The sequence below is a fragment of the Coregonus lavaretus genome (genome assembly GCF_964263955.1).
Source record: "Coregonus lavaretus genome assembly, chromosome: 10".
Classification (NCBI taxonomy): Eukaryota; Metazoa; Chordata; class Actinopteri; order Salmoniformes; family Salmonidae; genus Coregonus; species Coregonus lavaretus.
The window spans coordinates 35,744,260-35,816,348 of record NC_139997.1 but is presented as its reverse complement, the minus strand read 5'-3'; the positions used below and the strand labels follow the sequence as shown (position 1 = coordinate 35,816,348).

The following is a 72,089-nucleotide window of genomic DNA, read 5'->3' as shown; positions in this document are numbered from 1 at the left end:
AAAATATAAAGTATTTGAGACTATCTAATGACGTTCTACTCAATATACTCTTGTCTGCTGGACATGAAAAAGTGGACTGTTAGGTAAAATTTAAAAAAGTGATGACTATGCAAAACACAGGGCCCTAATTTTATGCAGGTAAAGTCATACCATATAAAAAATAATCACGACAGCTGCGATGGAAACAGGACGTTTCGGTACAATTTTATAAATGCCGACAGATAATTTGTTCGTTCGACATGGTGGGATCTTTTGGGGTCAGTAAAATTAATTATGCGAGAAATGGCGGTGGAAACGCCTTTATGCGCATATATTGATATAATAACCAAGTAAACTTGGGGACACATGATATGGTGTGTGGTCCTCCCACTATGACTCATCTGGAAAGCATGCAGCTTATTAGGCTACAGATGAACAGTGGCGTAAAGTACACTACATGACCAAAAGTATGTGGACTCCTGCTCGTCAAACATCTCATTCCAAAATCATGGGAGTTGGTCCCCCCTTTGCTGCTATAACAGCCTCCACTCTTCTGGGAAGGCTTTCCACTTGATGTTGGAACATTGCTGCAGGGACTTGCTTCCATTCAGCCACAAGAGCATTAGTGAGGTTGGGCACTGATGTTAGGTGATTAGGCCTGGCTCACAGTCAGCATTTCAATTCATCCCAAAGGTGTTCGATGGGGTTGAGGTCAGGGCTCTGTGCAGGCCAGTCAAAGTTCTTCCACACCGATCTCGAAAAACCATTTATTTATGGACCTCGCTTTGTGCACTGGGGCATTGTCATACTGAAACAGGAAAGGGCCTTCCCCAAACTGTTGCCACAAAGTTGAAAGCACAGAATCGTCTAGAATGTAATTGTATGCTGTAGCCGTTAAGATTTCATTTCACTGGAGCCTAAGGAGCCTGAACCATGAAAAACAGCCCCAACCATTATTCCTCCTCCACCACCAAACTTTACAGTTGGTACTATGCATTCGGGCAGGTAGCGTTCTCCTGGCATCACCAAACCCAGATTTGCCGTCAGACTACCAGATGGTGAAGCGTGATTCATCACTCAAGAGAACGCGTTTCCACTGCTCCAGAGTCCAATGGCGGCGAGCTTTACACCGCTGCAGCCAACGCTTGGCAGAGGCAGTTTGGAACTCGGTAGTGATTGTTGCTACTGAGAACATATGACTTTTACACGTTTCAGCATTCGGTGGTCCCGTTCTGTGCGCTTGTGATGCCTACCACTTCGCGGCTGAGCTGTTGTTGCTCCTAGACATTCACAATAGCAGCACTTGTCATTGACCGGGACAGCTCTAGCAGGACAGACATTTTACGAAATGACTTGTTGGAAAGGTGGCATCCTATGACGGTGCTACGTTGAAAGTCACTGAGCTCTTCAGTAAGGCCATTCTACTGTTTGTCTTTGGAGATTTTATACACCTGTCATGTGGCTGAAATAGCCGAATCCACTAATTTGAAGGGGTGTCCACATACTTTGTATTTGGTATGCGTCTGACTGTCTGTCAGATGCACCCCTAACCCATCCTCTCCTCTCAACCAACCTGCTCTATTCACCTCTGGTCTTTCACTCCAACAGGTAGGTGGAGGACTGGACAACACTATCTGTGGAAAATAACTACTTAAGTAGTTTTTTTGGGTATCTGTACCTTACTATTTATGTTTTTGACAACTTTTACTTTTACTTCACTGCATTCCTAAAGAAAATGTTGTACTTTTTACTCCATACATTTTCCCTGACACACAAAAGTAGGCCTACTCAATACATTTGGAACGCTTAGCAGGACAGGAAAGTGGTCCAATTCACGCACTTATCAAGAGAACAGCCCTGGTATTTTTCACCCACTGCAGATGAAATAAATTATGATGAACTTTTGGTGATATGATAAAACCGCAAACGGTATTTTTATGTGCACCACGTCATCACGCACAGCCTGTTATCTGCAACAAGTCAATTTGATAGAAACACATCTCTGGTTGGAAAATGCGTTTATTGTTTTTATGCGCATTTTAGAATATTCGCATGAAAATCTGTCGCCAATTGGATGGAAACCTAGCTACAGACAGATTTTCACCCTCCCCTTTTTGGCAGTCACATGAGCAGTTTCTACTGTCCCGTGACCTGCACAGAAAAAATAGCAAGTAACTAGATGAGGCTGCAAGTAGACAGCATCATACCTGCAAGCAGGTCAATTTTCATTGTCATAGGGAGAATACACATGTAGATTTGAATGAAAGCTGTTCAGATTGCGGCATTATATTTTCTACCTTTTATGAGCAGTTGGATAATTTATCTGTAGCCTATGCTACCTATAGCCAGTAGTTTTCTAATCTAGTTAGATCAACTAACAAAGCACGGCTGTGTATGCCTTTACATTACGCGTTGATAACTTGCAGAAATCATTCAGCTATAAACTGAAATAAGGGAGCAGTCAGCTAGTCAGCCAGAGGCAGAGGGTGAGTTTTTAACAACCGGAAGTGCGCGCGCTTATTCCCACTGACGAAGAATAGGTGAGTGGCTGTTTTCATCTGGCTATAGCTACAATAGCCATGATTGCAAAGTAAACAAAAATGTTATTATTAGTCAAACTACAAGTGTACGGAATTGCGAAATTGAATTGTTGAATGACCTCACCAAGAACCGCTCTATGTCCCAGCCCCACTTCCCCTTTTTGGATAAATGAAACAAACGTAAACTCGATACTATCGCGCAACTCTTGTTAAATTGTAATAAATTCAATATGATGTATGTTGATGTTGCATGATGTGTCGTGTAGTCAGTGTTGTAGCTCGCACGTCTTTGAAGTATGCTATTTATTTACAATGTCTGATGTTTTTCTGGTGGCTCGTAGTCTGAAGGTGTTGTTTTTTTAATTTAAAACCCTCCCCTCTCCCCTTATATTTTTTTGTTTGCATAACCTACTATTTTTCGTAAATATAAAGCTATACTGTGTTTTCAGGAATCTGTCCAATTGTCAGCTTTCTTACCAACTTGTTTTTTATAATCTAATTTATACAAAGAATGTCAACATTTAACAGGGTTACAAAAGAGGACGTCTAGACCATCTAAATATACAATAGGCTTCTCCTGAAGGCCATGTCTAATGAACACACACCCCTCCTCGCCCATGGGGTGTGTGGTCTGTCTGTAGACACAGCAGTATGTGGCATGGGGGGGTCCGATGGCACTGGGGAGGCCAGCACTCCTAATGCTGTACCCCGAAAACTCAACACCTTCTTCGGGGTGATAGTGCCCACCGTCCTCTCCATGTTCAGCATTGTCCTCTTCCTCAGAACTGGTGAGTGCAGCATCTAGATGTCAGACAATTAAAAATGTAGGCTGTGAATGTGGAATTATTCACCATGCAACATACAGTGATGCTTGTTGATGGTCAAGCTGCTTTTGGCTTCAAGCTCTGCTAGTTCATTTTAAAAAGGTGTAACTGTGTGCATGCATGTGAATGCATTAGGCTACTGTATTGTGGTCCTGTAACAATACTAATACTGTGTAATGATGTTTCCCCATAGGGTTTGTGGTTGGTCATGCGGGGCTCTTGCAGGGTCTTGTGATGCTGCTTGTAGCCTACACCATTATCTCCCTCACCATCTTGTCCATCTGTGCTATTTCCACCAATGGTGCTGTGCAGGGAGGTGGGGCCTATTGTATCCTTAACACTGGTTCTTTCTCACACCACAAATCTTGCCATAGATTTTCAAGCTGATTTAAGTCAAAACTCCCATGTAGATTTGGCCTTGTGTTTTAGGTTATTGTCCTGCTAAATGGTGAATTCATCTCCCAGTGTCTGGTAGAAAGCAGACAATCAGGTTTTCCTCTAGGATGTTGCCTGTGCTTAGCTCCATTCTGTTAATTTTTTTATCCTGAAAAACTCCCCAGTCCTTAATGATTACAAGCACACCCAAAACATGATGCAGCCACCACTATGCTTGAAAATATGGAGAGTGGTACTCAGTAATGTGTTGTATTGGATTTGCCCTAAACATAACACTTTGTATTCAGGACAAAAACTTAATTTCTTTGCCACATTTTCTGCAGTGTTACTTTAGTGCCTTGTTGCAAACAGGATGCATGTTTTGGAATATTTTTTATTCTGTACAGGCTTCCTTCTTTTCACTGTCAGTTAGGTTAGTATTGTGGCGTAACTACAATGTGGTTGATCCATCCTCAGTTTTCTCCTATCACAGCCATTAAACTCTGTAACTGTTTTAAAGTCACCATTGGCCTCATGGTGAAATCCCTGAGCGGTTTCCTTCCTTTCCGGCAACTGAGTTAGGAAGGACGCCTGTATCTTTGTAGTGACTGGGTGTATTGATACACCATCCAAAGTGTAATTAATATCCTCCCCATTCTCAAAGGGATATTCAATGTCTGCTTTTTATTTTTTGCCATCTACCAAATTTGTGAGGCATTGTAAAACCTCCCTGGTCTTTGTGGTTGAATCTGTGTTTGAAATTCACTGCTCGACTGAGGGACCTTATAGATAATTGTATGTGTGGGGTACAGAGATGAGGCAGTCATTCAAAAATCATGTTAAACACTATTATTGCACACAGAGTGAGTCCATGCAACTTATTTTGTTAAGCTAATTTTTACTCCTGAACTGCCATAACAAAGGGGTTGAATACTTGAATACAGCTTTTTATTTGTTATTCATTTGTAAACATTTCTAAAAACATAATTTCACTTTGACATTATGGCGTATTGTGTGTAGCCAGTGACAAAAAAATCTCAATGTAATCCATTTTAAATTCAGGCTGTAACACAACAATGTGGAAAAAGTCAAGAGGTGTGAATACTTTCTGAAGGTACTGTATTTTGCAAGTGTGTTTCTATTGGTCTATAGTATGAGTGCAGTGTAAAACTTAAGTTCTTACTAGTCAAACTTGATGACACATATCTACAGTCATTTCTAGCCCTTATATCTTTAATGGGAAATTTCACTACTTTTCAACCTCATATTCATAATCTCCAGAACCACCCTAACATCAACATAGTGCCAGCGGGTTGCTATGTTTTGTAGTAAAATAATTGAAGAAGATAAGTGTTTTTGATTACATCATCTGAATACACTGATGACCACATCTGGTGTGCATCATGTGATTCAACCAACTGAGCAGAGTGACTTTACTAACCTTTACTAATGATGCACACCAGATCAGTAATATTTAACCCCTTGACCTAATGTCTGCCAGTCATGATCAGTCGATCGTTGGGCCCAGAGTTTGGAGGAAGCATTGGTCTCATGTTCTTCCTTGCCAAGGTGTGCGCGTGTGGAGTGTATGTGCTTGGTCTGGTAGAGGCCATACTTGACATATTTGGTCAGGACCCAGGTTAGTCTTGACATTCTATAATTACTAGTTTAAGGCCTAATACTTATAATTCCAAGCATGCATGCCATGCTTGTGTGCTTCTGCTTTTAAAAAATGATTCATAATATTTCTTAGAATGTTGGTGCCACATGCATTCAAATGAGTCGTTCCACCCAGTGTTTTATCCTCCATCTTGTCTTCTTTGTCCACCTCCCACCTCAGCATCCTCCTCTGCGTTGCGGGTGCTTCCCCAGGGATACTGGTACACAGTGCTGTACTCTTCCATAGTTCTCCTGCTGGTTCTGGTGGTGTGCCTAGTGGGTGCCCACATCTTCGCCCGCACCTCCTTCCTCATCCTGCTGGTGGTGACCATCTCCCTGCTGTCCATCTACATCAGCCCCCTGGCGCTGACCACGCCCCTAACCTTTCTCATCACCCACCAGGGCCCTGGCAACCAGACCCTCACCTACAACGCCAGCTACACAGGCTTCAATGGCACCACACTGAGGGACAACCTGGGTTGTGAGTACTGTCTGGCAGGGGTCATACTTCAGATGCATTATAGGTATAATAATCCTTGATTGGGAAGTGAAACTGTACATGTATAGAGTTGTTAGTTTTATGGTTTGAGAGAGAGAGAGCAGTTATAGCAACAGTGTTCTTCCTCTTTTTCCTCTTCAGCGGGCTACACTGTGGACTACAGCACCGGTAAAGTCATGTCATTCGCCACTGTGTTCGCTGTCATGTTCACCAGCTGTACCGGAATCATGGCCGGAGCAAACATGTCAGGTACTCTCCACACGCATCATAATATACTGAGTATACCCACCCTTTTGCCCTCAGAACAGCCTCAATTCGTCAGGGCATAGACTCTACAAGGTGTTGAAAGTGTTCCACAGGGATGCTGGCCCATGTTGATTCCAATGCTTCCCACAGTTGTATAAAGTTGGCTGGATGTCCTTTGGGTGGTGGACCATTCTTGATACACACGGGAAACTGTTGAGCATGAAACCCAGCAGCGTTGCAGTTCTTGACACAAACCGGTGCGCTTGGCACCTACTACCATTCCCTGTTCAAAGGCGCTTAAATATTTTGTCTTTCCCATTCACCCTCTGAATGGCACACATACACAATCCATCTTGAAAGTCCTTCTTTAACCTGACCCCTCCCCTTCATCTACACTGATTTGAAGTGGATTTAACAAGTGACATCAATAATTGATCATAGCTTTCACCTGCTCAGTCTATGTCATGGAAAGAGCAGGTGTTCTTAATGTTTTGTATACTCAGTGTAGTTGTTACTTTACCGGTGCCATATGCATTCTGACTAAAGGTAATGGAATATTTTAGTTCCATTACTTCACATCTCACTAAGCTTCACATACAGACTCAAACTTGACATGTTCCACTATCTTTCCTTTAATCTGTTGTCTGTAGGAGAGCTGAAGAACCCCAGTGCTGCCATTCCCAAAGGCACCATTATTGCAGTCCTCTACACCTGCATAGTCTATGTCCTGCTCTTTGTCCTGGCCAGCTCCACCTGTGAAAGGTCTGAGTGGATGAGGCTGGGAGTGGTGGGAACTCATACTGTTGCTATATACTTTAATACAGTCAACTAATTAATGTATTTTGTTTAGGACCCTGTTGGTTCAGGATTACGGATTCTTCCAGCGTATAAACATCTGGCCGCCATTTGTAACCATTGGGATCTACTGTTCCGCCCTGTCAGCAGCCATGTGCTCTCTGATTGGGGCGTCCCGGATCCTCCATGCCCTCGCACTGGACCAACTGTTTGGTAAGGATGTTGTTGAACAAGTTTCACAATAAAAGAGTAACAGAGTAAAGGACATGTTTTTGGCTAATACAAAATAAGGAGAATAATGTTGTGATGTTGTGTTACCCATAGGTTTTCCATTGGCTCCTGCTGCTACCACTTCCAGCTCAGGTAACCCATGGGTGGCAGTGCTGTACACCTGGGGCTTGGCACAGGTGAGGAGAGGACATAGTTGTATCGTATTGAGCAGTGCAGTGCTACTTTTGACATTTAAACAGGCTCTGAGATAGTGTTTTTGGTGTGACTGTTGCAGTGTGTGGTGTTTGCAGGCCAGCTTAATGCCATAGCTGGCCTTGTGACAGTGTTCTACCTGCTGGCCTATGCTGCTGTCGACCTGGCCTGTCTGGCTCTAGAGTGGGCATCGGCCCCCAACTTCAGGTAATCAGATCCTAGCATCATGCTGTACAATCGGATTTTAAAAAAGCAGACAATGACCTTGCGCTGATGCTCTTCTTTTTGTGTTTTGATGTCGTTGTCCTTAGTGAAGTAGGGTTTATCTAGGATACTTTTGACCATCAGTGTCCAGTCTAGTCTAGATTTTACCTGTCTTTCACCTTTCCCCGGTTTCACTTGCCATTCTATCTCTCCAGGCCCACCTTCCAGGTGTTCTCCTGGCACACATGTCTGCTGGGCATTCTGAGCTGTCTGGTGATGATGTTTGTCATTAATCCCGTCTACTCTTCAGCCAGCATCGTCCTCCTCTTGCTGCTGTTGCTCTTCCTGCACTACAGATCACCCACCAGCAGCTGGGGATACATCAGCCAGGCTCTCATCTTCCATCAGGTACCCACACCTGGAGACGCACACACATCACACACATAGACACACTCGTGTGCCTGTTCCTGGATCGTGTTCAGTAGGGAGGAAACATTTTGAAATGGTGAAGAACTACCTGAAGGTGTTCAGTTTAGAAAACAGATGTAGGTTTTCTGATGCAAAATATTTTGCTACGGTTTTCCCCACTAAACAGGACCCAGGGGTATGTCACCGCTGTTGTTCTTGGTGCCTTGAATCTACGTTCCCCCCCATTCCCCCTCTCCTGTAGGTGCGCAAGTATCTACTGATGCTGGATGTGAGGAAGGACCATGTGAAGTTCTGGAGGCCCCAGGTGTTGTTGATGGTGGCCAACCCTCGCTCCTCCTGCCAGCTCATCAACTTTGTCAATCAGCTGAAGAAGGGTGGCTTGTTTGTGCTGGGGCACGTGAAGCTGGGCGATCTGGGTAACATTATAGGGGTGGTGACTGGGGTTCTGGTGCCAGTGGCATCATGTGATTATGACTCTTACAATAAATGCTTGTCATTTTTACGATGGCATGAAACTTAAAGCTTCCACTATTTGATTGCAAAAGGTGTAATCTGAGTGTGATATTTCTGGGGTCTGAAATGATTGACACCCTTGATAAAGATGAGCAAAATTGACTATGTAAAATAAATAATTCAAATACTGAGCTATATTGTATGCTCTAAAAATTGGTAAATTATATTATTTTATACTAAGAGCTGCTCTATTATCATGTCATCCATTAAAGGTAAACACCTGGAGTTTGCTAAATTGCATTGGCACTTGGATTGGAACCAGTCAGATGACATTAATCTAGCATTTAGGCCATGCACACTAGTGGTGGGTTTGGTGTGGAAAAGCAGAAAATAATCCCATACCTAATGTAAAATATGGTGGTGGATCTTTGATGTTGTGGGGCTATATTGCTTCCTCTGGTCCTGGGGCCCTTGTTAAGGTCAATGGCATCATTAACTTTACACAGTACCAGGACAGAGGCTGAACCTTGACCGCTAGTGGATCTTCCAGCATGACAATAACCCTGAGCACACATCAATATCCACAAAGAAATTGTTAATTGACCACAGAATCAACATTTTGCAATGGCCTTTTCAGTCGCTGGACTTGAAACCCATTGGAAACCTGTGGTTTGAATTGAAGAGGGCAGTCCATAAGCACAGATGAAGGATAACATAGATCCGGAAGGATTCTATATGGAGGAATGGTCTAAGATCCCTTCCAATGTGTTCTCCAGCTCATAAAACATTTGAGAAAAAGGCTCAGTGCTGTTATCCTTGGAAGGCGAGGCACTGAAAACAGTGGTGACAATTTTGACCCCTACCATTTTGAGAGAAAAAAAGTATTACTTGTTGAACAAAATGTATTTCTCTGAGCAATTGCATTCGTTTCAAATAATATAATTTCAGAATCTTTTGGAGTATACCAAATATTAGGAACTCCTTCCTAATAATGAGTTGGAAAAGCCTCAATTCGTCAGGGCATGGACTCTACAAGGTGTCGAAAGCATTCCACAGGGATGCTGGCCCATGTTGACTCCAATGCTTTCCACAGTTGTGTCAAATTGGCTGGATGTCCTTTGGGTGGTGGACAATTCTTGATACACACAGGAAACAGTTGAGTGTGAAAAATCCAGCAGTGTTACAGTTCTTGACACAAACCGTTACGCCTGGCACCTACTGCCATAACCCGTTCAAAGGCACTTAAATCTTTCGTCGTGCCCTTTCACCCTCTGAATGGCGCACATACACAATCCATATCTCAATTGTCTCGAGGCTTAAAAATCTTCCTTGAACCTGTCTCCTCCCCTTCGTCTACACTGATTTGAAGTGGATTTAACAAGTGACATCAATAAGGGATCATAGCTTTCACCTGGTTTTACCTGGTCAGTCTATGTCATGGAAAGAGAAGGTGTTCTTAATGTTTTGTATACCTAGTGTAGGATTATGAATTATTTATTTTATACAGTCATGTTTGCTCATCTTTATCAAGTATGTCAATAATTTTGTACCCCATAGAACATTTAAGGGAAACTAGTTTGGCTCTTCTCTTGTTTGGGAATCCAGGCAATGCAGTCACTCAGCCAGCCTCTCTTCTGTTTCAGACACCCTGCCCTCAGACCCTGTCCAGCAGCAGTATAACTTCTGGCTGAGTCTGGTGGATAAGCTGGGGGTGAAGGCCTTTGTGGACCTGACTCTGTCCACCTCTGTGAGACAGGGCACACAGCATCTGCTGCGCATCACCGGCCTGGGTGAGTCACACAACCTTCTACTTACCATTCTGGATCATTGTTTGTTGTTTTCCTCCTCTTCACACCAACTGTGTCGTAAAGAGCATTGACATAATGTATTAATAATAATATTACTACTTTGGAAAATGGAACATAAAACTCTTCTTTATCTCTTCAAGGCGGCATGAAGCCCAACACTCTGGTCTTGGGGTTCTACGACAGTTGCACCCCTGAGGACTACTTCCTCCAAGACCCTGCCTTCTATGAGTCAGAAGAGGCCGGAGGGGATGATTTTGGGGTAGATCTGCCCTCTCTGCAAGCCCACTTCCCCCCAGTTCGCCATGTGGAGAGCCCACGCTGGCTCACGCCAGAGGAGTATGTGGGAATCATCTCAGATGCCATCAAAATGAGTAAGAACGTGTGTCTGGGCCGCTACTTCTCCCAGCTGCAGGGGGAGAGCATGGGGACCAAGACGGACGGGGCTGAGAGGATCATCGACGTCTGGCCCCTCAACCTGCTGCGGCCGGGCAGCACCTCAGCAGCCTCTGTCGACGTGTGCAGCCTTTTCCTGCTGCAGATGGCGTGTGTTCTCAACATGGCCAGCAGATGGCGCCATGCCAGAATGAGAATATTTCTGTGTGTGGAGGCAGAGTCAAGCGACCAGGGCTGGGTGGTTAAAGAGGAGACCTTCCGGGAGCTGTTGAGGAAGCTGAGGATCAGGGCCTCCATCAAGATAGTGCCCTGGGACTCAGTGGTGCAGCTCTACGGACAGAAACAGACACCAGACCCAGAGCTGGGGGAGCTAGGCCTGACGAGGCCGGCCCCAGCCCTCTCAGAGGACTTCCTGTCTGCAGTCAACTGCCTGCTGATGGAGCACAGTGCTCAGGCTGCTGTCCGCTTCCTGTATTTACCACGCCCCCCTACTCACTCTAGCCAATCACAACAATACCTCAGTCAGTTGGAAGCTGTGACTCACGGTTTAGGCCCAACCCTCTTGATTCATGGTCTCACCCCAGTCACGTGCACTGAGCTTTGAGTGTGTCACTCTGTGTGTTTATGGGATCAATATGTCATGTAACTAACTTAATCCTGAACATAATAGAAAGGGCAGTCTGTTAAATGCTTAACATATATGAGGTACATAACGTATGTGTTAGTTAGACAATAAACACACAGGCACGCTACACAACAGGACTTAATAGTATAGCTCTGTTTCATAGGCACATAGTTTCACACCTTGTAATGTAACTCATTTACACATCTACTAATTTCACAAATGAACACATTCGACACCTAGTCAGTCACAGTGGTACCTACTTACCGTCTGTAATACACTGAGTGTATAAAACATTAGGAACACCTTCCTAATATTGAGTTGCACCCCCTTTTGCCCTCAGAACAGCCTACCATACCTTGCACTTAAATATTTTGTCTTGCCCATTCACCCTCTGAATCGCACACATACACAATCCATGTCTCAAGGCTTAAACATTCGTATTTAACCTGTCTCCTCCCTACACTGATTAAGTGGATTTAACAAGTGACCTCAATAAGGGATCATAGCTTTTACCTGGATTCACCTGGGTTAGTCTGTCATGTTTTGTACACTCAGTGTATATTTATTTGTTCATACTGTAATTTAATGGAGTAGAAGAAGAGTTGAGTTCCAACTATGGATTCTGAAATGGAGAAAAGGCTACATATGTTTACTAGCTATGGAAACTAGAAATGTGTGTTATTTTATTTGTTATTTGATGCTGGTACATTCTCTTTCCATTGACCCCTTTTCCCAGCATATTATTCTTCAGATTGTGACCCAGTTTGGCTAAGCTTATGACTGTCTGGACCACATGATCTCTTAGGATTTTGGGTCACTCACCAATCGGTCATGCTTGAAATGCTGCTTTTCCGGACTACTATGTGGTCCACGATGGAACATGAATTCAAACTTCCTGACCCCGCTCTAAACTAGATGAGTCCCTAATGCTTGACAATAGTGTGTCATGTTACAAAATCACAAAGGCACTAACTGGCAAATTAAATATGAATTGCTAATTTATTTTGTCAATTTTTTTATGTAGCAACCTTATGCCAAATGCTAAGGAGCATTTCATTAATTGTTACTTGGAAAAACTATTTGAATTCTTTGCTGTGCTTTTCTTATGTACAAATGTTGGAAACAGAATGTTACTGCAAGGAGGTTTGTATTCATGAAAGCTATTTTTAAATACTAATTGAGGCATGTATTAGTCGCTATGGGAAAGCTTATACATTTAACAGGACTATAAAGAGAACTATGAAGTTACTATATGTTTCTGACTGCTCAGAATCCATGTACAGTTCTCAGGTTGTCACACAAAGACTTCTCCAGCGTCTGTGGATTTATCATTGAGTGCCAGATAAGCCACGAGCTAGTTCTGCAGGTCATACTTTATTCAAGAGTAAGAATAGACAACGTATAACATACTGTTTCCTCTACACATACAGTGCCTTGCAAAAGTATTCATCCCCCTTGGCATTTTTCCTATTATGTTGCATTACAACCTGTAATTAAATAGATTTTTATTTGGATTTCATGTAATGGACATACACAAAATAGTCCAAATTGGTGAAGTGAAATGAAAAAAATAACTTGTTTCAAAAAATTCTAAAAAATAAATAACGGAAAAGTGGTGCGTGCTTATGTATTCACCCCCTTTGCTATGACGCCCCTAAATAAGATCTGGTGCAACCAATTACCTTCAGAAGTCACATAATTAGTTATAGAGTCCACCTGTGTGCAATCTAAGTGTCACATGATCTGTCACAATCTCAGTATATATACACCTGTTCTGAAAGGCCCCAGAGTCTGCAACACCACTAAGCAAGCGGAACCATGAAGACCAAGGAGCTCTCCTAACCGGTCAGGGACATAGTTGTGGAGTACAGATCAGGGTTGGGCTATAAATAAATATCAGAAACTTTGAACATCCCACGGAGGACCATTCAATCCATTATAAAAAAATTGAAAGAATATGGCACCACAACAAACCTGCCAAGAGAGGGCCGCCCACCAAAACTCACGTACCAGGGAAGGAGGGCGTTAATCAGAGAGGCAACAAAGAGACCAAAGATAACCCTGAAGGAGCTGCAAAGCTCCACAGCGGAGATTGAAGTATCTGTCCATAGGACCACTTAAAGCCGTACACTCTACAGAGCTGGGCTTTACTGAAGAGTGGCCAGAAAAAAGACATTGCTTAAAGAAAAAAATAAGCAAATGTAATGGTGTTTGGTGTTTGCCAGAAGCTATGTGGGAGACTCCCCAAACATATGGAAGAAGGTACTCTGGTCAGATGAGACTAAAATTGAGCTTTTTGGCCATCAAGGAAAACGCTGTCTGGCGCAAACCCAACACCTCTCATCACCCCGAGAACACCATCCCCACAGTGAAGCATGGTGGTGGCAGCATCATGCTGTGGGGATGTTTTTCATCGGCAGGGACTGGGAAACTGGTCAGAATTGAAGGAATGATGGATGGCGCTAAATACAGGGAAATTCTTGGGGGAAACCTGTTTCAGTCTTCCAGAGATTTGAGATTGTGATGGAGGTTCACCTTCCAGCAGGACAATGACCCTAAGCATACTGCTAAAGCAACACTTGAGTGATTTAAGGGGAAACATTTAAATGTCTTGGAATGGCCTAGTCAAAGCCCAGACTTCAATCCAATTGAGAATCTGTTGTATGACTTAAAGATTGCTGTACACCAGCAGAACCCATCCAACTTGAAGGAGCTGGAGCAGTTTTGCCTTGAAGAATGGGCAAAAATCTCAGTGGCTAGATGTGCCAAGCTTATAGAGACATACCCCAAGAGACTTGCAGCTGTAATTGCTGCAAAAGGTGGCTCTACAAAGTATTGACTTTGGGGGGGTAAATAGTTATGCACGCTCAAGTTTTCAGTTTTTTTGTCTTATTTCTTGTTTGTTTCACAAAATAAAATATTTTGCATCTTCAAAGTGGTAGGCATGTTGTGTAAATCAAATGAGACAAACCCCCAAAAATCCATTTTAATTCCAGATTGTAAGGCAACAAAATAGGAAAAATGCCAAGGAGGGTGAATACTTTCGCAAGCCACTGTATGTTACTCAGTAACAAGTATTTGACATTAATTTGTGAATGGGTTGGTAAAATGCAATAAAATAAACAATAGTAATTGTCTTTGTATTAATTTTTTTGAAAATCAAGATCACAAAAATGACTTGTGACTGTTGATAGCAAAAATAGTACTACAGTGAGGGAAAAAAGTATTTGATCCCCTGCTGATTTTGTACGTTTGCCCACTGACAAAGAAATGATCCGTCTATAATTTTAATGGTAGGTTTATTTGAACAGTGAGAGACAGAATAACAACAAAATAATCAAGAAAAACGCAGGTCAAAAATGTTATAAATTGATTTGCATTTTAATGAGGGAAATAAGTATTTCTAAAAACCTGTTTTCGCTTTGTCATTATGGGGTATTGTGTGTAGATTGATGAGGATTTTTTTTTATTGAATCCATTTTAGAATAAGGCTGTAATGTAACAGAACCTCTGTACTGGCAGTAAGCCCACTCCTCTTGTGCAAACTGCTCCAGTTGTCCCAGATTTGAAGCGTGCGTACTCCCAACTGCTGTTTTCAGATCTCTCCACAAGTGTTCAATGGGATTTTGGATCTGGACTCATTGCTGGCCACTTCAGAACAGTCAAGTTTTGTCTTGAACCATTCCAGGGTGCTTTTTGAAGTGTGTTTGGGGTCATTGTCCTGCTGGAAGACCCATGACCTTCGACAGAGACCCAGCTTTCTGACACTGGGTCCGACATTGTGCTCCAAAATGGTATTCTCCTGATTTCATGATGCCATGCACACGTTCAAGGCACCCAGTGCCAGAGGCAGCAAAGCAACCCCAAAACATCACTGAACCTCCTCCATGTTTGACTGTAGGGAAGGAAGGGGTTATTTTCTTTAAAGGCTTAATTTTGTTTTCTGTAAACAGAGATGGTGTGCTTTACCAAAAAGCTTTAATTGGGTCTCATCTGTCCACAGGACATTCGCCCAGAAGGATTTTTGCATGTTCAGGTGTGTTTTGGCAAATTGCAGTTAGGCTTTCTTATATCTCTCTCTCAGCAGTGGGGTCCTCCTGGGTCTCCTACCATATAACCCTCTTTCATTGAGTTGGCGACGGATGGTGCAAGTTGAAACTGTCGTACCTTGTGTCTGAAGGTCAGCTTGAATCTGTGTGGCAGTTGATCGAGGTGCTTTCTCCACCATTCGAACAATCCTTCGATGCAATCTTCCATCAAGCTTGCTCTTGCGGCCATGTCCAGTGAGGTTGGCTACAGTGGCATGGGCCTTAAACTTCTTGATAACATTACGTTCGGTGGAAACAGGAACATCAAGGTCACTGGAGATGGACTTGTAGCCTTGAGATTGTCCATGCTTTGCTACAATCTTGTGTCTGACCTCCTCAGATAATTATCTGGTTTTCTTTCTTTTCTCCATGCTTATTGTGGCACACACAGTGACACAAAACAGAAGAATGAGTTATTTTCTCTATTCAAACTGGTTGTATGAGTGATTTTTATATTGCAGGCACCTGCAACACACAACAGGTAAGTTCAATTCCAAAGTAAATGAGAATCACTTGCTTGAAGGTGCCAATAATATTGGCCAGGCCATTTTAGAATTTCTTTGTTGAATAAGCTAACATTTAATAGATTATTCAGATGTTTTTGTTTTGTTCAACTTCAACCCCAGGACATACATATGTGGATACCAAAATATTTGTTAATTTCAACAGTTCTCTGGAAGAGATTGTGCATTATTTGAAAAAGGTGGTGCCAATATTTTTGCCCAACGCCATAGATGATTTATGTGAGATTGTCAGCAGGGGTTTGGGAATCCTACCTGCTCAGGGTTGGGCATGTCCAGGAAATGCACCAACTAATTCCAATTAATTCCAAAGGCGTTCGATGGGGTTGAGGTCAGGGCTCTGTGCAGGCCAGTCAAGTTCTTCCACACCGATCTCGACAAACCATTTCTGCATGGACCTCGCTTTGTGCAGGGGGGCATTGTCATGCTAAAACAGGAAAGGGCCTTCCCCAAACTGTTGCCACGAAGTTGGAAGCACAGAATCATCTAGAATGTAATTGTATGCTGTAGCGTTAAGATTTCCCTTCACTGGAATAAAGGGGCCTAGCCCGAACCATGAAAAACAGCCCCAGATCATTATTCCTCCTCCACCAAACTTTACAGTTGGCACTATGCATTCGGGCAGGTAGCGTTCTCCTGGCATCCGCCAAACCCAGATTCGTCCGTCGGACTGCCAGATGGTGAAGCGTGACTCATCACTCCAGAGAACGCATTTCCACTGCTCCAGAGTCCAATGGCGGCGAGGTTTACACCACTCCAGCCGACGCTTGGTATTGCGCATGGTGATCTTAGGCTTGTGTGCGGCTGCTCGGCCGTGGAATCCTATTTCATGAAGCTCCCAACAAACAGTTATTGTGCTGACGTTGCTTCTAGAGGCAGTTTGAATTTTTACGCATTACGCGCTTCAGCACTCGGTGGTACCGTTCTGTGAGCTTGTGTGACCTACCACTTCACGGTGAGCCGTTGTTGCTCCTAGACGTTTCTACTTCACAATAACAGCACTTACAGTTGACCGGGGAAGCTTTAGCAGGGCAGAAATTAGACAAAATGATTTGTTGGAAAGGTGGCATCCTATGACAGTGCCACGTTGAAAGTCAGTCACTGAGCTCTTCAGTAAGGCCATTCTACTGCCAATGTTTGTCTATGGAGATTGCATGGCTGTGTGCTTGATTTTATACACCTGTCAGCAACAGGTGTGGCTGAAATAGCCAAATCCACTAATGTGAAGGGGTGTCCACATACTTTTGTATATATAGTGTAGTTAGTCAGCAGACATCCATAATTACATCTTTACTACTAATGTCTTCTCATCCTTTGCAGTGGAGGTCTCTGACAGAGGTCTGGTCAGACACTGGATGTGACTGCAGGATGGAGGTTGTCTGCAGGTTGTCTCTCTCCCTCTATTTCACAATGCTGGGAGAAATGTTGCTTTCCTGGTGTGCTCAGTGGAAGCATACTACTGTTTGTCATCAGATACTTGTAAATTGTTTTATAGTGGACATTGTTCAGCACTATTAACATCGGCAACAACTTTTCTCCAACTGCTGTCAAAGCCATAAAATAGCATAAACAGACGTGCTGCAATAACCAACAGGGAAGTTTTGTTCCACATGAGACTGAAGTGGACCAGTACCCACACAAATCCTGTTACACCTAACAGCAGATATCATCTTGGGTTTAGGGCAAAATAGTGAGCTGTAAAGTGGAATGTGACTTGTCTCTCTCAGTCTTCCATTGAACAGGGCTAGGGTTAGGTGCACAGGGGAAGCATTATCAATTCAGTCTACTGTATTGTTTCTCTTGTAGAGAAAGTCTGAAGTATCATGTAACTTAGCCATCATTATGACTAAGAGAAGGCCTTCCCATGCACTCTCTTTTTAGTCATAGTGATGGCTAAGTGCAACTGTTACATACTGAGCCCTGTGTAGCTCAGTTGGTAGAGCATGTTGCTTGCAACGCCAGGCTTATGGGTTCGATTCCCACGGGGGGCCAGTATGAAAAAATAAATTATTATTATGTACTCACTAACTGTAAGTCGCTCTGGATAAGAGCGTCTGCTAAATGACTAAAATGTAAATGTATAACTCAAAGTAGAGTTGACAATGAGCTATGCAATATATTCACCTATTTTGTAAAACACCTCACTTTAGCTGAACCAAAATCATCCTATCGTTAATATCCTGCATCAGGCCCCGCTAAATCAGCAAAATAACATTTGCTTCCCTATCATCTACTGCTAAAGATGGGAAAACAATGATGGTAATAGACACACCTCTTAAAATATAATAATCTGTTCAGAAATCTGTCAGTTCTTTCATTCAACAGTCATTGACAAAATGCATGTTTTTCTAAATGAAATTACAGATATTTTCATAAACAAATATACTGTAATGCATGATTACTCAGATAAATAAAACATGCTTTACATAGCATGTACCTTACCTGCCCATTGTCCAACCATTTGCCTTTAAATCAGCTTGCCAAACTTCTGACAGCACATACACTCTGAATTCACATCAGCATTCACAGGACCATTCGACATGTAATACATAACAGTGAAGCCACTCATGAACAGCAGTCCCCTCGCAAGCATCAAGTCTGATACAGTATCCATGTCTGGGGAATTTCATTCACACTTCAGCTGACATTGACATTACTTCAAAAACAGAAACTTTGGCAGATTTTATAGTAGAAATGAACATGCTTACATAAACATGCAATGATATGAAATGCTCCACCCAAGAATCTTGCTCTAATCTGCGCATTGGTCAGAATTAGAAATATTGCCTGGTGTGTCATCTCAGCAAATCAATAAGCAAAAGCAGTGTGACGCTATCCCGCCCCTTATTAATCAGTCTTCCTTCACATGAGCTATATCAGAGAGGAAGAGGCGAAGCAAGAGGATTTACTCTGCCCCATAACTGTCAGAATGAGATCAGCCCTTTTTGTATGGAGGTCTATGAGAGAGTGTCGAATTACAAGGCTTATTTGATCAAATAGAATCTTCATAATGTTTAGGCTAATACAAATGTACTAGTGCTGAGCAATTAGTGCTTTTTGAGGTTGTCATCTCATCTCTATAGAGCTGCTGCCTACGCTGTCTGACAAAATCACTATTTTAGTAGTTCAGATTCAGAGATTCAGTTCAGTGTTTAATAGTCACATGTACAGGGTTGCAAGTATGATTGCAGTGTACAGTGAACATCTTAGGCTGGATTATGGTAGTTAATTACCACGTTTTCTGCATTAAACTATGTAGAATATTGATTGGCCTGTTGGAAACTACAACTCCCTACTACATCGCACAGTTTGGGCTTGATCTGATATATCTCTAGAGAAACTGTGTATTGAGCTCACAGAAAAAAACAGAACAAAATGGAATTCAAATAATTTAACCAATTTTGTTGGTCAGTTAGTTGTTAATTTTTTTTTTTTAATAACAAACATTTCAGTTAATCGCAAAGCACTAAAATGTACTGATATAAGTGGATGCACATGGCATTCCGGCAACTTTGAGAGAAACAATTTATTGTTCACACTCGTATCTGCCCTCTCATTGGATATAATGGTCCCACCTGCATTCAATCATTGAGGACATGTATTTCCATTGTTGTATCTTGTCAATATCATCTTTGGCTATACGAAATAGGCTACTACAGTTTAGTGCCCATCCGTTTATCTGCATATATGTAGAAACTGCTTCTTCAATAGAAATCCCAAATCACACTTGTAGGCAATGTAGAGATCACTTTATTGGTCAATTGCACATAAGGTCTCCAACCGAAATGTGACTTCCGTTTTTAACCCAACCCCACCGAAAAACATACACACAGGTTTTGGAGCAGCGCGGGGGCCTGCTACACTGGGCACCCTGGGAGCTGTTGTTGTGGGGGGTTAAGTGCCTTACTCGAGGGCATAACAGCAGACAAATCTGGGATTTGATACCAGCTAACATCTCCGGTTTCCAGCTCACTTCCCGCCATATTTTTTCCCGTCGGACCCGGAATTCGAACCGGCAACCCTCCGGTTCCTGGCTCGCCTCTCTAACCGCTAGGCTACCTGCCGCCCTACTTTAGCTCGTGCAGAAACACGTCCTCGGGTCTTTGGAACGTCCAACTCTGACGGTTAAGGTGAGAGTTAGAGTTAGGTAAGGGTTATGGTTAAGGTTAGGGTTAGGGTAAGGGTAGGGGTTAAGGCGTCTGCATACTATGTTCGGTTTGCTCCTAGCAGAACTCGGCTAGGTGAAGTGAACGGTCTTGTTCAACAGTGCAGGCGACTGCCGACTGACTGATCTACAAATCACCTTGCATCATAAATAACGACTCATTATTATTTGTTGATCAGTCAGTCATGATACATCACGATTTTGATGCTCTCGAACACAGCCAACTTCTGTGCCTCACATACTCCCTTAAAGCTGCAATATGTAACTTTTTGGGCGACCCGACCAAATTCACATAGAAATGTGAGTTATAGATATGGAATTGAAAGCAAGTCTAAGAAGCGGTAGATATGTTCTATGTGCGCTATTTCTATGCTTTCCATTCTTAATTTTTGTTTTTGGGTCTTTTACTTTCGGTATTGTACACCAGCTTTAAACAGCTGAAAATACAATATTTTTGGTTATTGAAAGATATTTCACAGCGATTTAGACAGTACATTGATTCTCTACACTATACATTGCTTGTTTTGCCACATTAATTGAAATTAGGCGACTATTAGAATTTTAGCAACCAGGAAATGGCAGAGCCAACAGCAAGGCTCAGTGCAACATGGCAGTGTTGCCATTGTTTATAACAGTTGTTCATTATAATGTCAAAATAAACATGTCTTCAACCCCCATATCACACTCACAAACTGAAAATATGTGTGTATATTGTACAATCAATTGGAGAGAGAGGGACTTAAATATCACATTCATTTGTACATAATGGCCGTGTTCCAGCGCATCACTTTTGTCAAATCAGTGACCATTGTTGGTCACCGCCTTTCAAAGTGTGTTGCATTATGGGGATCAAAATTGTCAGACTATATGTCGACTGCATGAACTTTACAAAAATCAAGTGATCATGATTGAGGGTACTTTCGTCCATATCGGCTGATCCGTTTAGAAATTACAGCACTTTTTGTACATAGTCACCCCATTTTAGGGGACCACAAATATTGGGAAAAATTCACTTAATGATTATATCAAGCTTGTGACTGCATTTGCTGTTTGTTTAGGTTGTGTTTCAGATTATTTTGTGCCTAATAGAAATTAATGGTAAATAATGTATTGTGTCATTTTGGATTCACTTTTATTGTAAATAAGAATAGAATATGTTTCTAAAAACGTTTACATTAATGTGAATGCTATCATGATTAGGGATCATCCTGAATGAATCGTGAATAATGATGAGTGAGAACCCTTGCCAATGATGCAGAATTTAAACATAATAATACAAAATAGTAACACAAGACATACAAATATCATACCCCCAAGACATGCTAACCTCTCACCATTACAATAACATTGTCGCTGAGAGTGTTACTGCGCCTCAGGAAATTAAAATGAGCCTCGTGATTTACATAAATTCACTGAAAACCCGCAGTTCTCTTTCTCTCTCGTGCGCAACAACACTTTTAAAAGTTCATGGAAATAGCAAATGACACTTGAACAATTCATGTTCACAGCAACAATAAATACATGTATACTGTATGTACTGTAATTACCAGAGTTTATAAATATGCAGGGTGTCATGTATGTATTGTAGGGTTCAGAAAGTATGGTGGTGTAGTAGTGAACAAAAATACAAGATCACTCTGCATTAGACCCAGTTAGTTCTAAGTGAAAGTGAAAATTGAATGGCCATCTCAAGTAACTTTCAGTTCAAGTCTTGGAATTCCCCCTGTTCTGTGAGATGAAAAACAAAAGCACATACTGTCCTCTCACAGTGGATTTGAGAATAGAAAGGAAGAGGAGCTGATGTTTTTTCTGTTGGAACTGACTTATGATTAAAAGGTAATAAAAAATGATTGTATGTCATTGGTATGCTTGCAGATTGATAGATCAATGTTTTATAGGGAGTGTACATCCAAGTAAATCAAGTAGTACATAATTAATCTTTGAACTGTGTTCTTTGATTCATAAGATAGTGTTTTGAAATAAAATTATGTACGGTATTTTCACAAGGAATCACTTTAAATGTGGTTAATATAGCAATCAATAAAAAGGTATGTTCCTGGAAGTTTCATAGAATAGAAGAGCCCTTTACTTAGAATACGTCTACCTGATTTCACTTGACTCTCTTTACTGTAATTTTCTATTTCCCTAGCCTCTCAGAGGACAGTTGATAATGAGTGGCTCACTCCTGCTCGCACAGGTAAGCTGTGTAACACCTCCACAGAGACAAAGTATGGCGTCAGCGCATTGTACTCACTATTTCTGGTGCCAAGCAAGACGGGCTGTCCAGAGCCACTATAGGACAGCATTAAGTTATTAAGATTGATTATTGTCCACAGTGTAAGGTTGAGCATTTCTATGACTATGTGTTATGTTTATTGACCCACACTGTTTACAGACAATTTAATCATTAGGTTGTTAATCTTAATCTCACAAATAATGGTTTATGACATTATATGTCTCTCTCTTTCCTCTCCCCACCCCTCACCAGTCTGTTCCTCCAACCACACTGAAGTGCCCTGGCTGCCACCAGGCTGGGGCCAGAAAGGTCAAAGGTCAGTGTGCTGTCTGTCAGCACTGCTCCATGGCCCTGCGCCGTGTCTACCAGTTCTGCTGGGCCTGTGGGAGGGAGTGGCCCCAGTCAGGAGGAGCCCCGGGGGGCCAAGGGGGCCATTTCTCCTGCCCTCTGCCAGGCTGTGCCCTCAGGGCTGCCCTCCTCTCCCCAGAGGTCATAGTTGATCCCTGCAGTTCAGCCCAGGGATGCCCCTTCTTCAGGGCCTGTCCTGGCTGTAAGGCCATCCTCACTCACACTGGAGAGGGATGCCCCAATATCATCTGTCCACACTGCGATAAGGAGTTCTGCTTCCGCTGCTTGAAGGAGAGCTATGATTGTGAAGAGGAAGATGATGATTTTGAGGATCCTGTACCATGCATTGTGGTGGATAACAGTCAGTCTCTCAGAGAGTTGGAACTGTAGGGGCTATGCAACGGTTTGTAGAACATTAATTACGGCCTCATTCATTACCACTTGCAAAAAGAAATCATCTTGATTGTAATTACTATTGGAACTTTTACATTCATTCTATTGGACAAAGACGTCATATTGCTATGCTGCATTGCTGCTGTATTGTTATATGCATGCTGTCTATTACCCAAGTAAAAGATAAATAAAGCCAGATGTTATCATTTGTGTTTTGACACCAGTGGCGTGTATTCATGGTTGCCAAGGGAAGCCAGGCATCCTGAAAAAATTTACAAAGACATTTTTGTTTCTCTGTGTTTTCATAATTTTCCTTCAATTCGCAAAAGGCTGAAGGCACAGTAAATCACCTGAGAAAGCATCCAAGCGAGAGAAACAGCGCCCCTCTGTCTTTGTATTTGTAGGCCATCTATCTGATTCTGTCTGGTCATGAAGAGTATTACATTGTTGCTGCCTGTAGCATTGAATGCAAGGGAAACCAGCGAGCATGTGGTCTCCCTTGATTAAAAAAAGTATAAAAGAATAGCCAATCAGCGTAAAGCTAAACTGAGTGAGCTCAACCGTGAATGGTCCTTGTGCACCAAAAAAAAGTGTCAAGGGAAGCCAGTTTGGATTTGGCTTCACTCCAATGACATCACATCGAGAGCAGAATGTAATTGACAGAACATTTTTTGAATTGTTGCATCTCCTTGTGTTGTTGTCATCTGGTGGCTAGCTAGGTAGCAAAAATTGGCCCTTTCTTAAATTATCCATGGATGGAGATAGGGATTTGGACTTGTGGTTTTACTTATTTCTCCGTACTGGGCAATGATTATATTCTGATCCAACCATAAATTCATACATTGTGCCAGGTAGCCTAGGACAACAAAAAATAGTGTCAAGGGAAGCCAGTTTGGATTTGGCTTCACTCCAATCACATCACATCACATCGAGAGCAAAATGTAATTTACAGAAAAAAACTTGAATTGTTGCATCTCCTTGTGTTGTTGTCATCTGGTGGCTAGCTAGCTAGCAAAAATGGGCCCTTTCCTAAAATAGCCATGGATGGAGATAGGGATTTGGACTTGTGGTTTTACTTATTTCTCTGTACTGGCCAATGATTATACTCTGATCCAACCATAAACTCATACATTGTGCCCCTGGACTGAAAGGATGGAAGTTCTTTATGTTGCTAGATGTAGAAGGCTAATGTTAACTAGCCCATGAAAGGAAGTTAAGCTAGCGAGCAAACATTTTAGTCAGGTAGCCTAGGACAACAACAAATAAAAGCGTGTACTGTATGACAGAGTCATAGACCGTTGCGTCAACATAAAAGAGAGGAAGATGGCATTGGCGTTTCTCTACAAGGAGGGTGAGTCAACATGTTTTTTCTACTTACACGAACGCACGCACGCACACACACACACACACACACAAGTCGAACCATGGACAGCCACATCATATTTAGCTTACGTTGATTGGACTACATTTTTCTTTGTATCTTTTAGTTGTCACTCTATTAGACTAAGCATAAGTGATTTGATGATGTTGAAATGGTCCTGGGATAGTGGAGGCAGCTCCTGTTTTCTTAACTCCCCGTGGTTCTAAATCAATAGTTGTTTAGTAGTCCGAAACATGAACTTGCTTGACCATGCTGTAGGTCATGTAACTGTTTTTTACATGCAATATGCTTTGTGGACTTCACCGGACAGCGGTTGCGCTCCGGTTTTGTGATGGAACAAAGGCATGGTTAAATTTATAGGCCTTAGGCCTATATATCACAGTCGCAAGGCATATGAACTAATAGGTTATAGAGCACCAGTCTAGGTTGTTTGACACCAGTCATGGGTTTCTGAATATCAGGGAGGAACCTGAGAGGAGATGGAGATGTTTTTGTGGCCTATGATGGGTTCAGCAGCAAATTTTTAGTCATTTAGCAGACGCTCTTATCCAGAGCGACTTACAGTTAGTGAGTGCAAACATTATTTATTTTTCATACTGGCCCCACAACCCTGGCGTTGCAAACACCATGCTCTACATCCCTGCCGGCCATTCCCTCCCCTACCCTGGACGACGCTGGGCTAATTGTGCGCCGCCCCATGGGTCTCCCGGTCGCAGCCGGCTACGACAGAGCCTGGATTCGAACCAGGATCTCTAGTGGCATAGCTAGCACTGTGATGCAGTGCCTTAGACCACTGCGCCACTCGGGAGACTGTCACAGACAGTTTATAATCAGGTGGCCATTTCTCCCATCCACAAATGGTGGAACCTCCATTCCAGTCTGTTTACACCTGACTAGTGTTCTAACAATAATAATTTTGGCCTCTGACACTATATACTGTCATGTTATAACATAATCATACATAACTGGCACCTGGCGGTGGTACTTTAAATAGCCTATACATCTGAACTATAGGGACTTCACCACTATTTTTAGCACAGGATTATTTGCTTCTTAGGGACTTAAAGCCATCTACATTTAATCTGGAGTAAATTCAATGCTTTATAGAACACAGAGCAGGGTTACTACTGCTGGAAAATAGTGTTAGGCCTACTTCTTAGGGTGAAAAAACTATATGCAGTACTAGATAACTGGATAATGCCTTTGGATTTTTGTGAAAGGTGTTCAAACCACTTTATAAACTGGGTGGTTCGAGCCCTGAATGCTGATTGGGTGACAGCCATGGTATATCAGACCGTATACCACTGGTATGACAAAACAGTTATTTTTGCTGCTCTAATTACGTTGGTAACCAGTTTATAATAGCAATAAGGCACCTCGGGGGGTTGTGATATATGGCCAATATACCACAGCTAAGTGCTGTGTCCAGGCACTCTGCGTTGCGCTTAAGAACAACCCTTAGCCATGGTATATTGGCCATATACCACACCCCCTCAGGCCTTATTGCTTAAGTATACTACTTACCCCATCACCTGTTATTTCAGGTAAGTGCACTACTAGAAGTCTTTGTTCTTGTGTGCATGAGAGAGATATTCCCCGTGGCGAGGTGTGATAATAGTGTGAATGAAGGGGTTAGGTGTCTGTGTGTTTACAGTAGTGTCTGGTGGCAGGACGTAATCTGCAGGTGTAAAGAGGTCACTGACATTAATAATCAGGGGTTTTCCACTGAGATCTAAGTTTGTTTCACAAAGCCTCTATTTATGGAGAGAGACAGCTGGTCGCCCCACTTGGTTTCAGCAGCCTACTCTTAAACATTTGAGTCATTTAGCAGACACTCTTATCCAGAGTGACTTACAGGAGCGATTAGGGTTAAGTGCCTTACTCAAGGGCACATCAACATATTTTCCACCTAGTCAGCTCAGGGATTCAAACCAGCAACCTTTCGGTTACTGACCCAACGCTCTAAACTGCTAGGCTACCTGCGTCTTTAGATGCCAAATGTGTCACAATGATGCCTTATACATGAATGTAAGTCCTCAGAACCTCATAGTGACCCTTTAACAGTTAAACAGTTAAACAATTGCCCTGTAGTTCTACTCCAACATTGCATGTCAGTATATCATTCGCACACGTACATGTATTTTTAGCCTGCTTATTCATAGTTGAGTCACTCCTCATAACCTACAGATTAATGCTGGAGCCAGAATAGCTCCTATTACTTCACTAAGATCTTTGATGGAGTCACCCGATCAATAGGGGTGGGGGTGGACCTAAGCTGCTTTCATGTTCCCTCCTCCTACAGGTCTGCCGGTGGCCACTTTGACTTAAAGCTTAGGGAGAAGGAGAGAAGAAGCGAGAATGCAGTCCAAGACAGATGCTCCAATAGTATAGTGCAACTTTCAAGGATTTTTGTACTACCTACTACCAGTCATCAGCCTTCTACTCTACTCTGATTTTAGAGAGTTGCTTCCAGAATTGCATATTTAACAGTGTTTCCATTGTAACAATGTGAGACATTGAAACAATGGGAATTAGATACCTCAGACAACTGTCCATGACAATAAACCAAAAGGCATTGTTATATGCCATATATTCCAAGGGCCATATCTTTGGCAGGTAGATGTTTCAACGTCACTTTGCAATATTTGTTAACATTTTACTTTGTACATGTGATGTGGATGTGTGTTTGGCCTGGATGATCTGACTTTACAGTGCTATTACTGGACTGTATTAAGACCAAATTACACTTTGACCATGGGGTCAAAAGAGCATGTTCTCTCGTTGCACCTCTTTCCTGGGTGCTCTCTCTGTGGTTGCTACAGTTAAAGGGCCAGTGCTTTGCTAGCTGTTTGAGGCTTTATCCCTAAGTGTGACCTTGCAGTGTCAGTGCTGTCAGCCTGTCTCACATGGTGCTAAGAGGCTTGCAGGTAGCGGCTCAGTTTAGCAGGACCCCATCTGACTAATCTGATTACTTCAACTGGACTCTATCAATCGTGAGATAGAAGAACACACTCATACACAGCATGTGGTCAGCGAGAAAGCCTTGACCCTTGTGATCGTATGATCAGAAAGCTGTATGACAGCAGTCTCCCGATATGTGTGTGTAGGTGTATGTGTGCGTGTGTTTTCATGTGTGAGAGATTTATATTTTCCTAAGAAGCAGTCAGTCACAGCCCAATAAACTGTGCCATTCACCCCTCCCCCTCTGGGTTTGCCAGGAACTCCAGCTGTATAGCAAGCCATTTCCAGGCATCCATGTACCTACCATGCACATTGCTGCATCAGAATCTATGGGCTGGCTTGGGTCAAAAGGCTGATGACAGACTTGTAACTTACACCAATATATTTTCATCCCTGGTATCTTTATCACTGTCACCACTTTGCACTTTGCCCTCTAAATATGGTCCTGAGCAAAGCCATCTGTGTGGTTAGATTTGCATTTCTCTGGTTAGCTGGTGGTTAGGTGCACAGAGAGTGTCGTGGTGTGCCACTGTAGGTAATGAAATGATACTAAGCATTGTCCAAGCATTGTGAACTGTCTAAGGAAGGAATAGTTCACAGTTCATTTCATATTTTTAAAAGATTGTCGATCATCTGTTCTCAGATTAAACATTTTCAGCTCTCTAAAATCAACCATTTCAGACCACCATTGATGTCTGTAAATCGAAGGTGAGAGGGTTCTCACAAAACATCCTCTCATACTAATTACCACTTAAACACCACTAAAGCCCCGTACCTGTACATAGCCAGGACAGTCTTTGTCCACTATAAATACAAGCTGTTCTCTTTCCTTAAGCCCCCCCTTTTCATCCTCAGTTGACTCCTCTCTCTGCCATTACGTAAGGAGCACCTGCAACCACCTGTAGATAGCACTCAGACATCATATGAACAGTAGAGTAAATAAACAATGAATAAAACAAATGGCGAACTCCATGACCTGTGTGAAATTGTGAGAATGAACTCATGGTGGCATGCAATCAAGATCTCAAAGTAATTGGTTTGATGTGATGACAAAGGAAGCTAGACTTATCGATTCCAGGAAGTGGAATCCCCTTCACCATGGCTCACAGCCGGTACAATGCCAATCCAATGGAACCGTTGTTAGGCAATCAGACGGAGCTGAAGAACAGGGGAGGGAACAAGGAGGGACATCTAAACCAATCAGATTGTTTCATGCTACTTTTGTAACCAAGTGGAAGGTGACAATTTACCAGTTGTGAAGTCGTAAATATCAGTTGCATTCACATGCTTTGAACTCGTAAAAAAACGCTGATTGCTAATAGCCAACAAACTGCGTAAACCATAAACTAAAAGTACAGCTATCATGCTTGTAAACAAATTATAGTGTTCAAAAACAAATATTAATAGATTGCTTTTTATAAATAATGTTTTGTGGTTGCATTTAACTGCCAAAAATGCTGTTATCGAGGTAATTTCCTTAGTAGGTGACATCAGAGGTCAGCATGTGGGAGACATGGGAGCTCAGGGTGACAGACGAGTTTCCCAATAGTGATTACCAGTTGGAGGGCCGTTCAAGTGGATTTTTCCCAGTCCTATGTGGTAAATTCACACTTCCCACTAGGTTAGGAACGCAGCATTGGCATGCAATGTCAGTGTCACGCATACTGTAGTCCATGACTCCAATCTCACCATCTGATCAGTCTAACCACTAATGGGGATTTCCAGATTCAGGTTGAGTTATGGCAGTAGTCTGCACTGTTGGTGCACATAGCATGATCCAAAAGACATAGCATAATCCAAAACACATGTAAGCATACAAGTTTACATGGCTTCTGCCAGAACCAGCACTTTGTAGAAGACGAACAGGGCCTCTACCATATTTTTTCTCTGGCACATGTATTAATTATTATTTTTTTGCGGTTTGACACTGCTAATCAAGGGGGAATTCTGACCCCAGTTAAGCATGCGTAAATGGAACATAATTCCCTTTTTGTGTAATTTTCTCTACATGTGTATTCTGACCTTGAACTTAAGCATGAGATTGGGGTGCTATTCAACCGCTATTTGTTTGGGGTGGAGATCGAATAAATGAAGGTGTGGTGGAGGTGTGTCTACAGATATACCGTATTCTGACCTTGACTTAATTCCCTAATAATTCCACCACCTTTACGCGCGAGAAAACCATGAATAAGGTCTAACGAACATACCGGTTCCAAGTGGGAAAAGCATGTACTTTTTTTTCCCAATGGAAAAAACACCATTCTCCATGCACTGTAATTTACAACTTGACAAGAGCTATTGATAAGTGCTAGGTAACTGAGTAATCCATTTGGATAAGGGAATTGTAAATATAAATGACACTTGTTTTAGATCTATTTTACCTTATAATCGCTGGAGACAAATGTGAAACCAAACTGAAGGATATCAACATATCAACTTTCCCACAGTAAAGTTTATGAAATGCTGTGCCATTATGCAGAATATAAATTGTACAGCCTTTTAACTTGCAGGGATGGGCACTCTTGAATGTCTTAATTATAGGCTACCCCGACTTTCTCTGTTGACTATTTCTATCATGTTAAATATTAGCCACTATCAGTATCTACCGTCTGTAGATACACATATTCAATTCCCAAGCAATAGACGAGGGTATAGCCTACTATTGTACACTATTCTCCATATTATAATTATATTTACAATAATCTCCCAACATTATCATGTGTTGAAGAATGTGGCAATTTTCAGAATCAAGCTACCGTTTTCTTTCTTTTTTTAATGATTCATAAACACTTTCCTGAACCTAATAATTATATTTTTAATGTACCAATTGGTGCTGAAACGGAGACGAATATGCATAGATTTAGATGGATTTCTTTCATTTATCCCTAATATTCTGAACCCGATCTCTCGATATACAGTGTATTCGGAAAGTATTCAGACCCCTTGAGTTTTTCCACATTTTGTTACATTACAGCCTTGTTCTAAAATTGATTAAATATTTTTTCCCCTCTTCAATCTACACACAATACCCCATAATGACAAAGCAAAAACAGGTTTTAAGAAATGTTTGCAAATGTATTAAAAATAAAAAACGGAAATATCACATTTACATAAGTATTCAGACCCTTTACTCAGTACTTTGTTGAAGCACCTTTGGCAGCGATTACAGCCTCGAGTCTTCTTGGGTATGACGCTACAAGCGTGGCACGCCTGTATTTGGGGAGTTTGTCCCATTCTTCTCTGCAGATCTTCTCAAGCTCTGTCAGGTTGGATGGGGAGCGTCGCTGCACAACTATTTTCAGGTCTCTGCAGAGATGTTCGATAGGGTTCAAGTTCTGGCTCTGGCTGGGCCACTCAAGGACATTCAGACACTTATCCCGAAGCCACTCCTGCGTTGTCTTGGCCTATTGGAAGGTGAACCTTCGCCCCAGTCTGAGGTCCTGAGCGGTCTGGAGCAGGTTTTCATCAAGGATCTCTCTGTACTTTGCTCCGTTCATCTTTCCCTCGATCCTGACTTGTCTTCCAGTCCCTGCTGCTGAAAAACATCCCCATAGCATGATGCTGCCACCACCATGCTTCACCGTAGGGATGGTTCCAGGTTTCCTCCAGACGTGACACTTGGCATTCAGGCCAAAGAGTTCAATATTGGTTTCATCAGACCATATAATCTTGTTTCTCAAGGTCTGAGAGTCCTTTAGGTGCCTTTTGGCAAACTCCAAGCGGGCTGTCATGTGCCTTTTACTGAGGAGTGGCTACCGTCTGGCCACTCTACCATAAAGGCCTGATTGGTGGAGTGCTGCAGAGATGGGTGTCCATCTGGAAGGTTCTCCCATCTCCACAGAGGAACTCTGGAGCTCTGTCAGAGTGACCATCGGGTTCTTGGTCACCGCCCTGACCAAGGCTCTTCTCCCCCGATTGCTCAGTTTGTCTGGGCGGCCAGCTCTAGGAAGAGTCTTGATGGTTACAAACTTCTTCCATTTAAGAATGATGGAGGCCACTGTGTTCTTGGGGTCCTTCAATGTTGCAGAAATGTTTTGGTACCCTTCCCCAGATCTGTGCCTCGACACAATCCTGTCTCTGAGCTCTACAGACAATGTCTTCGACCTCATGGCTTGATTTTTGCTCTAGCGTGCACTGTCAACTGGGAGACCTTATATAGACAGGTGTGTGCCTTTCCAAATCATGTCCAATCAATTTAATTTACCACAGGTGGACTCCAATCAAGTTGTAGAAACATCTCAAGGATGATAGATGGCAACAGGATGCACCTGACCTCAATTTCGAGTCTCATAGCAAAGGGTCTGAATACTTATGTAAATATGGGATTTTTGTTTTGTTTTGCTTTGTCATTATGGGGTATTGTGTGTAGATTAATAAAGAAAATGTTGCTAAAAGGGAAGGGGTCTGAATAATTTTAGAACACACTGTATTCTAGTGAGTCTGTAGACAAAATTCAAACTAAAAGGTACACCGTATTTAAAGGGATGGCTTAAGATAAATGTACTGAAAAACCTATTGAATGAAAACTCCAAGAGAAAATCTGTTGGCCAGCAAATGGGAGGGTTTTCAGCGGTTAAATTAAATTTATTCAGAGCGTACAAGGTAGCCACACCTGCAGAGCATGTTAAGCGACTGCATAAGGTAAGTCTGGATACCAAATACTGGTAAGTGCGTAGGAAAGGCGTGAATAGGAAAGGCGCACATTTTCTAAGTCTGAATCGGCCCCCAAGTCATTAACAGCCTCCTCAAATGAAACTTCCATTGTTACTTTGGCCTTGGTGGAAGCCACATCACCTTTGAATTTTACATTCTTGATGAAATAACATTTATTGTGTGCATCTTAAAGATATAGTTAACCCAAATTACAAAATTACACATTGGTTTCCTTAACTTGTAAGCAGTCTATGGACAAGGTATGACAGCAATCCATGCTTTGGTTTAATTTCTCTGGCACTGTTTTCGAATCCTAACATTTTAGCATTTGTGGCACAAATCCCATTCAAGTCATGGCACCGATATTTGCCTTTTTTGTGCATCATGTTCAAATGCAGTGATTTCAACCTGTGGTCCACGGTGGTACTGTGGTACTGCAGGTGGTCTGCAATTTTTTCAAAGACTTTGTATTTTTCTTCAAAAATTGTAACAGTTGGGAGTATTAATGGCATTCTAAGGAATTTCACATGACTTTTTACAATGCAAATTGTTTATAATAATAATAGGCATTTAATCTGTTACATTCACTGAGAAAATCAACTCTAAATTTGTCCGGCAAGCTATTTTACGTAAAACAAATCTGCGACTCTGGGATGGTGGTCCTCAAGAGCTTTTGACAGTGATTTGTTGGTCCCCGGAACTACTGCACTACTGTATGAACCTGGGAATGGGTAGAACACATTCCCCTACTTTCACCCTCTTTTTCTATCTGATCTCTTATTTCTTTCCCTCCCCCACTGAGACTTAACTGCACACTCACACTCCCACACGGTAAATAATGGATTAAAAGCTCAAGCGGGTTGAGAAGTCAAAGCTTGCCTGTCCTGCTCAGCCCTTCCCTACCCTTCACCTGTTTTCTCTTACCAACTATCAGTCTATATATCTGTTATCAGACTGGGTGAATCTCACCCTTCTTCTCACATGCCTCTTAGTCCCTTGCTCCTAGGTTTGGGGCAGGTCCCAGTCCAAAACAGGGGCAGCAACTACTAGGACTAAATTACAGGAAGCCTGTGGATTTGTTTGGATTTGTACAAAAAAATTCTAACAAGAGGATTCTTAAAACAAGAGGAACAAATGTAAAACTGTTCTGATTTCCCCCCTCCCCCCTTCTTGGAATACTTTTTATTTTATATTTTCATGCGAAGATACTGCACCTGCTCTATTGCTGAATTTCAGTCTGCTTGTCATCTGGATCCCTGCCATTCAAAGACAGAGAGCATCGATATGGTACTGTTATAGACAAACTATTCCAGGTCAGCAACACTTCCAATCTATATGATTTTGTTTTATTATGTTTTAGTACTTAGTGATTTCATTTCAATACATTCTAACCTAACGTTTATGATGTTGTGCTGTCTTATAATGTCATTTATAATATATATATATATATATATATATATATATATATATATATATATATATATAATGGAAATGTTCTTTAATTCAGGGCTCATCTGTAAAAGAGACCTTGGTCTCAGTATGACTCCCTGATAAAATAAAAGGTTAAATAAATAAAAATAAATTATGTAGTCAGTGGTTGAAATACTTAAAAATAACGTTGAGCTTTTCAGGTTCAATTTAGTGAAGTTTTTGTGCCCAACTGCATAGGTGTGTGTTCAGTAGGTGCTAATGTTTTCACTCCACAACATCATCTATGACAGCTGCAGTGATTTCAGGATACCTGGATTACATGGTTATATTACAATTTCAGATTCATAGAGGAATTTATGATGGATTCAATAATCCTAGAGTCGCAGTATCACATTTTTGTTGTAAGATCAGTAAAGGTTTTATCACCAAGAGACTTGGTGCTGGATTTTTCATTCTATATTTATCCAGTTCTCCTTTTTTATAACGTGTTTCATATCTTAAATCCTGACAGCTAATGTAATTCACTTGAATGTAATGGATGTCAAGTCATAATTTGATTTAAATACAACTAACATTGGATATGTTTCTGACATCACTTACTGTAAATGGGACCAGGAGGCCTGCATCACTTTACAGCTCATGTCATCACTACAGCTACTCTCACCAAAATGGCTGATGTTAAGCTGCCTGGAAAAGTCATGGTGATTCAACAGTGGTAACTGAAACAGGAAATAGAGAAACCTGTGTCAAGATGCCACAAAGGAAACTTTTATTGATATGCAAACTCAAACACTAAAGAAATGCATGTATAATCGGGATTTATTGGTTAAGTGGTTTTGATGGCTTATACTTGTACTCAGGCTATAGCAATCTTTTATAGTAACGCATCAGAGCAAGTGAAAAGCCTACTGTAGGCCTCAGTACTTAGCCTATTAGCAGCTTCTTAGCCATTACCATTATTAGCTTTTGATGATAGGCATGTAGCTTAGCTACTGCTTGTACATTGTGTGCTAGCTGTATGTGCTAGCTGCAACGCATGATAAAAAATAACTTCATCATGTTGTACACTCTCCCAATTCAGCAACATTTGACTTAAATAGACAAGACACATTTTGACACCACTCAGACCTGCTCAGACTTTACTGAGAACCGGTCATGTTTTGGGTTGAATAGAGAAAACAATACCTTTAAAAAATCCATTAATGTATAATTATTGTACAATTTGTATAGGCTACATTGAAGTTTTTCTTTCATTATTTTAGGATATCTGGTATTAGTGCATAAGCCTAAACTTTAGGGCTTAACTGTACATGAGGCAAATTGCCTACACAGCCATCGCCAAATAATGCTTTTGGGAACTGCCAGAAAAAGTTAACATCAGTATACAGAGGCAAAAAGAACATTGTCAAAGTTTAATTAATTAAGGCAGAAGCTGCGAAAGGAGTTGAAAATAAAGAGAATGGAGGGCCAGAAAAGCAACGTTTGGAAAATATTTGGTGAAGTGGTAAAAGAGGATGATAGCAGTGCCGGTTATTTTATGTGTGATGATTGTGAGGCGCTAAACAAATTCGAAAGTCACAAGACTGGACTTCAAATAGCCTTATGGCACGTCAAGGAAACGGTAGCCTACAGTTTAGATGGGTTAAATGGAAACTGAAATCTGGACATTGACTAACCAGAATAACCTACAAATCGACATCCCTGTGTTTTGAGAGAAATGTCTTGAGTTTTACAGGTGTTGCTCGCAGTTTAAACAAGAAAACAATAACTGATTGAAGTTCTGCGCATGGCCTATATATGAAGGGCCTACATGTATCAACTTTCACAGTGAATGCTTTTGTTTATACGTTTTGTGCGAATGAATTGAACATCGCCAAATGCATCATAAAAAAATATTGCGTCTATTTAATGCAACCCATGCTGTTAATAGATCGCAAAGCACCATACAACTGAGCTAAACGTTTGGAACAAGTTCACTTTCTCATCCATAGCCTAAAAACGCATATCAAGTGCAAGTTAGCTGTTTAGCTCACATCTGAAGGCTGGGGGGCATTTAGGACGTCTTCTACTGCGGATAGCTGAAATATCCTATTGATTATGATCACACTTCCTCAATTCAAATATTATGGCGACACTATACCATCGAGTTATCAGTGTAGCCTGTTATCGCCTGGATTTTTTTGAAATATCACATCTAGAATAAACCCTGCAGGCTTCCGTCATAACTGTCAATAAAAAATTAAAGAGAAAGAATTACAGGGCGCAGTTTGGTTAAAACGCATCCCGTCTGAATCGTCCTTTAGAATAACGGATATTCTGGGGTAATAAATACATAACCAACGTTCTCTAGTAATACTAGTCCCGTGCAAATAGGGCTATAGGCTAAATAATAACTCCTGCAGAATTAAGCATTTCTTGCAGTAAAATTATACACCAAATGTAGGCAAAATTTGGACTTGGGAACAGGAGTGGAGAAATATTATTTATTTATTTCTGTATCTTGCGAGAATGCCATGCTCAGTTAGATACGATCTGTAGAAGCGCTGTCTTCATCATAAAAACATAAAACTGATAGCATTTCAACCACATAAAATATGCATCGAAGCTGAACTGAAATCTTATCAGAAACACTTTGGGTCGTTTTCACAGCTTTCTTTTTCCTTACAACCGGTCAAACTGATCAAATCAAATCAAATTTTATTGGTCACATGCGCCGAATACAACAGGTGCAGACATTACAGTGAAATGCTTACTTACAGCCCTTAACCAACAGTGCATTTATTTTAAACAAAAAAAGTAAGAATAAAACAACAACAAAAAAGTGTTGAGAAAAAAAAGAGCAGAAGTAAAAAATAAAGTGACAGTAGGGAGGCTATATATACAATAGAATAAAGTGACAGTAGGGAGGCTATATATACAGGGGGGTACCGTTGCATAGTCAATGTGCGGGGGCACCGGCTAGTTGAGGTAATATGTACATGTGGGTAGAGTTAAAGTGACTATGCATAAATACTTAACAGAGTAGCAGCAGCGTAAAAAGGATGGGGTGGGGGGGCAGTGCAAATAGTCCGGGTAGCCATGATTAGCTGTTCAGGAGTCTTATGGCTTGGGGGTAGAAGCTGTTGAGAAGTCTTTTGGACCTAGACTTGGCACTCCGGTACCGCTTGCCGTGCGGTAGCAGAGAGAACAGTCTATGACTAGGGTGACTGGAGTCTTTGACAATTTTGAGGGCCTTCCTCTGACACCGCCTGGTATAGAGGTCCTGGATGGCAGGGAGCTTTGCCCCAGTGATGTACTGGGCCGTACGCACTACCCTCTGTAGTGCCTTGCGGTCAGAGGCCAAGCAGTTGCCATACCAGGCGGTGATGCAACCAGTCAGGATGCTCTCGATGGTGCAGCTGTAGAATTTTTTGAGGATCTGAGGACCCATGCCAAATCTTTTTAGTCTCCTGAGGGGGAATAGGCTTTGTCGTGCCCTCTTCACGACTGTCTTGGTGTGTTTGGACCATGATAGTTCGTTGGTGATGTGGACACCAAGGAACTTGAAGCTCTCAACCTGTTCCACTACAGCCCCGTCGATGAGAATGGGGGCGTGCTCAGTCCTCTTTTTTTTCCTGTAGTCCACAATCATCTCCTTTGTCTTGGTCACGTTGAGGGAGAGGTTGTTGTCCTGGCACCACACGGCCAGATCTCTGACCTCCTCCCTATAGGCTGTCTCATCGTTGTCGGTGATCAGGCCTACCACTGTTGTGTCGTCGGCAAACTTAATGATGGTGTTGGAGTCGTGCCTGGCCATGCAGTCATGGGTGAACAGAGAGTACAGGAGGGGACTGAGCACGCACCCCTGAGGGGCCCCCGTGTTGAGGATCAGTGTGGCAGATGTGTTGTTACCTACCCTTACCACCTGGGGGCGGCCCGTCAGGAAGTCCAGGATCCAGTTGCAGAGGGAGGTGTTTAGTCCCAGGATCCTTAGCTTAGTGATGAGCTTTGAGGGCACTATGGTGTTGAATGCTGAGCTGTAGTCAATGAATAGCATTCTCACGTAGGTGTTCCTCTTGTCCAGGTGGGAAAGGGCAGTGTGGAGTGCGATAGAGATTGCATCATCTGTGGATCTGTTGGGGCGGTATGCAAATTGGAGTGGGTCTAGGGTTTCTGGGATTATGCTGTTGATGTGAGATGTCATCGTTCTTCAGCCTTCGACGATAGCCTATAGTACATTTTCTTTATTTCCGGGTTAGGGTTGGGTGCGGGCCTCAGATTTTCACTTTATCACCTTGCGGATGGGTTATTAGCAATTGCAAGCGGGTGCGGGTGAACAAACAGCTGAGCCGCGCACCACTACTATACATTTTTTTTTTTTATTTTTTTTTTTTGTCATTTAGCAGACGCTCTTATCCAGAGCGACTTACAGGAGCACTTAGGGTTAAGTGCCTTGCTCAAGGTCACATCGACAGATTTTTCACCTAGTCGGCTCGGGGATTAGAACCAGCGACCTTTCGGTTACTGGCACAACGCTCTTACCCACTAAGCTACCTGCTGCCCTATACATGTCAGCTACTACATTGACTGAAATGACTGCAACACTTAACAAAGAGCTGCAGTTAGTTTCAGAATGGGTGACAAGGAATAAGTTAGTCCTAAATATTTCAAAAACTAAAAGCATTGTATTTGGGACAAATCATTCACTAAACCCTAAACCTCAACTAAATATTATAATGAATAATGTGGCGTCTGCTAAATGACTAAAATGTAATGTAAATGTGACTAAACTGCTTGGAGTAACCCTGGATTGTAAACTGTCATGGTCAAAACATGTTGAGACAACAGTAGCTAAGATGTCTATAATAAAGCGCTGCTCTGCCTTCTTAACAACACTATCAACAAGGCAGGTCCTACAGGCCCTAGTTTTGTCGCACCTGGACTACTGTTCAGTCGTGTGGTCAGGTGCCACAAAGAGGGACTTAGGAACATTATAATTGGCTCAGAACAGGGCAGCACGGCTGGCCCTTAAATGTACATGGAGAGCTAACATTAATAATATGCATATCAATCTCTCATGGATCAAAGTGGAGGAGAGATTGACTTCATCACTACTTGTTTTTGTAAGAAGTGTTGACAAGCTGAATGCAGGAGCTGTCTGTTTAAACTACAGCTCGGACACCCATGCATACCCCACAAGACATGCCACCAGAGGTCTCTTCACAATCCCTAAGTCCAGAACAGACTATGGGAGGCGCACAGTACTACATAGAGCCATGACTACATGGAACTCTATTCCACATCAGGTAACTAATGCAAGCAGTAGAATCACATAAAAAAAGATAAATATACACCTTATGGAACAGCGAGAAGTGTGAAGAGACACACACAGGTACAGACGCACGCATACACACTTGCACACGCACTCTACACACACGTACATTGTAATATTGTTGTATGGTGGTATTATACATTTTGTATTGTAGATATATAGTGGTGTAATAATGTTATATGATGTACTGTTTTATCTTTTGTTTTATGTGTGATGTAAGTGCCTTAATGTGTTTGGACCCCAGGAAGAGTAGCTGCTGCCTTGGCAGCAGCTAATGGGGATCCCTAATAAATACAAATACAAATGCTACACACATAACACACTTTTAGCAAATAGCACTTTTAGTTTGAAATTAGCACTTTTCATTTGAAAACTTTTAGTTTAAAATGAGCACTTTTAAGCTCCGTTTATACCTGGTTCTAACATGTATCATTTGTCCTGATCTTGTCCACATTCTGATTGTGCCCACATTTTCAGACAGGTGTAGACGATTAAAATACTTATTGTGATCTGACTGTGATCAGATCTTCCTGACCACCTCCAGAGGTACTGTAGTCAGGCACACATTCTGTCTGGATATCTTAATAGTGTAGATGGATCTGGACAGTGACACCATTTAAATCATCATAATGTTACAAAAATATTGATAAAGAATAGCTGTCAAATAATTTGCATACAGTGAGGGACCAGGAAATCTGGTCACAATGCGGACACGTGTAGACATATTTCTGAAAATGTGGGCACAATCAGAATGTGGACAAGATCAGGACAAAGGACATATGTTATCACTAGGTATAAATGAGGCTTCTGTTTGAAAGTGAGAGGGCATGGGTCAAGGTGGTGACAATGGACTTCCCTCTCAAAATCCAGTTAACTCCATCAGGGTTAGGGGTAAATTCCATTTAAATTCAGGAAGTGTTTAATTGAGGAAGGAAACTGAAAATCCAATTTTCCTCAAAGGAATTTCAGTTTACTTCCTGAATGGTCTGGATTGAAATGGAATTGACCCCAACCCTAAACTCCACAGTTCCATTGATAGGACATGTTCTCATAAAATGTCAGTGATTATCAGATCAAAGCTTATTGAAGGTCTTCCTAATCCAGTTATTTCTGGAGTTATTACAGAGTGAGATAGAGGCCACCAGGGAAGGAGAGGCTGACCAAGAGGTCACAGGGGGCGAGTGACTTCAGAGAAAGAGAAAGCAAAAGGGGCATGGAAGCCAGCTTACGAGCCACGTTATTTGGCACCGCTCACACCATGGCTAATGGCCCCCACCTGTGTCAGCAGCTAATCTGATTGCCACTTGCATGTCATGGAAGCTGCCTGGGCACAGAGTTGAGCATTGATTCAGCCATGGTTTCAGGGCACCCTGGTTTGAAGAGACAGATGTACTGAGCTCCTCCAACATCACATCACATTCTTATAATGGGGATTCTCTTTGTCAGTCTTGTTTACCAGTGATCATTACTCCATATGTTCATACCGTATTTCTGTTGTCCAAAAGCAGTTTAGGGCTCTATTACATTTACATTTACTATTCAATCAGATCTGCTTTAGCCGACATCTGCATAGTAGTTGTTTTGGCGGTGTCAGAGTTGGAACTGAGTTGAGTTGGATTATATAGCCTACCTAAAGCGGACATTGCCATTGGCTGCACGGAGTCACATTAACAGAAATCCCATGCAGCCTTGTTTACAAGTCGAACAATGGAATGTGAGTAGTAGAAATCCTCATAGAAATCCTAATTGAGCATAATTATTTCTATATAGCATACACTTTCTCGTTCTGCACTTCTAACGCGAGTGGGGAGGGTGTGGCTTCGTGACAATGAGAGCAAGAGCAGCTGCTCACCGATTTCGGTTCCAACCCAGTTCCACCTCTAACACTGCCAAAACATTTGCTATGCAGGTGTCTGCTATCGCCAGTTAACGCTTGATCTGATTGAATCTAGACCTTGAATATAGATGTTATGTAATAAACCTATATTAATGATAATAAAATTACTATAGAAACAGTGCATTTCCGAGCCTCTGATGACACTGTAGCTCACCAGCAAAGACATAGTTTTGTCCTAGAAAACAGTAAATAAATATGCTTCAATATGTCTAATTTTGTTCTCTCTCGCTCATTCTTTCTCATATGTTCCATGGAAGCAGTGATGGCTGGGAATCCAGAGGTGAACTTCCCAGCTCTGGGCTAGTGCCCTACAGAGTGCTAGGGGGCAAAATCCCTTACACACACACACACACACACACTCTTCCGTCACTTCCAACCCTCCATTCCTCATCTGTGGTGTCTGACTCTAGATAGAAACCCTGTGGGACAATGGCATCTCACAGAAACTCTAGTTTCCTCCTCAACCTCTCCCACCACCCACGATGGACACAAGATCCCCCAATGAGGGAGAGAAGGAGACAAAGAAGGACAGATGGTATAGACACAACGAACAGTGCGACCCCCGCATCATCATCTGCGGTGCTACGCTCCAGAAGCTCGTGGGGCAACTGGCTGATGTTGCCCCTGCTGATGGCCACCTATCTACCATGTGAGGCCTGGGGCGCCACTTTCAGTGTGGCCATAATTGGGCCCTGGACATGTGACCCTATGTATTCCAAAGCCCTCCCTGACCTGGCTGCACGCCTGGCCACTGCCCGCCTCAACATGGACCCCTACACTAAGAAAGGCTACTGGTACGACTATACTCTCGTCAATGAGGACTGTAAAACATCCAATGCCCTGGCCCGCTTCACCTCTCTCGAAAGCTATGGCTCGGCTTTCCTCGGCCCTACTAATCCAGGCTACTGCTCATCGGCTGCCCTGTTTGCGAAAAACTGGAATAAGCCCCTTATGTCCTGGGGCTGCCTGAAACCAAACATGGAGGATGGACAGTATCCCACCTTTCACAGGCCCTTGCCTCTGTCCTCCCGGGTTCTATTTTCTGTGCTGCGGTACTTCCGCTGGGCCCATGTGGTCATCGTGACGTCAGAGGATGACCTGTGGGAGGCTACGGGACATGAGCTGGCGGCCTCTCTGATGGCCCTGGGCCTGCCGGTTACAAATGTGGTCACCATGGAGCCGGACAAGGATGGGCCCACGAAGGCCTTGAAGAGGATACGGGAGTTAGACCGTGTCAGAGGTGTGTATGCGCATTTGTGTTTGGTTGTTTATGTGTGTGTTTGTTTGTTTATGTGTGAGCATGCATGAGTTTGTACGTGCGTGCATGCGTTTGTGTGTGTGTGAATGTGTGACTTACTGTCATCTATTCCATTATAACACACTGCCACACTGCAATGACTAATAATTGTCTATTCTATTCCCTTCTTCTGTCCCCTACTTCCAACTTTCCTCCTCCTCATCCTCCACTCCCCCTTCTCTGTCTCTGCAGTGGTCATCATGTGTATGCACTCAGCTTTGATTGGTGGTGAGGCCCAGTACCAGCTTCTAACCTCTGCCTCGAACATGCGTATGATAGACCGTGGCTATGTTTTCATCCCCTACGACACCCTCACATACTCGCTGCCCAAGGGCACAAACCTTCATGCTCTGACCAATGACAGCTTGTTGAGAAAAGCCTACGACGGAGTTCTCACCATCACCATGGATTCTGGTGAGAACACTTTCTATCAGAGCTTCAAAGATGCTCAGGAGAAATTTGAGATTCGCACCAGCATTCCACCAGATCAGGTGAGACATCCCAGAGCACAGCTCCTGGGGCATTCATCTAGTCATCATTCATCATTAGTCACACATGCCATGGACATGCAGTACTGTAGCAAGCACCTTTGGTTGCACAACAGTCCTCTTGAGTTGTAGTTCTTCAGAAACAGTTAACATATAGGTATTTGGACCTCTCAAACCTTAAAACCAATGTTGTTGGAATGTTTCAGTATTGATGATAATGACCAGTGGTTTGTCAGTGCCGTACCACTGTCTTGGCAATGGTATGTTTCTCTATTCCTGTACTCCCTGCCTACCATCATCAAAACTCTTACTGTCAGTCTAAAGAGTCTACAGACAGAGTCTTCAATAGCAGTCAGTCAGATCAATGATTGATACATCGTCACCACTCTTCTCCCCTGACGTAGGTGTCTCCATTCTTCGGCACCATCTACAACATGATATATTACATGGCCTATGCAGTGGAAAAGAGTCGCATGGTCGCTGGGCGCTGGGTGGATGGGGAGACCATGCTCCAGAGCGATGGAGGGGTTGACTTTGAGGGCTTCAACCAGCACATCTCATCCGACGAAGATGGGTTGGGGATGCTGGCTCGCTACGTGGTCCTGGACTCTGACGGGGGAGACAAACTCTACATGACACACACTCTGGAGGCCCCCCATACCCTTGGCAAATTTGGGGCGGTCAAGTACAATGGGCGCTCCATCCACTTTGCTGGCAGTAGCCCCAGCACAGACTCCCGTTGCTGGTTCAGTCCTTACATCACCTGCAGTTGGGGTAGGTGGTCTAGCTTTGGGGTCAGTGATGTACCAGTAGCCTATGGTAAAATGAGGTCTGTGTTCCCTCTAACTCTTTCTCTTTATCACTCCCTCTATCCCCCTCTCTGCCTTTAGGATTGGATGCAGGTACTATCCTCTTTCTGTTCATCCTGTTCTGTGGGTTGGTTGGAGGTGGAGCTGCCTTTTATATGAAGTAAGTTAAGCTCAAACACAGTGAGGAGTGTGTCAATCAACTGCCTATTCTGTCTTCTGCATTGAACACATGCTTTTGTTTGTAATGAGGTTACTGATGTTTTGGGGTCTTAACATTTGTGTCTGTCCAGGAGAGGTGGCCGGATTGGAACCATCTTTGGAGGATCAGAGGGAGGAGGAAGGTCCTTAAAAGTAGTCTTGAATCTGGATGACCTGATTTTCATCAATACCCAGACCAGCAAAAGGGTCAGTTTGAGGCCTACTGTATGATACCATAAAGGCCAATTTGTGTGTGTGTGAATTTGTGTCTGATTAAAGTCCCTTATCTTTGATGGACTGTCTATTCTGAAGCTCTTGTAACTTCTCTCTCTCTCTCTCTCTCTCTCTCTCTCTCTCTCTCTCTCTCTCTCTCTCTCTCTCTCTCTCTCTCTCTCTCTCTCTCTCTCTCTCTCTCTCTCTCTCTCTCTCTGTAAGTAGAAGCTGAATGAGGACAGTATGATGAACAGTCAGCTGGACGTGAAGACACCTCGCCACTCAGTGTCGGGACGAAGCTACTTTGGCTCCACCCCTGACAGCTCCAATGTCGCTGTCTTTGAGGTGGGTCACATGTCAATGTGGGGAATCTACTGTAAAACTACTGTAGAACAGTGACAGCAATCCAATATTCCAATGTTTGATGCCCTGCATGTAAGAAATAGTACTAATATGTAACTGTGATGATGCACACATCCAATGTTGATACTTTTGTCTTGGTTTGTCTTGGTGACAAACAGTTCTGAACAAATGCATCTCTGTTTAGTGTCCCTGTCCCTAGCATTTTGGGTTTACCAGATAAATATTTGCTAATACCTGTATATTCTGTCTTCACTAGGGTGACTGGGTTTGGTTGAAGAGATGTCCCAATGGAAACACTGTGTCAAGTGTCAGTGATAGCACTCAAAGTATTTTCACCAAGGTGAGTGAGTGACTGTCTGAGTGAGCCAGTCAAAACAGCAAGACATTGAAACTCTGTCTGCCCACTGCACTGTTCCTCTGTCATAACCTACCTCTCTCTCTGTCCTCACCCTCTCTCAGCTCAGGGACATGCGGAATGAGAATCTCAACCTGTTCCTTGGCCTGTTCCACGACTCAGGGATCTTTGGTATCGTGACAGAGCACTGTACCAGGGGCAGCTTGGAGGACCTTCTCAACAACGAGGACATGCGCCTCGACTGGATGTTCAAGTCCTCCCTGTTGATGGATCTGATCAGGGTAAGGAGGGAAACAACTCTCTCACGTTCATAGACATGTCTGACTATATCTCTCTCCTCGTTGTTTAGACTGTCTCAATATTTCCTATCCCTCCCTCCCAGGGAATGAAGTACCTTCACAACCGTGATGTCATCCATGGGCGCCTGAAGTCCCGAAACTGTGTGGTGGACGGACGCTTCGTGCTGAAGGTGACTGAGTACGGTTTCAATGAGATCATATCGACCCAGGGGGTCGACTTTGACGAGGGCAAGCCTGAGGGTAAGTCCATAGGGACACATACAATACACTCAACATATCAGAACCAGCAAATCCTCCTCCTTATCATTTACCAAGTCATTACACAAACAAAAGTGTGTCTATTTTCCCCCCGGTCAGGTTATGTGATCACGAAAAACTCATGGCCTTAGTAATGTTCACTCTTATCACCATGATCCAAATGTGTGAAGGAAGGTGAAAAAAAATAACCCCCTCTTGTCCCCTCCCTCCCTGGTCCACCTTACAGATCACCTGTGGACGGCGCCAGAGCTACTGAGGGACTCCAGTTTGATGAAGAGAGGAACGTTCCGAGGGGACGTTTACAGTTTTGCCATCATCATGCAGGAGGTCATCGCCCGCTGTGCTCCCTTCTGCATGCTGGACATGCCTCCCAAGGGTGAGACCTCATATCAAACAGTACCACCATACATGGGGCTAGTTGTGTCAGATGTAAAACAAATACAGCAGGGCGGCCACCATGCCAATATGAACACTACAATTATTGGAGATCATAGGAACCACCAAAGGTTTGAAATCACTCAAAAAATGCATCAGAAGTTGACGGTGTGTGTGTGTGTGTGTGTTTGACAGAGATCATCAGTAAGTTGAAATCCCCCCCACCACTGTGTCGGCCCACTGTGTCAGTGGATGAGGCTCCACTAGAGGTGATCCAAGTCATGAAACAGGCCTGGAGCGAGGAGCCAGACAAGAGGCCCACCTTCGAGGAGATCTTCAAACAGGTACTTTACTGTACACAAACATACACAAAGCTACACGTATACAGTCAGGTACAAAATGATTGGCACCCTTGATAAAGAGCAAAAATACTGTATAAAATAAATAATACAAATACTGAACTATATTGTATGCTCAAAAACATAGGAAAATGTTATTATTTTATACTAATACAATTAGTCAGAGAAAGATTTTGTTTAACAAGTAATACTTTGTTTCTCAAAAAGATAGGGGTCAAAATTATTGCCACCTCTGTTTTCAATACCTTTCCATACCTCACCTTGGAGTATAACGGCACTGAGCTTTTATCCCAAAAAGAATATGAGATTGGGAGGGATCTTGGACCATTCAGAATCTTTCCAGATCCTTGATATTCTTTGTCTGCACTTATGGACCGCCCTATTCAATTCAAACCACAGGTTTTCAGTGGGGTTCAATTCCAGAGACAGATGGCCATTGTAAAATGTAGATTTTTGTGGTCAATTAACTATTTATTTGTGGATTTTTATTTGTGGTTTGGGTTATTGGGAGTCCCATAGGATGGCGCACAATTGGCCCAGCGTCGTCCGGGTTTGGCCGGTGTAGGCCGTCATTGTAAATAAGAATTTGTTCTCAACCTCACTTACCTAGTTAAATAAAGGTTAAATAAAATAAAATAATAATTCAGCCTCCTGGCAGAGGCAACCAGGTTTTGGGCTAAAATGTCCTAGTAATGGGTAAAGTTCATGATGCCATTGACCCCAGGACCAGTGGAAGCAAAATAGCCCCATAACATCAAAGATCCACCACCATATTTGACATTAGGTATGGGGTTCTTTTCTGCTTATGCTTCCTTATTTCAATGCCAAACCCACTATGCACATGCACAAACCTGAACACCACAAACCTGAACACCACAAACCTGAACACCATGGTCTCAAGCTAACAAGAACTCAAAACGACATACTTTTTGTGACCAACTTTTTATTTAGTTTTGTCATTAGAAAAAAATGAGAGGGGTTACAGGTACAAAACAACTATCGAAGAAATGCATACAAAGATAACCCAAACCCACCCCCCCCCTCAGTCCCCATCCACCTGCCCACATCCTCCCTCACCATCCGGAAACCATGCCTCCTAACAAGAACTCAAAATGACATGCTTTTGTGAACCATATTACAGTAATATGTAACACACTACACCTCCTCCTCACTGCATGCTGTATGTTTCCCCTTCATCCTTTAGTTCAAGACTATAACCAAGGGAAAGAAGACCAACATCATAGACTCTATGCTGCGTATGTTGGAGCAGTACTCCACTAACCTTGAGGACCTGATCAGGGAGAGGACAGAGGAGCTGGAGGTGGAGAGGAAGAAGACTGATAACCTGCTGGCCCAGATGTTGCCCAGGTCAGTCCCCCTCCTCTCCTGTCACTTCACATTAAAAGCTGCCTATTTGCAACATCAAAAAGAAGAAAATGTCACTGTTTGAGATAATATATTTACTTGTATTACTATGCAAAGCCAAAAAAGAAAAAAGAAAAGTGTTTTATTCCATTGGCCGCTTGTCATTTATTCTCTACCTAAACTCCTGTAGCTCAGTTGGTAGAGCATGGCGCTTGCAACGCCAGGGTTGTGGGTTCGTTTCACACGGGGGGCCAGTATGAAAATGTATGCACTCACTAACTGTAAGTCGCTCTGGATAAGAGTGTCTGCTAAATGACTAAAATGTAAATGTAACCTCCATCCTTCTATCCACATCTGCATCCCTTTATCCACTCCTTTGTATTGTCTAACCCAATAGGTCTGTGTGCCTGGCCCTGAAGACGGGCAAGCCTGTGAGACCAGAGCACTTCTCTGAGGTCACTCTGTACTTCAGTGACATTGTGGGCTTCACCACCATCTCTGCACTCAGCGAGCCCATTGAGGTGGTAGATTTACTCAATGATCTCTACACACTCTTTGATGCCATCATCGGGCAGCATGATGTCTACAAGGTGAAAATCCTGTCCTGCGGCAAGAGAGTTGTGTCCTATATAAGTGATGCAATGGAAGCTTGTTATAGGTTCAATACAAATCCTGGAAGTAAATGGGTGCATTTCTTAGTGCGCATGTGTTTGTGTCACTGACTCCTTCCTTTGTGATTTTGACAAATTTCCCAATTGGGACAATAAAGATATTTTATTTATTTTATTTAACCTTTATTTTATCAGGGAGTCATACTGAGACCAAGGTCTCTTTTACAGATGAGCCCTGATTTACATAAATTACAGAAAATACACACATCAAAATATGAGTACAAAATGCAAGCAGAAAGAAAAACAAGGTAAAAAACAACAACAACATTAATCAGTAATAAGGTCCTCAATCAGTTTTCTGAATTGGCCTAGAGGGACCAGAACATCAAATGTAAGAACATTTTAAAGATTGTTCCACAAATAAGGTGAAAGAAAACAACTAAAAGCTGATTTACCCAACTCAGTAGAGACCAAAGGACTTTTAGTAAAAGGGCTTTAGAAATGAAAAGCTAACAATGCATCAACCTACGTGACATCAAAGAGGGACAACTAACTTTCAGGTAGCGAATGCAGTGATGAGTACTAAAATTGTCGCCCGTAATAAAGCCCAGTGCGCTATGATAAACTGCATCTAATGGCTTTAATGAAGTGGCAGCTGCGTTCATATAGATGATGTCGCCACAGTCTAGGACCGATAGGAACGTCGACTGAATAATCTGCTTTCTACTATTTAGCGAGAGTCAGGACCTATTTCGATTATTATTATTATTATTATTATATTATTATTATTATTATTATTATTATTATTATTATTATATTGATATATAATATTGATTGATTGTGTGTACTTCAGGTTGAGACCATCGGAGATGCCTACATGGTAGCCTCTGGAGTTCCAAACCGGAACGGTAGACGCCACGCAGCTGAGATGTCCAATATGTCCCTGGACATCCTCCACTGTATTGGAACATTCAAGATGAGGCACATGCCTGACGTCAAGGTTAAGATTCGTATCGGCCTGCACTCTGGTGGGTGACCCATCATATTGTTATCCTCTGCCTCAGTGTTCATAATGTAGACAGATTGACAGTCCTTTTCGCTTTAAAGCCACAATTCCTCATTTGTTTTTCAGCCAAACGGTAACCCCACCACTTAGTTTGCTAAAAGGCTGGGGGATAATATAATAATAATAATACATGCCATTTCGTGCATACCTGGGGCTGAAGAAATGTTACTCTCAAATTCATAGATGGAGCTATGGATGAAATGACTGGCAGTCCATGAGGTCAACTGCTATAGATTGCAGTTCATGCATGTGCAACAAAGTCAACAGATTAATTGTAAAATTCAATACATAAGAAAACTACACTTTTGCTACATTACATTGAAAAAAATGGAGAATTAGTACATTAATTAATTACTAGTATTGGAATTCTCTGGAACATGGCGTTAACGTCAGAGCATTGGTCAAAAGTGTATTTTTACCTGATCCCATCATCCACTTAGCCCTGTAATCCTATAGTCTCTAACTGCCTTTTTGTTACTCTACCCTACCAATTAATATGGAAGGTTTTACTCATTTCTAGTAACACAGAGGTGACTACTGTTAGGTATGAAAAAGGACAGCTCAGAAATAACACAATTGACATAAAATAAAAATATATCTTCTAAAGATTGAAAGGATATTCTGCAATGAAACTGATCAAATTAACTTAATTTGCTATTTCTTTGCTCCAGAGACTTTTGTGAGACATATTGTAGGTTATTTGATTAAGTCATGAATCATAAGTCATAAATCAGGAATTATGTTGCTTCTGATCTTATCAGCATATGTATCATTTGCGTGTGTGTCTTTGTCCATCAGGCCCTGTGGTGGCAGGTGTGGTGGGTCTGACGATGCCTCGGTACTGTCTGTTCGGAGACACTGTCAACACGGCCTCTCGAATGGAGTCCACAGGGTTGTGTGAGTACATCACATTCGTTCTTTTGACCAGAAACCACTGAAATCACGCTGTGTGAGGCCACTAAGGATAGGGACAGGTGTATGGCAGTTTGTGTGCATGCAACACTAAGGAGGTTTATTATAAGCAGTCCTGACTAATCCTTTAAGACTATCAGTGGAATTAGTGGGCAAGTTCAGGGTTTAAAGGCCCAGTGCAGTGAAAAACTAGATTTTTCCTGTGTTTTATATATACTTCCTCACCATGAAGTTGGAATAATACTGTGAAATTGTGAAAATTATGATAATTCCCTTTTAGTGTTTGAAAAGACTGCCTGAAATTTCAGCCTGTTTTGGTGGGATGGAGTTTTGGCCTGCTTGGTGACATCACAAGGCGGTAAATTGGTTAATAGACCAATGAGATTGAGCGTTCCAAACCTCTCTGCCAATAACATATAGTTTTCAGTTTTTCCCTCCCCACATGGACCACTCCCACAGTCCTAGCAAAATTCTTGCTTGAGAAAGTACTCTTTGCTAAGAAGCTATTTTTGTTTCTTTTGGACAATTTTAATTGAAAACAATCACAGTAAGGTATTTAATTGTTACCCAGAAATATTTTATAATGAGATAAAGGCGGCTGCATTGGACCTTTAATGGATATGTCCTCCAAGAACAGGCTTGCCTCAGATGCCCTATCACCACAATTCTGCTGGTACAGCAATGTAAACTTCATAATGTGTTATTTGTATGTGTTATAAATTAGTGTAACTATTATAAAAACCCTTGAGGTGATGATATGGGTAGTTAAACAACCTCCTAATCTTCTCATTTTTCAAAACAATATATGCTTATTTAACTGCTGATGCTAGCAACATATATCTAGGGTATTTCTAGAGGTGAAGGGCAACCAGTATAGTAGCTATAGTAAGTAATTACTATAGTCAGTGACAAAAGAGAACAGTAAATCTCACATCTACTCCCACCAAGTGGCCATACATATGAATTGCTGCACAAAGAGTATATGGACTCTATCAAAAATTATCTTGTGAGGATATGGGCTCACACACAATAAATTACCTTGTGTTGCTTTACACTAAATCAGTATATGATCAACCATATAAATAAAATATATGTAGGATATGTAAGTGCTGCATGAGTTCACAAATGTTGATACTCTTTAGACATAAATAACTCATGGTAATTGTTTACATTGAATTCATTCTGTGTTTGAATATTTGAAGACTAATGTTGCCTTTGTGGTTGCTGTTGTTGTTTATTATCCCAGCTTACAGAATCCATGTCAACCAAAGCACAGTCGATATCCTGCATGAACTGAAAATGGGCTACAAAGTAGACACCAGGGGCATGACAGAGCTGAAGGTAAATACAAACGCACACACACATGCACATGCATACATACACACGCACGCACACACACACACACACACACACACACACACACACACACACACACACACACACACACACACACACACACACACACACACACACACACACACACACACAGAAAGAGACAGAAGACCCAAATAGTTAATTAATCTAACTCACCACTCATTCTGTTATTCCCTATTTCTCTTTCAGGGGAAGGGAGTTGAAAACACATACTGGTTGGCTGGGAGAGCTGGGTTTGACAAGGTTCTGCCCATACCGCCTGACCTTACTCCAGGGTAAGATTTAACATGCCTTCCTGCTCTATTTACATTGTACTTTATGTTTGCCCTAACTATACTGTCATTGACTCTCAGTCCTGCTGGGTCCTTCTGCCAGCCCCCTTGTCAGTAGTACTGATGCAACCCGGTTTGCGTCAAAACAGTTGATCTTCATCTAGCTAGGTCACTGTGGATATAGAGGATAAGATGTCAGAAAATAATTTAGGAAAAACTGATAATGTGCTGACCCATTTGTCAGATTGCGTGGCTGGAACTAACAGTTTTCTAAATCATAATTGCTCATTCTATTTCTATGTGCTGCTGACATGACCCTTGTGTCGTGGTTCAGTTCACATGCTGACCCAAATGTACAATTCCTCATCAACCATCTGCCTATTTAACTCATGTTTAATGAATCCATACCTCCCACTGCACTACATGATGTGTGATGAACGCTCTGCCTGGCAGGCAGCAAACATGGCTGTAATGTTTTAACACATTACCCTGGTGGTTGCCTCATTTAGCCCTGTCCACATTATATAACTGTGTTAAGAGTTCAAATTGAGACACGGTTGTCAACAGTGGTTGCTGAAAACAGTTGTCAGTGTGCACAGGGCTTTTGTTGCTTCATATGCTGGGATACTCTGAGGGCTCAGTGTGCACTGCCGATCGGATAAGACACTAAGCCTTCTTTCTTTGCCTTTCCTCAGGGCAAGTAACCATGGCATCAGTTTGGAAGAGATTCCTCCAGATAGAAAACAGAAATTCCTTGACCGGCAGGCGAGGAATAGGTAGCCTGTAAGGTACGCCTGGTTTACCTATCAAATTCTAGATTTACAATTACTTTATTTCCCCAAATGGTTTGTAATGTGAGTGATATCAATTCAGGTACATACAAATCCATTGTGCTGCATTTACGATATCCTTTGAGCGATAATATATTACTTTTTTTTCCACAGATAGTGTTGCCTAGTCCTCCACCTACCTGTTGGAGTGAAAGACCAGAGAGGTGAATAGAGCAGGTTGGTTGAGAGGAGAGGATGGGTTAGGGGTGCATCTGACAGACAATCTGTCGCATCCCCCCATGTGTCCTGTCAAGAGTGCTGATCCACATTGCACAAATAAGCCAAAGTCGGAGAGACACTGTCTGTCTTCAACACATTACATTTGTTGCACAGAGCAAAGATACGTTTAAATAAGAGTTTATTAAATGTACTGTAGAGCATATGTGGGAAACAGGAGGGATAAAGGGGTATTAAAATCATGTACAAAAATACACTACAAAAGTATGTGGACACCCCTTCAAATTAGTGGATTCGGCTATTTCAGCCACACCCGTTGCTGACAGGTGTATAAAATCGAGCACACAGCCATGCAATCTCCATAGACAAACATTGGCAGTAGAATGGCCTTACTGAAGAGCTCAGTGACTTTCAACGTGGCACCGTCATAAGATGCCACTTTTCCAACAAGTCAGTTCGTCAAATTTCTGCCCTGCTAGAGCTGCCCCGGTCAACTGTAAGTGCTGTTATTGTGAAGTGGAAACATCTAGGAGCAACAATGGCTCAGCCGCGAAGTGGTAGGCCACACAAGCTCACAGAACAGGACCGCCAAGTGCTAAAGCGCGTAGCGTGTAAAAATCGTCTGTCCTCAGTTGCAACACTCACTACCGAGTTCCAAACTGCCTCTAGAAGCAACGTAAGCACAAGAACTGTTCATCTGGAGCTTCATGAAATTGGTTTCCATGGCCGAGCAGCCGCACACAAGCCTAAGATCACCATGCGCAATGCCAAGCTTCGGCTGGAGTGGTGTAAAGCTCGCACACCATTGGACTCTGGAGCAGTGGAAACGCCTTCTCTGGAGTGATGAATCACGCTTCACCATCTGGCAGTCCGACGGACAAATCTGGGTTTGGCGGATGCCAGGAGAACGCTACCTACCCGAATGCATAGTGCCAACTGTAAAGTTTGGTGGAGGAGGAATAATGGTCTGGGGCTGTTTTTCATCGTTCGGTCTAGGCCCCTTAGTTCCAGTGAAGGGAAATCTTAACGCTACAGCATACAATTACATTGTAGACGATTCTGTGCTTCCAACTTTGTGGCAACAGTTTGGGGAAGGCCCTTTCCTGTTTCAGCATGACAATGCCCCCGTGCACAAAGCGAGGTCCATACAGAAATGGTTTGTTGAGGTCGGTGTGGAAGAACTTGACTGGCATGTACAGAGCCCTGACCTCAACCCCATCGAACACCTTTGGGATGAATTGGAACGCTGACTGTGAGTCAGGCCTAATCGCCCAACATCAGTGCCCGACCTCACTAATGCTCTTGTGGCTGAATGGAAGCAAGTCGCCGCAGCAATATTCCAACATCAAGTGGAAAGCCTTCCCAGAAGTGTGGAGGCTGTTATAGCAGTAAAGGGGGGGCCAACTCCATATTAATGCCCATGATTTTGGAATGAGATGTTCGACGAGCAGGTGTCCACGTACTTTTAGCCATGTAGTGTATATTGATGTAGGAGTCACTGTAGAATAAAAACATCACAGGACAAACATGGGAAGAAATGGACTGCTTGAAAAAAACTTTACATGTCCATTATATCGTGTATAATATAATGTATGTATCTCTACTGTCTATTTTGCTTTGTAGAAATATTGGACAGATTTTATTTTAAACACCCCAAGGGTGAATGAAAAGTATTCATACTCAACTATATGACATGCGTATATTAAAATGTAGCATGCACTGTAGTGTATCTAACCTGCTCTATTTAAGTTTGGTACTGTCGTCTCTCACAATAATACAGTACATCGATCTTAGACGTTTTTTTCTTACAGGTTTAAGGTAGACTGTTGAAGAATATGGTCCAAGGTGTTCTCTGTTTTTTATTTTCTTATTGTCCTGCTTCAGTAATTAACGCCTTCTAATTGTTTGAATGATAATTTAGAAAATTCAACCCATTAGCAAATATTCATGATTATGTTTTTCACAAATTTGCCAGTTGGGACATTAATTGAATCATTTTCAAATAAATAAAAAATATTGCAAAATCACTGTTCCCAGAAATGAAGCTTCACTTCAACAGATTACTAGTAAACGTTGACTCATAGATATAAGAAGAGCTCAACTTTTCTCCATTGAGAACCATCTCTATGCTCTTCTCTATCTCTCTGAAATCATTCTTTATTAATGTTTACTGTATTTTCTTATTCAACCAAATTCAGGTATGTATGTATAGACAAATGTTGTTTTATGGTATTTATATATCAGTATTGTTTTATGGTATTTATGTATCAGTATATCACAATTTTCTTTTTTAATGAACTGTACATTTGTTTTAACATGAAGTGATATGCATTTTCTTACAACAATGACATGGAATGAGCAATGGGATTAATAAAAATGTCCAATGGGAAACATTTTGATCAAAAATATATAAACCCAAATTGTAAAATGATCAGGTCACAAACTCAATTCTTACAGGGTCATATCCTTCAAGCTATTTTCTGCTCCATATACTGGTTCAAATATTACAAAATGCAAGGGAATAATGATGTCTGCAGTCCTTTTTATTTTATTTCTACATATGCTACAGTACACCTTGGAGTCATAGGGGACTGCTTACAAATCCAGAGCAGAGACTGGAATAAACATTAGCTTGCACTGTACACGGCTCCTAATGGGAAGTGATGTATTCAAAGGATGAGCTACAGGTGTTTGGTCTGAAAGATATAGACTTTGTCTATCAAACCCAAATAACTATGTTTTGTTTGGTATTATGATGACTGAATTGTAAATATTGCGGTGTGGTCTCATCGTGTGTGCTTGTGTAAATAAAGAATGGTTTTAGTGATGTCTAAATGTTTTTTTTGTGTTTTTTTTTTTACATAAACACTTCTACATACAACAACACGTAACACGATCTCTTTACCAACTGCACATATAAACATGGCCGGAAATCCTTGACCTTTGGCTGGTGGTTTTAGGATTTAGAGAAAATGTTGAATTGATGGTTCACAGTATTGTGAATGACTCCACACAGTAAAGGTATAATACTGTAAGTTGTCATGACATGATCAGTGATTATCTTTTTCTATATTCTCTGTATGAAACATACAGAATTTTTGCTGAATGTCACAATCCTGGCTGGTTTAAGAAAATGCATTCCTTGTTAAAGTAACAATATGAAAACACAAAACCTTACAACTCCAAGGAGTACATATAGTTTTATCAAAAGGTACAGATAAGGTTTTAATGATGGTGCTGGTTGGGAAGGCCTATATCATGACTGCACAGTGGGATAGAGCTACATAACACAATTTGATCAGAGCTAGGAACCATACTATCCAGTGAAATTGGAGTATGCCTATTTAGGATGGACACTGAGCAAGGGCACAATCCCGAGTTTGTGTTTCAGCCTAACTTCAACCCCACAACTTGGTTTACTAGAAAGCTGAGGAATGGGGCTGGAGAAATGTAACCACACTCAAATTCAAAGACAGAGCGAGTGATGCAAGGACTGACAGTCCATGAGATCATGAAAGTTAAGCATATTTACATATTTTGAAGCTATACATTGACTCAAGTGACAACAAAAACATTTTAAAAAGACAATATCACCTTATATTCTCCTTGGGGTATTATAGGGAAATTTGGCAGTTGTAGCCCAAAACCATTAGGCTTATTTCTTGAAGAATAAATGGTTAGTTATATCATTATCGGAAATAACCCATAATTGTGTCTCAATGTAATAAATGAGTCATTACATTGGTATGAGTTCAAGACAAATTGTATGGTCATAAAGCATTACTGATAAATTTAGCATCAGTTGAAAGCTATTTCTGTTATCTGCCAACGGCGGTAATATTTATTCTGGGTTGTAGGATTATATGAGTGATGCGTGATATTGCCCATCCTAATGGAGGGGACTCTAGCTGAACCGTACCAGAAGCAGAGCACGAAGGTTCCGCCTACTCAGCTGGAACTAGCTCGAGCATTGGTCTGCATTGTTATATAGATAAGGATTCTGTGGGAGTGATTTGACTGTACTAAAACTCTGATTGGTTTGAGACTTTATCATTCAAGGTAGCAGTAGCAATTGAGGCGTTCAGAGATAAATCATTTGACACAATATAACAACTGTTTCTGTTGAGCTGTCATTAACATCGAATGATTAAGCCTGTTATTTCTCGGAAACTAATAGCAGGTGTCATCAACCACGCTCGAAGAGTCAACCATCAAGCCTTTTTTCTATTCGATTTGCTGCTAAACCGAAACGTCTGAGCAATTACTGTTTGATTCACATCTTGTAACACTATTTAATTGCACATAATGCAGGACACAGCATCACCAAGAAGCAGATTCATTACGCGTTTCACGGATTTCCAGGAAGACCGATAACGAAAGGTAACACTTGGATGAAGAAATGCATGTCATAGCCACACATTTTCTTGTAGGCTACTTCTATTAAGAACAATTCTTAATTTGGCAATGTACTATGTTTTGCTGTGTGTATGCCACAGTCGCTCTCTATAACTTGCTTTAGGCCTATAGCCCAATGGACATTATCGGTATCAATTCAACAGTCTTGACCCGCTATTAATATACATATTTATACATTGTGTGAAACAGTGTGATCATGTGGAAATAATGCAACCGTTCGCCGCTGCAGTTATTGCGACGTGTCATTATGATTATACTACGAATCTAGGGTAAATATGTTATAAAATGGGTATGGACGTTATCCAAATGTAAGGGTCCTTTTTCGTTTCAACGATGTAAATTGCAGTAGCCTAGTTACTGTTGTGCTGTTGAGCGCACGAGGGCGGGGACAACCCAAATAAATGTGGGGAGGGAAAAACGAAGACAACAAACCCTCCAAATGTAGGCCACCGTGCGTGACCCAATTCCTCGTAACACAGCGAGTGAATATGGAACACGGCGTTCCCCCGCCCCTCGTCACGGCTCGGCACAGTTCCAGGGCAGTGCTCTCTGTGTTTCACTGTGCCAGGATGGTAGGTTCAATGAAAACGACATTACAAGAAGTATCTTATCACTATATAACAATATATTATATTGGGATTCCTCCTATTGCTGTTATTTCACAGTCTCTACTGATGATGGCAACAAACACACTAAGTATTAAAAAGAAACAAAATAATATATTCACTATTGGATTGTGAATCAGAATACTGAATAGTAGTCAAGTTTATATTCTCCGTCCAACCGTTCATGTCTTCCCTTGAATCAAGACATACTTATTGAAGTGAGCAGGGTGAAGAGTTTTGTATAAAAGTATCAGGTTTTCTTGGCTCAAGCTGCTGTGTGACAGATATTTTGTTTTGGACCCCTGGCAGTGCGATCAGTCTGGCTCTGACCTACTTTCCTCCTAACTTCATACCTGCAACGCTATTAATATCCCTGACATAAGGTTGGAGGAGCAGCACACAGCATCTTCAACTGGACCTAGTTTAACCCTTATTATCAGCATCTGGTCAACCTATATATGTATTATACAGCTGCTTAAAACAATTTCTGAGGAGAGGAAACCCCTAAACTAATTATTGTGGTCAGGTCAGGACAGCCTACTTCAGGGGTCTTCAGCCCTGTTCCTGGAGACCTACCCTCCTGTAGGTTTTCACTCCAACTAACCTGGTTCAGCTCATCAACCAGCTACTTATTAGAATAAGGTGTGCTCGATTAGGGTTGGAGTGAAAACCTACAGGACGGTAGCTCTCCGGGAACAGGGTTGGCGAGCCCTGGCCTACTTAATACCTGCTATTTCTTAGCACAGGTTTCCCCAAACTCAGTCCTGGCCCCCTTTGATTCAAATAATCAAAGCTTGATGATGCGTTAGTTATTTTAATAAGCTGTGTAGCGCTAGGGCAAAAACCAAATAGTGCACCCAGGTAGGGCCCCAGGACCTGACCACAATAATTACTTTAGGGGTTTCCTCTCCTCAGAAATAGTTATAAGCAGCTGTATAATACATATATAGGTTGACCAGATGCTGATAATAAGGGTAAAACTAGGTCCAGTTGAAAATACTCCTCAGTTTCATCAGCTGTCCGGGCGGCTGGTCTCAGACGATCCCGCAGGTTAAGAAGCCGGATGTGGAGGTCCTGGGCTGGCGTGGTTACACATGATCTGCGGATGTGAGGCCGGTTGGATGTACTGCCAAATATTCTAAAACGACGTTGGAGGTGGCTTATGGTATAGAAAATAACATAAAATTCTCTGGCAACAGCTCTGGTGGACATTCCTGCAGTCAGCATGCCAATTGCATGCTCCCTCAAAACTTGAGACATCTGCGGCATTGTGTTTTGTGACAAAACTGCACATTGTAAAGTTACCTTTTATTGTCCCCAGCACAAGGTGCACCTGTGTAATGATCATTCTGTTTAATCAGCTTCTTGATATGTCACACCTGTCAGGTAGATGGATTATCTTGGCAAAGGAGAAATGCTAATTAACAGGGATGTAAACACATTTCTGCACAAAAGTTTAGAGAAATAAGCTTTTTGTGCTTATGGAACATTTCTGGGATCTTTTATTTCAGCTTATGAAACATGGGACCTTTCACTTTACACGTTGCGCTTATATTTTTGTTCAGTATACATAGATTTGATTGACACATCATGAGAAAAAAGCAGGAGGTACATTTAAGCAAAGTAGAGCAAAGCTTTATGAATAACCTCCATTATGCCTCTCCACAGTAATGTTACTGGATACAGTGCCTTGCAAAAGTATTCATCCCCCTTGGCGTTTTTCCTATTTTGTTGCATTACAACCTGTAATTTAAATGGATTTTTATTTGGATTTCATGTAATGGACATACATAAAATCGTCCAAATTGGTGAAGTGAAATTCAAAAAATAACTTGTTTCAAAAATTCAAAAAAATTAATAATGGAAAAGTGGTGCATGCATACAGTGAGGGAAAAAAGTATTTGATCCCCTGCTGATTTTGTACGTTTGCCCACTGACAAAGAAATGATCAGTCTATCATTTTAATGGTAGGTTTATTTGAACAGTGAGAGACAGAATAACAACAACAAAATCCAGAAAAACGCATGTCGAAAATGTTATAATTTGATTTGCATTTTAATGAGGGAAATAAGTATTTGACCCCCTCTCAATTAGAAAGATTTCTGGCTCCCAGGTGTCTTTTATACAGGTAACGAGCTGAGATTAGGAGCACACTCTTAAAGGGAGTGCTCCTAATCTCAGCTTGTTACCTGTATAAAAGACACCTGTCCACAGAAGCAATCAATCAATCAGATTCCAAACTCTACACCATGGCCAAGACCAAAGAGCTCTCCAAGGATGTCAGAGACAAGATTGTAGACCTACACAAGGCTGGAATGGGCTACAAGACCATCGCCAAGCAGCTTGGTGAGAAGGTGACAACAGTTGGTGCGATTATTCGTAAATGGAAGAAACACAAAATAACTGTCAATCTCCCTCGGCCTGGGGCTCCATGCAAGATCTCACCTCGTGGAGTTGCAATGATCATGAGAACGGTGAGGAATCAGCCCAGAACTACACGGGAGGATCTTGTCAATGATCTCAAGGCAGCTGGGACCATAGTCACCAAGAAAACAATTGGTAACACACTACGCCGTGAAGGACTGAAATCCTGCAGTGCCCGCAAGGTCCCCCTGCTCAAGAAAGCACATATACAGGGCCGTCTGAAGTTTGCCAATGAACATCTGAATGATTCAGAGGAGAACTGGGTGAAAGTGTTGTGGTCAGATGAGACCAAAATCGAGCTCTTTGGCATCAACTCAACTCGCCGTGTTTGGAGGAGGAGGAATGCTGCCTATGACCCCAAGAACACCATCCCCACCGTCAAACATGGAGGTGGAAACATTATGCTTTGGGGGTGTTTTTCTGCTAAGGGAACAGGACAACTTCACTGCATCAAAGGGACGATGGACGGGGCCATGTACTGTCAAATCTTGGGTGAGAACCTCCTTCCCTCAGCCAGGGCATTGAAAATGGGTCGTGGATGGGTATTCCAGCATGACAATGACCCAAAACACACGGCCAAGGCAACAAAGGAGTGGCTCAAGAAGAAGCACATTAAGGTCCTGGAATGGCCTAGCCAGTCTCCAGACTTTAATCCCATAGAAAATCTGTGGAGGGATCTGAAGGTTCGAGTTGCCAAACGTCAGCCTCGAAACCTTAATGACTTGGAGAAGATCTGCCAAGAGGAGTGGAACATAATCCCTCCTGAGATGTGTGCAAACCTGGTGGCCAACTACAAGAAACGTCTGACCTCTGTGATTGCCAACAAGGGTTTTGCCACCAAGTACTAAGTCATGTTTTGCAGAGGGGTCAAATACTTATTTCCCTCATTAAAATGCAAATCAATTTATAACATTTTTGACATGCGTTTTTCTGATTTTGTTGTTGTTATTCTGTCTCTCACTGTTCAAATAAACCTACCATTAAAATTATAGACTGATCATGTCTTTGTCAGTGGGCAAACGTACAAAATCAGCAGGGGATCAAATACTTTTTTCCCTCACTGTATGTATTCACCCCCTTTGCTATGAAGCCCCTAAATAAGATCTGGTGCAACCAATTACCTTCAGAAGTCACATAATTAGTTAAATAAAGTCCACCTGTGTGCAATCTAAGTGTCATATGATCTGTCACATGATCTCAGTATATATACACCTGTTTTGAAAGGCCCCAGAGTCTGCAACACCACTAAGCAAGGGGCACCACCAAGCAAGCAGCACCATGAAGACCAAGGAGCTCTCCAAACAGGTCAGGGACAAAGTTGTGGAGTACAGATCAGGGTTGAGTTATAAAAAAAATATCTGAAACTTTGAACATCCCACGGAGCACCATTAAATCCATTATAAAAAAATGGAAAGAATATGGCACCACAACAAACCTGCCAAGGAAGGGCCGCCCACCAAAACTCACGGACCAGGCAAGGGGGGCATTAATCAGAGAGGCAACAAAGAGACCAAAGATAACCCTGAAGGAGCTGCAAAGCTCCACAGCGGAGATTGGAGTATCTGTCCATAGGACCACTTTAAGCCGTACACTCCACAGAGCTGGGCTTTACGGAAGAGTGGCCAGAAAAAAGCCATTGCTTAAAGAAAAAAATAAGCAAACACGTTTGGTGTTTGCCAAAAGGCATGTGGGAGACTCCCCAAACATATGGAAGAAGGTACTCTGGTCAGATGAGACAAAAATTGAGCTTTTTGACCATCAAGGAAAACGCAAACCCAACACCTCTCATCACCCCGAGAACACCATCCCCACAGTGAAGCATGGTGGTGGCAGCATCATGCTGTGGGGATGTTTTTCATCGGCAGGGACTGGGAAACTGGTCAGGATTGAAGGAATGATGGATGGCGCTAAATACATGGAATTCTTGAGGGAAACCTGTTTCAGTCATCCAGAGATTTGAGACTGGGACGGGGGTTCACCTTCCAGCAGGACAATGACCCTAAGCATACTGCTAAAGCAACACTTGAGTTGTTTAAGGAGAAACATTTAAATGTCTTGGAATGGCCTAGTCAAAGCCCAGACCTCAATTCAATTGAGAATCTGTGGTATGACTTAAAGATTGCTGTACACCAGCGGAACCCATCCAACTTGAAGGAGCTGGAGCAGTTTTGCCTTGAAGAATGGGCAAAAATCCCAGTGGCTAGATGTGCCAAGCTTATAGAGACATACCCCAAGAGACTTGCAGCTGTAATTGCTGCAAAAGGTGGCTCTACAAAGTATTGGCTTTGGGGGGGTGAATAGTAATGCACGCTCAAGTTTTCTGTTTTTTTGTCTTCTTTCTTGTTTATTTCACAATAAAAATATTTTGCGTCTTCAAAGTGGTAGGCATGTTGTGTAAATCAAATGATACAACCGCCCCCAAAATCCATTTTAATTCCAGGTTGTAAGGCAACAATATAGGAAAAATGCCAAGGGGGGTGAATACTTTCGCAAGCCACTGTATATTTGGAAATGCTTTACGATATTTCAAGCCTGATTTTACCAATGTAGGTTATCTTTAATTGTGTTTGATGTGTTTTCAGAGGCCAACCATGGAGGATAGGAGAATTCTCCCTACAGGGGGAGCAGGTGATCCAAAAGCAAAGCTCATACCCTTAGTGGTCAAAACTGAGCCGGACACAAAGACCCGTAGGGTGAGAGAGGAGGCACAGCCTACCATACCCATCAGGGTTAAAAAAGAGGACATCTCTGACGTGCCCCTCAAAGTGCCCAGATTCCAGTACGTGGACTTCCCTTCGCTGCACCAGTGCATCCAGCAGCTCACCGTGCCACCCCTGGACAGCTGGCTGGAGGGTTGCCACCTGGCCCTGGGAAGACCCTCTGGAGGACATACCCCTGTCACTTCCAAGGAGAGGGTTCCCAAGTTTAAGTATGTGGATTATCCCTCTCTGCACCACTGCATCCAGCAGTTGTCTGTGCCACCTCTGGAGAGCTGGAGCTCGGGGTTGGCCAGGCCAGGGAGTGGGGCGACAGGGGGACCTGGATCCACAACCTCTCAGCCCATATCTGTGAGGGCGAATCAGACAGGACAGGGAGATGTTTCAGTATCGGCTCAACATCAGGACAAGTACACTGCTTTCCCCTTCCCTGGTCCTGACCCCAGCTCCATCCAGTTTGTGAACTCCTCAAACCAGGCATCCCATAAGCATCAACTGCCTCAGATGCGCTTGAGCAGTCCGCCCCGAGCCAGGCCCGCAGTAAGCTCACAGGGGGAAGAGGCTCGTCATAAGGTGGTGTGTTCAGATCAGCTGTCTCAAAAGTCCTCTAATCCTAAATCTTGGGTTGCTGGAATGAAGCGTGCCAGAGGAGCGGGGCCACTCCATCAGAATAATAGGAAGTCAGCTGGTGATTATGATTGGCATGCAAACCTAAAGAAATCTCCAGAAAGTCATCAAGAGGCCAAAGTGGAGCTCAGTGACTCTCCTGACCTAGGTCAAGGGTTTTGGAGAACCATCCCAGAGTCTGTCTGCCCCTTTTGCCAAAATATGTTTTCAAATCCAGAGGAATTGCGGATCCATCAGAAGAGTCACAGAGAAAAGGTCAGTCTGTAGTACCTCGAAAATGTTCTGAATATGTGACAAATACTTATTTAATTGATCAAATTGTGTATCAAATAATGATGAATCTTGTCTCATGATGTTTGTCATATAATTTCAGAAGCCACATTGATGTCTTGACATGGAAACGTACAGCTGACAACAAGGAACATCTTCACAACTGTGCATCTACTTCAGTACTTACTACACAGGCGTGGGCTGGGGCAGTCATCTCCACAAATTATTGGTCACCAGAAAGGGGTCCACTGAGGTGGTTTTGATTGTTATGTGTTTATCTTGATGACATACTGTAAGTGAGGGACTACAAACAAACTCATTTAGCTAAGAGCTTAATTCATAATTCAGTTTAGGTATGAAATGTGAAATGAAACGTAATAGACTGACCTGCAGTGGCTCTTGATGGTCTTACACTCCTCATTTACTTATGGTTTAATTTGCCAGGAGGTGGCACACATTAGATGAGATATAACAGGAAAATCAACCATTTGATGTTTCAATTCAAATGTCAGGAATTAGGTTGAAATGCAGTGCATTCATTTTTGTGCTGCTGTAGTTGAGAATTTAGTTTTAATTTATTTTCCTTAAAAGGGATGCCAATGTTTTCCTGTTTACAAGCTCTTGTTGGTGAAATTTCGCTTTATGGCAAAAACATTAGTAAATTGGGGTATCAGCACCTTGTTCACTGGAGATGGCTGCCTGTTCAGTATTTTTAACATAATTATCCAGCTTTGGGTGGCTATAAAACCATTAGCTTTTGCTGCGAAACAACACAGGCTTCTTTATAATTTCTTATCTAATGTTTCTTTTTTTACAATGGTAATTATGTGTTATTGCTTGTAATGTCAAGAAATAACTTTAAACTTTTCTTAAACTTTATTTTCAATTGTCTGTGTGCATTAAAGCTTTTATAGTGAAGATTATTACTCTACTTTCAAGCAAATGCTATACGCATACAAGTGTCACATTATTTTAAGTACTTACTATGGTAGCCTACACTACAGTGTCCTCTAAAAAATGGCAAGAAAACAACCATGATTATTCAGAGCTCAACCTTTCCATCAACAACATAATTACACAACTATTTGTAATGATGTATGGCTATCCCAGCTAACAAAATTACGTTCCAGGACGTGACCACAAAGTTATTTTAGTCCCTACATAAGTCATGATAACGTTATTGTGAAACTTACAGACGATGTTCCAAAATGTATTTCTATCATTCCTAACGTCATATGAAGACAAACCATAGCTCAAAATGTAACGTTATGAAATGTTCCTAGGATATCTCCAAAATAACATGATATTCAGAACCTTTCATGGACTACCAAGGAACATTTTTTATGTTCCCATGATGTCTGTATAGTGACCTTGTATTTAGAACCTCTATAATACTTATTAGAAACGTTATGAATGTGCCTATGTCCCAAACGGGCTATGACATTCAGTACCTCTGGAAGACTTAAGGGGAATGTTACAAATGTCTCAGTTACGTTCCTTGTTAGCTGGGATGCCATTTAGAACTAGGCCTAAAACAGTAAAAGTTGTAAAGTAAAACAGTCCAGACCACAACTACATGCTTTTTATGTAAACAATGTGGCATCACTGGCACGGGACTTACCATTCAAAGAATAGGAATATTCCACTGGGGACACAATGTTTCACTTACACAATACAACTGTAATAGCAGAGAGCTATGCAGCAAAAGTTTGACTGATGAGGACTATGCGGAGAAGACCTAAAGTTAAAAGTCTGTCTACCGAAAGCCCTCAAAATAATAGATTTTAAGGTAAGGGTTAGGGTAGGGGTTAAGGTTAGGGACGTCCCAAGGATCCCGGATAGGCATCTGGTAACCCAGAAGTACATTTGGTCAGCTGCGTGATTAACTTCTGTCTGTGCTTCTGTCTTCATACTGTACGTACAGAGGAAGAGGCGAAGCGAGAAGATTTACCCTACTCAAAATCCAGTAAAAGGCCAGGCTGCCTTCTGTTTTGCAGATTGTTTGGCAGGTGCCGCGGCAGCTGGCAGTCACCCACTAGCGCCCAACGGCATGTGCCGGTACTACACTTGGTTTGTCACTAAATAGCGCCCCACTGGATGTGCTGGTGTCAGTGTCAGATCTGCCTGCCTACCGAATCTTACACACGGTCTGGCCGATTTGCGTCACAAACAAACATTTTGGAAGCTGATTCGCTGATTCTCTTCCATAACTCCACCCCATAGTTACTGTTGCTACGACCAGCCAAGGTGTGCGAGCAGTTCGCGGGAAAAGGGGAGACCGATTGGGCAAAGTGCTGCAAGCTAACGTTAGCTAACAAGCTAGCAGCTAATTCCATGGCTAAATATTGTATGTACAGTTGAAGTCGGAAGTTTACAAACACTTAGGTTGGAGTCATTAAAACTCGTTTTTCAACCACTCCACAAATGTCTTGTTAACAAACTAGTTTTGGGAAGTCGGTTAGGACATCTACTTTGTGCAATTGTTTACAGACAGATTATTTAACTTATAATTCACTATATCACAATTCCAGTGGGTCAGAAGTTTACATACAATAAGTTGACTGTTCCTTTAAACAGCTTGGAAAATTCCAGAAAATGATGTCATGGCTTTAGAAACTTCTGATAGGCTAATTGACATCATTTGAGTCGATTGGAGGTGTACCTGTGGATGTATTTCAAGGCCTACCTTCAAACTCAGTGCCTCTTTGCTTGACATCATGGGAAAATCTAAAGAAATCAGCCAAGACCTCCGAAAAATGTTTGTAGACCTCCACAAGTCTGGTTCATGAAGCACGGGGGTGGCAGCATCATGCTGTGGGGGTGCTTTGCTGCAGGAGGGACTGGTGCACTTCACAAAATAGATGGCATCATGAGGAAGGAAAATTATGTGGATATATTGAAGCAACATCTCAAGACATCAGTCAGGAAGTTAAAGCTTGGTCGCAAATGGGTCTTCCAAAATGACAATGACCCCAAGCATACTTCCAAAGTTGTGGCAAAATGGATTAAGGACAACAAAGTCAAGGTATTGGAATGGCCATCACGAAGCCCTGACCTCAAGCCTATAGAAAATTTGTGGGCAGAACTGAAAAAGCGTGTGCGAGCAAGGAGGCCTACAAACCTGACTCATGGGCCAAAATTCACCCAACTTATTGTGGGAAGCTTGCGGAAGGCTACCCGAAATGTTTGACCCAAGTTAAACAATGTAAAGGCAATGCTACCAAATACTAATTGAGTGTATGTAAACTTCTGACCCACTGGGAATGTGATGAAAGAAATAAAAGCTTAAATAAATCATTCTCTCTACTATTATTCTGACATTTCACATTCTTAAAATAAAGTGGTAATCCTAACTGACCTAAAACAGGGAATTTGTACTAGGATTAAATGTCAAGAATTGTGAAAAACTGAGTTTAAATGTATTTGGCTATGGTGTATGTAAACTTCCAACTTCAACTGTAGCTAGCTAACTAGTTAGCAACTCGTTTGTTACTGTATAAAATAGTAGATGGACGTGTTGATTGTATCCTCTGAACTAATAGCTCCAGCACCTTGCTCTGTGAGCTTCCAGGCTAATAAGCTAGCTAGCAAGTTGTGTGGTCATTTAGCTAGATAGCTGCTGTGCAACACAACCAAAGCCATTTACAACCTCTAAACACATCAATGGCTATACATATGGAAAGTGTCAAGTTGTGTGTATTTGTCAACATTTTAAGGGATAAGTAGATAGACATAACCTACTGCAAACATTCTGGTTGAACACATTTTGGCACACAGTGACTGTGGGAGAAGGACCCCTTAGGCCGCCTTTCATTACAGTAGGCTATTTTAGTTTTCCCTTGGTGAGAGAGTCTTTACAAATACTGCTGGTTGTCATCTCTGCCAGTGTGCATCATCAGGGTATCAGGAGATAGGAAGCCCACCTGCCTGCTCTGCCCATCCAGCACTGTGACACCATATTTTGTGAAACAGTAAAACTTGCTTGACTCAATACTGTCAAAGCCGCTAGCCATCGGTATAGCTATACTGCATATTGACTTTTTCCTTGCCAATATCAACTGGAAATTGAGAGGCATAATAGCCGATAAGTGTTTAGTTAGTTCATTTGTCATGCCCATACCATAGCAATTAGTCTGCACAATTAACAAATCATTTTATTAGTGACCTGTGATAGAGACATTGTCCTACAGGTAACAATTATTCTTGTCCTTAGAATCACTGGTGTTCAAGAAACATGTTACGATTTCCACAACTAGGTTTCCTTGATAATGGTTTCCAACATATGATTGGCAGAACTTCACTTTAGAGTAAGAACATTTTTGTATTGTAATTCTATTTGCAAAATACCTTATTGAACATGTGACTAGTTTCTGGTAACAAAGTGGCACTGTAAATTTGACTGAACAGTTTAGCAACAATGGATAATTCCGCCCTCTTCTTCCTCATCAGTACAGTTAGAAACATTAGCAGTAGAATTGGGGACAAAGTGATATTGCTCATCGGTTTCTCTCAGCTTTGGAGACAGGTCATCAGCCTGAACCACCTGTGAAAAAGGAGCACAAATTATGTAATGGTTAGCATGTGTGTAAACCTAAAACAGACTATAAATATACAACTCATGGCAATTGCACTAGTCACAATTCAAATACCCCACTTTTTTATTTATTGTTCACGATAACTGTATGCTCCAACCATTAATTCACAAAATGTACCCCAAGTATGGTCTTATTGAGTAGTTATAGCAGGTAGGGATGACAATTAACACACTGTTGCCAATGACGACCAAGAATGAGGAATACTGAACTAGACTAAACACTATTGTCACAGCTATTCCAGAAGAGGTCAGTCTAATGTACTAAGGTGGTCAAGGGCAAATGAAGTGTGAATGAGACTGTCTGCATCCCGATTCACCACCCTTCTCCCCCACCATAGATTTATAAACATTGAATTGGTGTGGTCATTGGCTATAGAGGGAGTTTCCATCGTTGTAATATCCATGACACTGCACACTTTGGGAGAAGGGTGGGCAATCAGGACACAAGCCTACCGTTTACCCCTATGTTGAAGTAAGCACTCATACAATCACCCTCAAGGGCTTAAAATGAATAGACTGGTGGTGTAAGGAATATGGTGGAACTGCCATTGGTCAGCGGAATAACTACATAGTTTCCTGAGGGTTGGAACACAAAATAGATTAGTTGAAATGCTCACTGTCAGGTCTGGAGCAAATTAACTTGTATAGAAAAGGCTTTTCTTCCAAAGATAACTTTTGAGACTGAATCAGGCTATTTCCAGTCCATATCATAGGTCATCCCCTATCAGTCTCTGGTACTGTCCCCACTGTTAACAATTGACAATATTTACTGGTATGTATACGAGGCAAAAGTAAAGATGTCGTCCCCCACGAATGATGCAGTCCCCTTGGGCCAATTGAGATATCATGTGTGACTAACACATTTCAGTTAATTACTATAGCTCCCACCTTGGGCCAATCAGTAACATTTTCTAAATTCCGGATCTCTATGGCAAGACGCATCATTCACCCAAGTGCGGGCCAGTGCTGTCTGAGATATCGTGTGTGACAAATATATATGAATTGACAGAGACAGATCCACAGTCCTCTCTCCCATTTCATTGCGGGGGACAATAAAACCTTGACTTGCAACAAGCAAAATGTCACATACAAGAAGTCAGTGGGGGAGGATGGGACTACAATATGAATAGAATTCAATTTCATGCCGTAGAGTAGCCCTTATGTTCTTATGTTGGCATAGAGGTGGTTGAGAGAGCACACAAGGGCTATGTCCCAATTCTCCACCCTTCTCCATAAGTGTGCACTTCTTGTCATGAATTGAAAAGCATAGGATTGGTGTAAGCATTGGAAGGAGGGCGTTTCCATTGCTAAATCCACGCAAAAAAGTATAGAAGTACACACTTTGGGAGAAGGAAGAGAACCGGGACGCAATTCAACAACATAACTTCAGCAACACAACGTAAGTCCAACTAATTTGAGCACTGCCTATGAGGAGAAAGGGTGCGTCATATACGATCTGTTCACAGTGTGACACATGATGTGTCTTTTGGTTGCACAATCAGTGCCAAGTAATGGCTTGCAAAGACTTGGAATCATAGAGTTAGATACAGTACAGTATCTACCTGTATGATTGCAACCACTCTACCTCCTATCTATCCATCCAAGCAGTAGTACTTAATATGGGACACCATGTATGACACAGTGTATCAGCTGCAGGGCCAGCGCCTGAACGAATCAGTTGGACGGGCCGTTGATTTCCATAGGCAGGCACGTTTTTCACTAGACCTCCTATGTGTGCATGCCAGTGGCGATCCGCCCTACCTGTTTAGCTATAAAAAAAACTTTTAAAAACTTGTGCATGTTATTTTGCCATTAATTCGTGTTACATATCAGTTTACAAACAATTATAATTGTTATTTTTTTTATAATCCTTGAGTTAATAAAGCCACATACAAACATGGAGGCGTTTCAGCCTAGCTCAGTGATTTCTGTGGTGGAGGGGCAGCCAGCGAAAGCACATAGTGTAGGCGTTGGTAATTTTCTCTAGTTGCGCCATTATTGGCTCAGTGTTCTGTCACTCATGGGAACACTACATCACTGCAGAATCTTCAGGGAGAGCTAGGCAGTTCAAGCCCCCTTGGGTGTTGCCATAGATTGACATTAGAAGTGCCCATCCACGAAGGCTCAAGGTCATTGGCCATAGATAAAATGACGTCAAATCACATTATATCTAAGGTAGCTTTGATTGGACTGATCATGTCAACATCATACTTTCAAAATCTTAGCTAGTGTGGTATCGAGACAACGATGCTGATTATGCTGTGATGACAAGAAATCCGCTGACACTGTCCTTGATTATAATGGTTTATTACATCAAAGATTTCAGCGTCAATTTACAGACTCCTGCAGACATCTGGAGAACAACTGACCCAATCTCTAATATGTTATATTCTCCCCCTCCTTTGTTCCAACCATGGTATTTATAATATGTAACATAATATGGGTGTTTTTTCATAGACCAATCCCTGGCCTTCACATAACAGACTCTCCTCTGTTTTAGGGGGCTCCTATAGTAATGCTTTCCAGATGTTTCCGCAAGCAGAGCCAACTTCCTCTAACACACCATTTGCAAACATCAGCAAAATCATAAACTGTTTAGATACTACATATTTCCCCCCTTCGAGACTAATTAAGTCTCGAAAACAAAAAGAATAGGATTATGACAAATAACAATTTTTCTTATTGAGTAACTTTAGCAATAAACCAAAATTTATGGAGAGTAAACAAATTTTTGTATGGAGTGTAAATTTCTATGAAATATGAACAAATCTTTATGGAGTGTGAGAGCGAAAAACCTGTCTGGCAGCTTTCTTTCCAAATATCCATCAATCAATCAAGACAGTAAAATTCTCTCACGGCCCCTCTGCCCCAGGCGACCACCTAAGTACTCCAGATCAATTTATAAATCTTTATCAATTCATTTTAAACTATGATGCAATTGAATACACATGAAAGCCTCAGAAAACAAAATACAATCAAAAATGTCCACATTCAGGCTGGTCGACCCATCGGACCCTCCTGTGGATTCTCTCTGTCCCTGCCTAGACCCAATATCCCTTAGCATCCACGAAAAAACAAAAACATATCATTGCAGACACTGGAATGTAGTCCACTACACTGCATCTCCTCAGCAGTGTCGACTTTTAATGCAACGTTGATGATGGAATCTGAACATTTCCACACCTTCCTTGTTCCACTTCCTCCAGTCCATTCATATTGTCCATGTTTGAGTATTTGAATCCCCTCTACACATTCCCCCATATGCTTCTGGAAGAAAAGAAAAGACCAAACAGTATATTTTGCAAAACAACACATGCAAATTAAAACATCAATATCAACAATAATATAAAAATGATATATAAAATGATATATAAAATGAATCACATTCCATTTCCCCCCTTTGATTCATAAGAAAATACTAAATATCGCAATAATATGTAAAGACGTGAAAAATGATCAGATATTCAAAATGGATATCTATCCATCAATACTCCATCCAGTCCCACTTGTTTATCTCCATCTAGATCAGTAACAGTTTACAATGGCATCTGAGTGTTGTCTCCAGGCATCACAACTCCAATCCATCTCAATATCATAGCCTTCGCAAAAGTCAATAACAAAGTACAAAAGCAAAACATCACACACAGCGCTACAAGAGCGGCCACTAAAATCTGAACTATCACTGCTCCCACTGGGCCTAACTGATCTTGCAACCAAGCCTTCGCTGACCATCCAGCTCCTTCAGATCGACCAAACGCATCCCTTATATTCTTCAATGCATCTATAACACTAGTGATATTATCGGAACTATCAGGGATCAAAGTATAACAATCATCCCCCGTCAAGTTCATAGCCAAACATAAGCCACCTTGTTTGGCTAAAATATAGTCAAGAGCCATGTCATGTTTCAACAGCGTCAGTCTGTGACTTCTTTGAGTATTTGACAGAAGGTTAAACCCTCGTATCGTTTCATTTGCAAAACCCTGCAAAGTATAGGTAATATTATCAATGTGATCTGCCAAAAATGTTACACCATACAATGGAAAAAGTCCAAGTCCCCACTTCTCTCCTAGACTTATCCTCCAATGGTAGGATTCCAGACTATGAAATTGCGCCATTTCCCTTTTCACCCTATTTCCAGACCTAGAATCAGATGTATCTGTTTCCGGTGCCTCCCT

General features: G+C 42.0%; 4 protein-coding genes across 5 annotated transcripts; all 4 read left to right on the top strand.

Moving 5' to 3' along the window:
- The first annotated feature begins 2,160 nt into the window (after positions 1-2,160).
- On the top strand, positions 2,161-12,254 carry LOC311136409 (solute carrier family 12 member 9-like). The gene is made up of 14 exons (XM_084170527.1): positions 2,161-2,519; positions 3,048-3,307; positions 3,537-3,671; positions 5,220-5,357; positions 5,559-5,858; positions 6,018-6,125; positions 6,773-6,884; positions 6,973-7,130; positions 7,242-7,324; positions 7,423-7,547; positions 7,760-7,952; positions 8,215-8,389; positions 10,070-10,216; positions 10,375-12,254. Exons 2-14 carry the CDS (start codon positions 3,106-3,108, stop codon positions 11,229-11,231), a joined length of 2,733 nt encoding a protein of 910 aa, XP_084026653.1. The 5' UTR covers positions 2,161-2,519; positions 3,048-3,105; the 3' UTR covers positions 11,232-12,254.
- A 7,499-nt stretch (positions 12,255-19,753) lies between these two features.
- Positions 19,754-23,210, top strand: LOC311135647 (uncharacterized protein). Of its 2 annotated transcripts, none has more exons than XM_084169673.1 (3): positions 19,754-19,991; positions 22,176-22,223; positions 22,515-23,190. In XM_084169673.1, the coding sequence occupies exons 2-3, from the start codon at positions 22,197-22,199 to the stop codon at positions 22,998-23,000; spliced, it is 513 nt and encodes a 170-aa protein (XP_084025799.1). In that variant the 5' UTR covers positions 19,754-19,991; positions 22,176-22,196; the 3' UTR covers positions 23,001-23,190. The 2 variants fall into 2 exon arrangements, with proteins under 2 accessions (XP_084025799.1, XP_084025798.1); XM_084169672.1 differs by lacking the exon at positions 19,754-19,991 and adding an exon at positions 21,792-21,862 and having other exon boundaries at positions 22,515-23,210.
- A 17,856-nt stretch (positions 23,211-41,066) lies between these two features.
- On the top strand, positions 41,067-52,531 carry LOC311135560 (retinal guanylyl cyclase 2-like; the record flags this gene model as incomplete). Its single annotated transcript, XM_084169572.1, has 19 exons — positions 41,067-41,877; positions 42,127-42,425; positions 42,827-43,196; positions 43,313-43,391; positions 43,522-43,636; positions 43,868-43,987; positions 44,262-44,345; positions 44,465-44,641; positions 44,743-44,899; positions 45,144-45,293; positions 45,488-45,636; positions 46,856-47,019; positions 47,414-47,606; positions 48,481-48,655; positions 49,492-49,590; positions 50,852-50,946; positions 51,169-51,254; positions 51,947-52,039; positions 52,196-52,531. The coding sequence occupies 18 exons, from the start codon at positions 41,067-41,069 to the stop codon at positions 52,029-52,031; spliced, it is 3,408 nt and encodes a 1,135-aa protein (XP_084025698.1). The 3' UTR covers positions 52,032-52,039; positions 52,196-52,531.
- A 3,810-nt stretch (positions 52,532-56,341) lies between these two features.
- Positions 56,342-64,235, top strand: LOC311136144 (uncharacterized protein). The gene is made up of 3 exons (XM_084170233.1): positions 56,342-56,638; positions 62,286-63,302; positions 63,421-64,235. The coding sequence occupies exons 2-3, from the start codon at positions 62,295-62,297 to the stop codon at positions 63,430-63,432; spliced, it is 1,020 nt and encodes a 339-aa protein (XP_084026359.1). The 5' UTR covers positions 56,342-56,638; positions 62,286-62,294; the 3' UTR covers positions 63,433-64,235.
- The last annotated feature ends 7,854 nt before the right edge of the window (positions 64,236-72,089 follow it).

Coding starts and splice junctions, on each gene's coding strand:
- LOC311136409 (XM_084170527.1), top strand. CDS start 3,106: ATGTCTAATGAACACACACCCCTCCTCGCCCATGGGGTGTGTGGTCTG. Junction 3,672..5,219: donor GCAGGGAGGTGGGGCCTATT/GTATCCTTAACA, acceptor AATGTCTGCCAG/TCATGATCAGTCGATCGTTG. Junction 7,548..7,759: donor GCATCGGCCCCCAACTTCAG/GTAATCAGATCC, acceptor CTATCTCTCCAG/GCCCACCTTCCAGGTGTTCT.
- LOC311135647 (XM_084169672.1), top strand. CDS start 22,197: ATGAGTGGCTCACTCCTGCTCGCACAG. Junction 22,224..22,514: donor GCTCACTCCTGCTCGCACAG/GTAAGCTGTGTA, acceptor ACCCCTCACCAG/TCTGTTCCTCCAACCACACT.
- LOC311136144 (XM_084170233.1), top strand. CDS start 62,295: ATGGAGGATAGGAGAATTCTCCCTACAGGGGGAGCAGGTGATCCAAAA.